General features: G+C 32.9%; 2 protein-coding genes across 7 annotated transcripts in view; both read right to left on the reverse strand.

The window, feature by feature from the left end:
- Positions 1–3,355: 3,355 nt before the first annotated feature.
- On the reverse strand, positions 3,356–46,999 carry LOC143240144 (peroxisomal sarcosine oxidase-like). Of its 5 annotated transcripts, none has more exons than XM_076482089.1 (10): positions 46,888–46,996; positions 46,564–46,701; positions 45,708–45,916; positions 35,410–35,558; positions 34,203–34,419; positions 18,126–18,308; positions 15,237–15,392; positions 14,386–14,535; positions 8,386–8,461; positions 3,356–5,085 (listed from the first exon to the last, which is right to left on the reverse strand). In XM_076482089.1, the coding sequence occupies exons 3-10, from the start codon at positions 45,876–45,878 to the stop codon at positions 4,949–4,951; spliced, it is 1,239 nt and encodes a 412-aa protein (XP_076338204.1). In that variant the 5' UTR covers positions 45,879–45,916; positions 46,564–46,701; positions 46,888–46,996; the 3' UTR covers positions 3,356–4,948. The 5 variants fall into 5 exon arrangements, with proteins under 5 accessions (XP_076338204.1, XP_076338207.1, XP_076338203.1 ...); XM_076482092.1 differs by adding an exon at positions 44,523–44,680 and having other exon boundaries at positions 46,564–46,959; XM_076482088.1 differs by having other exon boundaries at positions 46,564–46,999.
- Positions 47,000–64,118: 17,119 nt separating this feature from the next.
- The window catches only part of LOC143240748 (structural maintenance of chromosomes protein 5-like), a 91,967-nt gene continuing 83,996 nt past the window's right edge, over positions 64,119–72,089 (reverse strand). For both annotated transcript variants that reach the window (XM_076483710.1, XM_076483709.1), the window contains 3 exons: positions 70,515–70,694; positions 69,838–69,933; positions 64,119–64,357 (listed from right to left, as the gene is read on the reverse strand). In XM_076483710.1, the coding sequence (XP_076339825.1) occupies positions 64,229–64,357; positions 69,838–69,933; positions 70,515–70,694 (405 nt within the window). In that variant the 3' untranslated portion in view covers positions 64,119–64,228. The remainder of the gene's footprint in view (positions 64,358–69,837; positions 69,934–70,514; positions 70,695–72,089) is intronic.

Here is a 72,089-nt window from a genome sequence, read left to right on the forward strand (position 1 = left end):
TGTGAAATGGCTGTCCACTCAGCCTGCAAGGCTGCTGCAAGCTGAGATAGAGTCTGCGGTTGAGGTTGTCGCTGTCGCAGACGTCAGTCCAACTCACCCCAAAGATGTTCAATGGGGTTTAAATCTGGTGATCTGGAGGGCCAGGGAAGAACGTTGATGTTGTGGTGTCCCAAGAAGACAATGGTGAGTCGAGCTGTGTGAGGACGGGCGTTGTCATGTTGAAAAACGTTGTTGATGTTCACCATGATGGGTTGCACATGGGGCCTAAGAATCTCGTCGACCGTTGCATACGGTCTGATCGAAAATCCTACGCAGCCCTGGTATGGTTGAGGCAGTAGACGTCGCAATGGTGGTCCTATCCCAAAGGTGACGTAACCGGATGTAGCAATCTTGTGCGGGCGTGGTCACACGAGGTCTGCCAGATCGTGGACGGTCACGAGTTCATCCATGTTGTTGGTGATGATTCCATAGCCTTGTGATGGTGCTTGGGTGGACATTCACAGCTCTGGCAACATCTGATCGAGATTCACCTGTTTCCAAGCGACCAATGGCGTTGTTGCGTTGTGCTTCAGTCAGTCTTGGCGTAACTGTGTTGCGTGTCGGTGGCTTAACACTGAGCTATGAAAACCGAGAACCCGTTACTTTTATAGGGATTTTGCACATGTTGCACTTGCAGAACATGCAGATCTCTCAAACAAATTTATTGGACACGAATGCATTTTGGCGAAAGATCCGATGTTTTCCTCCGTTTTCAAAGTGCACAACTTTTATTGTTATTTTGGTCTGACAATCAGTGCCTTAACACGTGTAACATCACATACTCTGAGCTTGTAACGTTATTACATATATTTCTCTTTAAAATAACAAAAACATCCCTTTTGTATTTCTTTTTTTGAAGAGTATATATTAAATTAGCTTATGTCACTCATATCTTCAAGGAAAGTAACAGAAGTTACCCCAGTAATTATAGGCTTATTAGTCTTACATCAGTTGTGGGAAAGGTTTTGGAAAGTATGATAAAAGATATTTTGCAAAGTGATTCAACAAAGTTTAGAATTTTACCAGATAGTCAACATGGTTTTAATTAAGAGAAAATCTATGGACATGCCTTGAAAATGCTACTGCATATGTAGATGATTTGGTAGATGTGGATTTTTAGAAAGTGTTTGAAAAAGTGCCACACAAAAGGCTTTTACAGAAACCTACATCTGTATGTTTGAAGGATAAGTTAACTAACTGGATAAAAGAGTGGCTTGATGGAAAAAAGCAGGTGGTTGATAAAAATGGAATCCAGTCAAACTGGATTAATGTTGCAAATAGAGTACCTCAGGGTTCAGTCTTATGACCATTGCTCTTTTCAATTTATATTAATGATACAAAAGAATGAATGGTTGGAAAAATTACATAAAATTGCTGATGATATTAATGTCTTGGGTATTACTGGCTATGATGAAAATGCTGCTGCTATAGAAAATAATGTAGATTATTTAATGAGTTGGGCAAATAAATGGCTGATGGTTTTTAATTACAATGTATGCAAGATACTGCATGTGGGTTTTCATAATTTGAATTATAAGTATAAATTGTAAGGGAATGACTAACAAGAGAAGGATCTTGGTGTAATGGTTCATCAATCTCTCAAGCCATCCAAGAAATCTGCTGTTGCTACTGGTAGAGCAAACAGGATCTTAGGTTGTATCTACAGAAATATAGAATACAAGTGTAAAGATGTTATAATTTCATTATATTGCTCAATTATTTTGGCCACATTTAGAGTATTGTGTTCAGTCTTGAGCTCCTTGCTTTAGAAAAGACACTGAATTGTTCAAAAGGGCTCAGAGGAGGGTTACTAAAATGGTACCTGGGGTGAAGGGGTTGTCATATGAGGAGAGATTAAGAACCTTAAAATTGTTTTCTCTTGATAAAAAAAGTTATAGAGGATCTGACTGAAATGTTTAAGATTGTAAAAGGAAATGATAATGTTGATGCATCAATATGTTTCATATTTAGCAGCTAGAATTATAGAACTGGGGGCACATATACAGATTTAGGCAAGGTAGAATCCATCTTCAGCCAAGACAATTTTATTTTTCAAATAGTGTGGTTAGCATATGCAATGTGTTATATGTGGATATTGTGGAGGCAGTAAATTTTAGTGAGTTTAGAAGAAAACTTGATAGATATGTAAATGATAAGAACAAGTCTCTTAATTGTATTGTTGGTCTCATATACACGTAAAAATAGCTGGTTTGGGTTTAGAAAATGTTTTATGTAGAGGAGTGAACGATATTTCGACCTTTGTGAACCTGACGATAACCAAAGAAGGTCGAAACGTTGTTTGCTCCTCTACATAAAACATTTTCTCAACCCAAACCAGCCGTTTTTACATATATATGGACTCCATAACTTTTTAGAACTGTAATGGAATCTCTTAACACTTGCTGTTAGTTCTTCATGACCTGAAGACCCATTATTTAGAGCTAATAGCTTTTCCCACCCTACTACTCAGAATGTTAAGAGGCACTTTCAGTCTTCTCTGCTTGCTGAGCCATAAGTCCAATTCAGTAGTCTACCCACCCAATACCTTGCTGTACAGCATGCTATGGACAATTAATTGAAATCTATTCCAACTTATACACAAAACATGTTTTATCATCTCTTCCAGAATGATATCTTAATTGAGGTATTGCTGGCATAGAGGCAGCATGAAAGCTATGGTAGGACTGGGATGGCCTTGCCTGGTTTACTGAAAACTAGTATAGTTTCTCCACAGCAATTAAAAGTGAGGATGGCTAAATAACCATCTACATGACTCAAGCTAAGTGAGGAGGAGACATCTGTATATGGCAGTTTATAGAGGTGTAGTCAGGGCAGCTATCAATGTGAACTTCTTACTCTTTTGCAAGAGGTATATAATCAGCACTTTGCATCATGCCACTCCAGAGAAATTCTCTGTAATGCAGAGAACTTACTTGATGGTGAAAGAACAAGTACAGAGAACAACCTGCTAAGAGAGCTAAGTGAGGAGCATAAACATCTTACTTTGGTGCAATTTCTAAGATGAGATCAACCACATCATAGAGAACAACACTGTAAACATCTGGTAATTTATTTGTGAATTCTTTGAATAATAATGAATAATTAATTGTGACAGTATGGTCACGAGTTACTCAAACACCAAAAGAACTTTAGGTCATAAATGGTATGTAAAAGACGATATATCAAAACGTAAAAAATGTAAAATAAAGTTGCATAAAACCTGTTAAGTAACAGAAGCTGCAAGTCAACTTTCAGTTGAAAAGGCAGTTTCCTTTGGAACTTATCCACATAAAAGTAAAGTTAATTCAATAATACATCCACAGGAAGAAGAATTTTAATCAGTAATACCACACACATATCATTAACATTTATTTGACAATTCCTTTACAAAAGGAAGTATCTCACTCGGTAATTTCTGCACATAAGGCCAGAGTGCAAAAGGTAAATCACCTGCCATAAAAACCGAATATCATTGAAAATCCTCTCATGCAAGGATAGTAGACCTTGCAAAAACCCTTTTAATAAATAATTGCTTTGATACCCTTACCTCCTATACACACATAAGATAATATCTTTAAAAAATTTCTACAGAATTTGCATAGTAAGGTCTCACATATAGAAATAATTCATCTGGTTGACCTATACACATGACCAGTTTGCTTGGTTATCTATTTATATGAGAAAAAACATAATTAACATCAGCAGTTAAGTCACATAACTAGTTACCTCTCTGCATAAGAACAAATTATAATTATCAATCACCACAAATACCAAAAATTTGCTTAACAACTCACCCATATAAATATACAGTTTATGGTGAGAAATACCTCGATAAAAACGTTTTTCTTTAGTTACTCTTCCACATAAGTACAGGATTCAATTGTTAATCCTTCCAAATAAAGATAGTTCACTTATTAATACACCAAGACATGAAAACAATCTGCTTTGTAAGGTATTCATGACTACTATCAATAGATGATTTCTCCAGAAAAGAACTTAGTTCAATAATAATTTTCTAATATGAAAAAAAAAGGTTTTTTTTCTCTAACTTTTCCGAAAGAGTAAAATTTAGTTTGTAAGTTTTCCATATAAAGAAATATTTGTTGGAAAACAAAATATAATCAAAGTTTGTCTGGAAATCCTATCACATAATAGTATATTAAAATCAGATAGAGATCAACTGGCAATCCCCTAAGACAAGGGAAGATTGACACGCAATACCTCCAATCAAGAACAGAAGCAGTTTGGCAGTTACACCACACGAGAAGAATTTTTATTTGTAAACTTATACATCAGGAAAATGTTTCTTTTATAACATTTCTACATAATGACAAAAACTGCTTTGCAATCCCTATACATAAAAGGCAGTTTGCTTTTTATTCATCTACATAAGGGCAGTGCTTTCTTTGCAATTTCGATATTATAGAACATGGTTCACTTTGTAAGTCTTGTACACAAGTGCAGCCTTTACTTTTTCTAATACCCCACCTTATAATCTCTCTCTTCAAGACCAAATATCACCAATTCAAGACCAAATGACCATTCATCATTGTAACCACATACATTTTGAATGTGTCATTGAAGCTTCTGTATTTTAATTCTTCATAAAATCTTGTTATAGGAGTTTTGTGTTAAAAAGATATAATATCAGTAATTGTCTGGTATACTATAAAAAAGATATATAATGAACATATACTTCATGTTGAATAACATATCTAATAAAACTCACACCATCTATCCCAAAACTAAATAAGGCTTGATGGTTATGGTTACTTATTTGGCTAACTATAAACGAATATTTTTTTTGTATTTTTTAAATATAGATGTATATACCTTGTTAATGTTAGCAACTGGTCTTTAATATGCTTTTAGTCAGAATATTTGATTTGTTATATATACATCTTGTGATTTACAACTGTGACTTCATCACATTTGTTAGACCAAATCTACTTAAGTGAAAAGGTGTTAAGTCGTGGGAAGGATGAATGTCCAATACCATTTCTCCAAGAATTTTTCCAATAACTGGTCCCATTTTGAATCCTGTTCCTAAATAACAATAAAAAGAGGTTCAGTCAACATAAAACATTTTAATAGGAGTAAGTTGTTTTCAACGTGTTCTTTTTCTAGAACAGATATATTGCAAACAATATTTTTAATTTTATAACCTTAGGGAAGAAATGCACTTTAACTTGTAATAAAAAATAATTTTTTATTGTATTAATATATATATATATACACACCGTTAAGGTTATAATTAAATTAAATCTAATAAACTTACTGAGTTTAAAAGTACAGAACTTTTTAACATGTCTTGACAGAATGTAGCATTTTAATGAACTATTAGTGATTTTAGTGGCTTTGAAAGTGGCAAAATGAATTTACTATAAGAATGTGGAAAAATGCCTCAGCAACCTCTAACTTGGACATCCACTGACCTGACTAAGAATGCCAACAATAATGTGAGAAAGGACACAATTGTGTCCCCAAAGGGATAAAAGAATGGTTTGAGATAAGAACAATAACTGTCCACCAATCTTCCCTTCTAACAAGCATAACAAGTAAAAAAACATGAAGAACATCCCAGAAGAATGGGATTAATTGTCACTATCACCCCAGTACAAGGAACTCTGATAGCCATGAAATAAAAATCCACATTCCACAGGTCTGGAGAATAATAAAGGTAAAGAACTCAATGGTAAGACCAACTTGAAAGCCAGAATTTGAAGTACCCATGGACCTGTAGTTGAAGGAGCATCCTGTGTCCAGCAACAGCAGTAACCTCACTTTGAATGACCCTCCTCAACATAGGAAGATGCCAGTACTGATAATGTTGGTCAGCCTGAATCGAGGGCCCTGAAACTAAAGTCTGAATCTATTCAGCTGCTAAAGTCAAAGGTCTAGAGATTAACAACAAAAAAGCAAAAGGGTGACATCAATTTATGAACAATATAATGCCTCTGAGATGCCCATAAATATTAAGTGACAATAAAAAATAAGCCGCATTTAAAACACAAATGCTACAGCAGGTACATAAACTGTCCACCAATAAGAGAAAAGTGGACTCAAAGTGCACAAAGTAAAACCCCAAAATCTCACAAATCCAGATGATTAACAGTTTCATGAAATGCTAACTTAGTGAATAATGGAGTCAGAAAGCAGAGTCAAATTCTCTCCAAAAAGGAAACTTTAGAAACCATAAGAGAAAACACTTCAAGCCAAATGCATGTCTCAGTCCCCTAACAGATGAAAACATCCTGAAAGTGACCTCCCCTTCAACCACAGAGAAATGCTACACATCAAATGATGAAGAAGTGGGTGCAAATGTCACATCTAATTTAGTTGGGTTTTTTTTAATTAAAAGGTAATCATAATTATACAAAAACTCCATAAAGCAGAACAGAAATCACAATCCATAACAGAATGATACACAACACTCTGTCGGAGAAAAACCAATGATTTGTTGAGAAAAAGTGATTACATTATCTAAGTAAGATGTCTGCATACAATACCAAGGGTTGAGAGATTTGCAACTTAGATACTGCCAAGGGCATTTAAGCAGGGCATAAGAGACTGGAGTACACCAAAACAATGTTTAGATAGGCAAAGCGAATGTTGAGGAACAGCTATACTGTTAGCAGAAGTAAATATGTTTCAAGAAAAAAAACTAAATTATGTAAGTGACTGCTCAGCACTGAATGTGTAATTAAGCTCATCAGCAGTTGCTTCAGTGACAGTGTATGAAAACTTATTGCAACAAGAGCAGTAAAAAAAGCTTATTCCTGCCAGATTGTTAGAGGTTGGTAGAGAATCTGGTAAACAAGCACATACTAATAAAATTTGTATACTTTCTTTTGTGTCTATAGGATGAAATAGGTTTCCTCAGAAACATGGTACAAATTATGGAGTGGTTTTGCAAAGTTCACGTATAGTGTTTGCCACTTTAGTGTATTGAGAGGTGAATATTTCAGATATGTAATTATCACTTTGACAAATTTATACTATGTTGCTTTATTTGTTCTTAAGTGCAAAACTACACATAATGAGCTATTAATGCTCTGTTCATTTTGGGTACAGAAAACAGAATTCTAAGTTATAAACTTAATGAAGGGACTTGTAACGATTAATATTACTGCCTTTATTTACAGAAATTGTCTGAAATGATACCTTTTTAGTACAAAAAAACGCAAATAGCTACCTAGCTTTATTAGCGAAGCTTTAAGCATGTTTGTTGTTAAGTGTAAAGCTACATAATATACTATCTGTGCTTTGCCCACAGCTAGTATAGAAATCCAGTATTTAGCATTATAAGCTATCAGACTGTGCACAAAGCCACAGAGGTACTATTAGCGAAATTAATATAAGAATTACATAAACCACATATTCTCCTAAATTGGGATTTCTGAATTGACTTTTCTAAATGAAAAGATTGACTTTATCTGTAGTCTAGAAAGGTACATATATTTTATCACTTGTAAATAAGTGTTATGTTGAAGACATAGTAAGTATTGTAAACAATTTTAGTGTATTTTAAAGATGGATGAAAGTTATTTATAAAACATACATGCCTTCATTGTGGAATACTGAAATACAAAAACTAAAAATATCAAACTATTGTGAAAACAAGCAATCAACACAATTCATTATTTGAATTTCATGTCTCTAAAACACTATTAATAATAACAAACCTAATGTACAACTACAACAGAACACTTGAAAGGAACAATATCAATATTTATAAAAGTAGCATAACATACCCTTACAACATATAACTAGGTACGAGGTATATAAAACAATTAAAAATAACATATATCTAGGGCAGACAGATGGCAGAAAGTGTTGATAATCAGAAAAAGAAACATACACCTATAACATAACCCAGGAATAATATTATTAGTTGTAGAAATAATGTATGCTGACAACACAAAAAAGAACAATATTTATAATTATGAAGTAATGCAATGCTATAACAGACAACTTAAAAGGAACAATACTAATCATTACTAAATTGCTACACACGTAAAACACATAACTTGACAGGAAATATTTTATTAATTACAAAAGCAGCATACACTTATAACACACAACAGAATACTGATAATTATAAAGCAACATACTCCAACAACAAATAACAGGAACAATGCTAAAACATGAAACAAAAAAGGAAAATAATGAATGAATCAACACTTGACATTAACTATTAAAACTACCTATAAATTTTTCTTCCATAAGTTATTTTCAATCAATAGCTATATCATATTTTAAAATTTGCAGCACGTTTTGTGAATGACAAGTATTGTTTTGGTATAAAAATCAAACTAATTTTGGTATTTTTATATTTCTACATACCTGAAAATCCTGCTCCAATAATTATATTGCGATACTTTGGGTGTCTGTCCAGAATAAATGTTGAATCTGGAGTTTTCTAAGGTTAAAATAAAATACTTTAAAATAAATATTGTTTATGAAGTATAACAACTGACAAATATAAACAATAAAAATGTAGAGTTCTTATTGATACAAGAATAAACCTTAAACAATGACCTCCACATATACACTGCTGGCCAAAATCTTAAGGCCAATGAACATAAGTAAAAAATATGCATTTTGCGTTGTTAGACTCAACCACTTATTTGAGTAGAGCTTCAAAAGATGAAAATAAGAAAAGGGAAAATAAAAATATAAAAACTTTTATGCATTTAATAGGGAAAATGTGAACACTATGAAATTAGCCTAAACACTAGCTGGTCAAAAGTTTAAGACCATACCAAAAAGAAGTCCTAAACAGGGTAGGATATACTCAACGAGAGATCTCAGTAGTGAGTTGCATGACCATCATTGCAAATAACTGCAAACATTCACTTTGGCATGGTCGGTATAAGCGTTTGCAGAAGGCTGGCTGGAATGTTATTCCCAGTAGTGAAGATGGCTTCACCAAGATCACGTACTGTTTGGAATTGACGTCAATTTCTATAGACTTCCCTTGCCATCACCCCCAAACATTTTCAATGAGATTCAGTTCGGGCAAATACGCTGGATAATTCAAAAGAATTACGTTATTCGCCATGAAAAAGTATTTTGTCCTGCAGGCATTGTGGATTGCAGTGTTGTCTTGCTGAAAGATCCAGTCATTTCCACACAAGGGAGGGCCTTCAGTCAATAAGGATGCTCTCTCCAACATGCCAATGTAGCCAGCCACTGTTTGATGCCCCTGTATAACCTGAAGCTCCATTGTTCCATGGAAGAAGAAAGTACCCCAGATCATGATGGAGCTTCCTCCACCGTGTCGTGTAAAAAATGCCTCTGGTGGGATATCCTAATTATGCCAGTAACATTGGAAGCCATCTGGACCATCCAGGTTAAATGTTTTTCTCATCAGAGAACAAAACCGTCTTTCACTTTTCTACGTCTCATGTTTGGTGCTTCTCAGCAGTTTTACCGAGCTGTTTCACAATGTGGCCTTTGAAGACATTTACGGTTTTTAAAGCCTTTCTCTCATAGATGCCATCTTATTGTTCTTGAGCTGCATTCTGTTTCCGTAAGGGCCTTAATCTGGTTTGACGATCAGCTGGTGTCTTGCCGAATGATCCGTCAAATCCTCCTGCTCAACGCCATCGAAATGTTCTTCAGCCAACCACTTGAAATTCTCGTTCCGTGTTCCTCAGGGTCTTTTCAAAAGTTTGCAACAGCAGTTTTAATTCGCCCAATCTCACCAGCAATGGCACGTTGAGAGAGACCTTGCTTTTGCAGCTCGACAATTCTGCCACGTTCAAACTCTGTCAACTTTTTAGCCTTTGCCATGTTTTTACCCAATGTAACACAAGACATGTCAGTGGGAGATGTTGGCAACGCTAATGCTTGAACACAAATGACTAAATTTCGTTACATGTTTACCGATTAACACTTTGTTTCAATATGGTCTTAAACTTTTGACCAGATAGTATTTTGGCTAATTTCACAGTGTTCACATTTTAAATATTAAATGCTAAAAATGTTTTTTATTTTTATTTTCCCTTTTCTTATTTTCATATTTCGAAGCCCTACTCAAATTGGTGGTTGAGTCTAACAATGCAAAATGCATATTTTTTCTTTATGTTCATTGGCCTTAAGATTTTGGCCAGCAGTGTATATATAATATAAAACAGTATGAAATATTATATACATTAATAAAAGTTAAGTTATGAATTAATATATTTGATATTCAATATTCTATGAATGCATTAATGAGTCAGTTATGGTTTTGCATTAAACCTGAACAATTTTCAAAACCTCTCAGATAACAAACTGTTTGGATTTCAGTGTCATCATTTTTAGAATAATAACAAAACACTTTGGATTTCTTAGTGTAGGATATTGAAGCTATACTTTTCTTTAATAATTCTATTTTGTTAATTTTTGTTATTATGTGATCAAATAAATTTAGTCCCTCAGAGGTTTTCAAGGGTTAGAAGAGTGTAAAATAATATTATTTAAACTACACTATACTTGACATATCAATTTCCAATGATGAACTTATCTCAATCCAGAGCTTTCCGGGTCAGCTGAGATAAAACAAATGTGATACTGCTCAGGAGCCTGTGTATGTGGGCCATTTGTTACAACAACAATTGTCACTGTGTGAATGACTTATACAAACTGGTGAGGCTTGATTATAATTTATTATTTTTATCATAAGACATTACGTTAGGCCTATTATTTCTATAACATTACTTTCTTAACCTACTCCCTTACAGATTTTCAATGATTAGAAGAGTGTAGAGATTAGTAGTACAACCATATTACAACATGTCTATTGCCAAGAATGTATTTCACTCAATCAAGAGTCCTTATGATAAACATAGCAACAAATATAGCATGGTTAAAATATTATTATTATAATACGTTCCTATAACTCTTGAAAATCCCTAAGGGATTATATTAAGAATGTAATGTTGAAAAAATAAAATGCCTAACCTAATATCTTATGATAAGTATAATTACTTATTATACTCATGCTTTGCCAGCTTGTAAAAGACATTCACACCATATCAATGAAACTTTGTATTTTATTTGTTTGTTGATAAGCACAAAGTTACAAGGAGCTATCTGTGCTGTACATACCACAGGTATCAAAATCTGTTATAAGCCCTTCCAACTTAACTACTGAGTAAATGGAGATAAAAGTTGTATTACACAGAGTTGTACTTCAATGTTAGTAAATTCAATGTGAATCTTAAGTTTTGTTTACTTCTTTTGTCCCCTGGTTAAACTGCATTTATGTGTATCAGTACAAAGTTACACATTATGGTATATGCAGCCACTCTAAAGGGGGGAATCGAATCTCAGATTTTTAAGATTTTTAGAAAAGATGATCTAGCATCAAAATAACTGATAGTATAAAGATTGGAATGAGATTTGGAAGGTAAGGCCAAATTTTAAGTTGAAATAGCTTATCTTTATATTGGTAGGATGGGTGTGGAGATGTAAACATCAAAACGACAGCTGACACTCCTTGATTAGAGACTAACAAGGACTTCTATCTTATAGACAGTTGAAATAGCTTATCTTTATATTGGTAGGATGGGTGTGGAGATGTAAACATCAAAACAACAGCTGATACTCCTTGATTAGAGACTAACAAGGACTTCTGTCTTATAGACATCCTTTGATTTTTCTTGATTACATTTCCTCTTAATGGATTCAAAATATTATGAAGGGTCAAGCTGATTGGATATTCTTCCAATAGCTTTTGATTTCAAAATAAGTTCACTGTCTTGTAGTTGTGATGTTTCGATCAACAGATCCTTGCATCTTACTTCCTTAACAGACTTTGGGAGAAGGTCCAAACCTCTCTTGTCACTTTTGTATGACAATAGGGGGATCTTGCAAGGTAATGATTCCAATGAAAAATACCAATTAGAAATCAAGATACAGATATTGAAGGTGGTAACATCCATCTTGTGGAGTCTCCTGTGCATGTTTTTGTGACTGTTAATCTGTTCTTGTGTTTGTTTGTTTTTAAGTGCATAGAGAAAAAAGGAAAAGACTGAGATCTCTTGCATGGAGCCAAACAAGAAGACATACTTATATAAAAATCTCAACATCTTCAAGGCAATGTAGCAGTACCAGTTTCATTAGTATTACACTCAAACATCAACATGAAATATAATGGAGAAACTTTGCAGAATGGGCAGCAACTGCCTGTTGTGGAGACACAAGTGTAGAGGAAGACAAGAAAAATCAAAGAATCATTTTATATTAACACTGTTAAACCTTCACTAAACAGAGAGTCTGGATTAGAGGTGACCTGTGGCTGCAATTTATTGAATCTACAGGAAATCTCTCCTCCAATCAGAAACAGTGACAATCCAACCAATCATAACACTTTCTCCACAATCCACCAAAACACTCTACACTTGTGTCTCCACAACAGGCAGTTGCTGTCCATTCTACAAAGTTTCATTGTGAATACTCTGCCTAAACAATCTATCAAAGAATGAAATATAATATCTGCAATATCTGCTGAGGAAGTCCAATATGGCACTCAGATGACCCTAACAAAATCCACCAACTAGAACCTGAAGAAAATCAATAATGACATGGAAAGAGATGGTGTAACAACTTGTAATACATGCCACCTAGTCAAACTAATGTGCTGCCAAATCAACATGAAACTAGTTTATATTCTACCAGAGCATATGTTCAGTTATAATAAAAATAATCATGTAAAAACAAAATGGGCACCTTCCGTCCATATCTTGATGGCCAAGAAGGCAGATGAACAGGAGAAGGTATCAAAGTTGTGTGAACAGAATTCTCCTAGGGAGGCAATTCTTAACCACTGATTTGGAATATTGAAAAAGTATGGAATGTATATTTGTCACTCACCTTTTGAATCTCATTATAAAAAGCTTGGAAGTTTTTGTAAAAGAGGTTCTGAAAACAAATGCAATCTAAAAGGGTCTCTCAAGTTGACTTTTGATCAACTAAGCATTGGTATGAGGTTTCTAGTTTGTACAAGTGGGATATTTTGGTTTTTTGTGGCTAATGGCAGTCAGGTGCCACCATAGATGAAAATAAAATGGACAATATGATCTGTTACTCTCCACACTTGCATTAACAGATAGTTGGTTAATGGCAGCATGATTCTCAAAGTTCCAAAAGAGTGAAGTTATGCCAAATCCTTGAAATAATCTCCACTATTTAAATGAAATTTTTTAATATGAGAGCAAACATTTCACAAATTTACCCCTCCCATCAATATTTCCATCACCACACAGTGTGCAGTCTGTGGCAACTTCTGAACAAATTATCAAGGTGTACTTGATCAATCGCCTCACACAGTAGCCATAGATACAACTGAATGTGAAGGTGCTTTTAATAGAGACATAATTGATATAGATTGCTGAATAAATTAGAATCACTACAACTTAATTTGACCTGTCAAGTTCCCCAGATGCAGTTCTAACAGAATTTATTCCTTTTCTTTCTGCTTCAGCAAGGTACTGGAACTGACATTCATACAAAGTGACTGATGTGTGAAGGACATTTTTCAAGATATGTGGTCTAAAATAGCTTGTTACAGGGGTAATTGCACTGTCAGGCAACTGTGCATAATAATGGCCACCACAATGAGCACAAATGACAGAACATGGACATTCACTCTCATAAAGTACAAGGAACATTTAATATAATCTACTTTCTTATTTGGATATATTCTTGTAAGCTATGTTTCCAATATTATTATTTAGTTTTTAGCTAACCAGGATTATCATGTTATATTTATAAGGTTCACGATTACATAATTATCTCAAAATTTCATGGAAGATGGATACATGAAAATATATTATAAATACATGTGATCACAATGTGAAAATTCAATGATGGATTCATCTGTACGTGACTAATTTATAAATGTTACAATAGATGAGAATATAAGAACTAATTTGAAGCACATTAGAAAAACATCTTAAAAGTAAACTTTTCAGTTTGCAACAAAAATTCACAGTCAGGGCACACAAGCCGTTAGTTCAATTCATCAGTACTTTGAAACGTTTCATTGATTTTGAATTCAATTTATTGCAGCTGGACCATAATTATACCCTATTATCTTTAGGCAAACATTGTTGAATATGTTTACTCTGGCTTTGAATTAATAAAATATAAATTTAAAAGTGTTTAAATAAGTAACACTTTGTAGTGGAACTAAATTTACTGCACAAGAACAATATTAAAACTTATCACACATGAAAATGTTCAGTTAATTTTCCAGTGAAAATTTGTTTACTTCTTTTTTTGGTTTACTATTTTAACAGGAATTATTGTAAATATAACAAATGTAATGACCCATTTATTACAAATATATCTTACAGTATATATACAGGTCTCAACTATTGCAGGACTGTTGTTTAATCCAGGACAATGGTCTCTAATGAAATCAGAAACAATCTCTACATCCCATGTTTTAGAATTCAACTCCCTTTGATCAGCATCACATTCTTCACTGTCATGGAAACAAATCTAGAAAATATTATTACTTTAGTATTTAAAGATATGCACAAGTTTGTTTACTTTTTAATAATAATAACTACATATATATTAAACCAGTATTTAGTGGCAGAGTTTGTAAAAAATTCTATTGTTATTATCTCATCTATCTACATATATACACTTTACTTTGTATTATAAGCCTTAAATTTAAAATAGTTGAAGTGTACAAGTAGTTAAGATACTACTGGAGTATAGATCCCAAATACTCCTTTCAGACCATTCCCAATGTTTTGATAATAAGTTTACAACCTTACAACACTAAAATCCAGGATTTTATTCTGGCCAAGAACTTGCCAAAGATGTTTATAAACATATGTTAAGTATATTTGAATGTGTAAATTTTTGAGAGAAACGTGATTTTTATTATTCACAGCGTTTAAAATTTTTAACCATCAATCATAAATTAGACCAAAAATTTTCAGTGATACACATTTTTTAGTTCATGATGATGAGAAACCCACATGAAGTAAAAATGTATTCTAGGGATAGCTGGTATGAATGTTAAAACTTTAAAATACAGAATTAGTGAACAAAAACAGCTGAGAAAATGCACAATTAATAGACATTAAGCAATCTTTTCCTTGATGCAATATTACTAATCATGAAACATTTCTCCAAATACAAGCAATTAATCAAATGGAAAAAAGTGTTATTATAGTAATATCACAAACCTTAGCCATGCCTGGATATTCTAGTGATGGCAACCCATAGACATCGTTTAAACTGTGGTAGTTGTAATCAAGTAAACAAGGAAATCCTTGTTGAGCTGAATACTGTCCTTTGTAGGCCTCTTTTTCTTTCCAATAGCAAGTACTTATTCTTAGAGGCTAATTGGAAGAAAAACAAATAGCAATGTATTATAACAACTTAATATTCCTTGATGTCAGAAAATAAAGCTCAGAAACAAAAACTACCTTCATATCAAAATTTTTATTTTGTGATACTGTTTGAAGTAATAATACTAACAATTGAAAATTTAAAGTTAAAACATTTTGGTACAAAATATAACTTGATATAACATACTTACAACATATTGTGATTAATATTACCCAACACTGGTGGACATTTGATGTTAATGAAGGAACAATTGTGCAAGCTTTTCCCTAGAATTTATCTGCAAATAGATCTATAGTGACTTTTACACCAGAAAGTTGACTACTTTTTTTTTTTTTAATTTCAGACATACTGCAACATTCTAATAAATTCATCATGTTTTAAGATTCTATCTAAATGTGGTGATTGGAACAGTTTGTGTATAAAACAGACTGTTAATCTATGTGCTAAGGTCTCAAGAGAATTAAACTAGTTTAGTAACTGATTTACCATTGAAAAATTATTTTTTGACTTCTTGTTACAAGTTTAATAAAAAAACCAAACCAATGTCTTTTTTTTTACCTAATGATAGACTCTATAGTTTAAATGCATAATTTAATATTTTTATTTTTTACATATGAGCATTTGAACTTTAGTTTGTTTGTTTTTTGTCTGTTGGGGAGAGGCACCAATTCTGATCTTTATTTTGTAAAAATATATGGATACAATTTCATTATTTTATGGGTAATATTTTTTGTATGATGTATTCTAATGGTTTTGATGTCATTTTTATTCTAATCATAATGGACTGAAAAAATATCTCCTGTTTTTTATTGTATTAGTATTATATGTAGTTTAACATATACTTTCTAAAATTAGCTACTTTATTCTTATTGCAAAAGAAGAAGATTTCATTCAATATTTAAATTTGAATGACTCAACTGTAATTCACAGGAACAACAGGTTTAACAGTTTGCAAAAGCCTTATTTTTAATAATGAACTGTGATTTCAGTGTTAACAAGTATTTTTCCATGAATAAATGGTTTATAATACCATGAGCTATAAGATTTATTACTTTTTTATAATTTTCTAAACTTGTTCACAGTTATATATATATATATATATATGCCCAAAAACAAAGAGCACTGCATCATTAAAGGCAGATCTTTTTCAGTCTCTTTCATTTTTTAGTATTTCTAACTGTATAAATCTTACAATAATAGGCACCTTAATATTCTGGGTTAAGGATAGTCATCAGTCTCATTCTCTATATGGGTAATTAACAAACTGGGCAGTTATCTTTGCATGCCTGTATAGTATTTCCTGCTAAATTCCACACATTCCAGAGGGATGAACAACATATAAACACTTGCAATATTTACTGGATCAGTTTATAACCATATACTGTGGTAAAGGTTTTTACAGACTCACATTGCAATCTTATTACCCTAGGGAATTTTCATTGTTAAGACTATAAGATACACAAGCTTATAAATTCTGCATTTTGTTCCTGTTCAAGGGTCAACCTGGCTTGGTTCAGTGTGCGTTCTCTGTTGCTGTTGACAGTATCATATTATAGTTTCACATGAACAGTCTAATGACACAAGAAGCGATATGTTGCATTATTTTCAATAGAATTCTACCTGAGTAATTGACAATAAAATAAATGTAAAAGGTTTAACAAACTCTGAGGAAAAGTACTTTAAAAACTCTGTAACTAATAATAAAGAAAAAAAGGGCACAGCTAATCCACCCCCATTCCCATTGTAAAAAAAATAATACTCACTGAAATTTTAAAAGTTTCAACTTGTTCGTTTTTTTCAAAACGATAACAATACATTACAGAACTTCATTCCTTTTTATTACATAAGGTTTTAGGCAATCCAATAATAATAAGATTAAAAAAAAACTATAAAAAGTACAAATTTATAATATCCCAGCAGCACTACTTAATCTAAAGTGCATTTATCACACTTTAAATCAACAATTCTGCTACCAAGAAGCAAAACTATTAAAAAAGACTAAACTTCTAAGTAGGTACTGAGACAGGTCAGCAACATGCAGAAATCATTAAAGACAAAAACAGCCATTTTTTAATATTATGGGAAGTCTCTCTCTCTTTTTTTTTTTGGGGGGCAGGTATCAGGGCTGTAGGAAGTGGTAAGGCCTGACCACTTCTTTTGTGGCATAAGGAACTACAACTTCTGTTTTAAAACTTGCTGCTTTTAATTCAATACATCAGGCTATGTTTATGTAGTATTTGTAGTTAAAATGGCTAAAGATTTAATCTAATAGCATTAAATTTCCAAAAATTTCTCGGGGACATGCTTAGACAGCTCTCAAAATGATATGCTTTGCATGCTGGTAGTGTGCATTACATTGTTTGGCTGTGGCAGTAGCTTCACCACTCCCAAAAGTGCTTCCTACAGCAATGGGTTTAGTTCTGTTATATATGGGATAAAAAAAAAATTCTCTTTTACTCTTAAAAACATTTTTAAAACTAAATTGTAAATCTTTGCACATTAACATTTGAAACTCCCTATGCTTCATTAATTTTGACACTTAAATATTTTTCTACCTAATATTTTGTCGCACAGAAAGTGTAAAATTAGGCTTATCTTTAAGCACTTATTCACTTCTTTTGTGACTCAGAATAATGGCATTTTGGGGACATAATGGCAGATACTTGAGCCCACCTAATTACTTCTGTGACTATCACTCGAAGGAATATAACTCATTGACTCACCTTTAGTGGAAGCACTAATTCCAAATGATGAAGAACTTTATTTGTCCACGGACCAGCACATACAACTACAGAACTGGTTCGAAATGACCCTTTGCTTGTGACAACAGTAACTATTCGACCTGGCCAAATGTTGACCACAGGACAAGAGTCATGAATAATTCCTCCAGATTGTTTGAATAATGTCTGACAGATGATAAATAGCACCAAAAATATAAATATTACATAATAATCAATAATTAATGTTAAAATTTCAACCAAAATGTTTCTTTGAGCTTAGCTTTTAACTTTCATATATGAATGAATAATACCAAACAAGCCATTTTAATGGTATTTCTGAAAAACTGTTATTAAGAATAGGTTGTAATGCCAGGTAAAACTGTTTGGAGCTCATGAAAAAAGTTACTAACACATTTTTTAAATAACCACCTGAAGTTAAAGTGTTTAAGTTGAAATTGTAGAACAGAGTTGCTCAGAAGATTGTTTAATATAAAATACAGCATTTGAATCTTTCAGCATAAGACTTCTGTAAAATATTCTAATGTTTTCAACATTCTATACTTGAAATATTTATGACAAAATAATTTCAAAGATAGTAATGCCTGATTGAATTAAATTAAATTCAAGTTCTTCAGTTGTTTTTTTGAGGAGTGTATATTCACAGTTATTCTTTTTTCTGGAAAGAAAATCCTAAAAGTGAAAGCGTACTTACAGTTGCAAAATTAGTATAATAACTTAAAGTTGCACTTTGTTCAAACAGGTTTTCGTGATACACATTCTCAGGTTCTTACCTACATGCATACTATATATGAGCCAGGATTTCTGAAGTGTCCATTTTTCATCTGGAAAATGTTGTAAAACAATTTGTTTCCCACAAGTTTGATTGATAGTTCTTGAATATGTAACTATTGAAAAATCCTGTGCAAAAATCAAGCATTGAAGCTACATTCTGTCATATTTTTACACCATAATGAAGATGATTAGAGTTTTTCACATTCTACTTCACAAGATTATATTGTACTTAGAAAATACGAAGGTGAAAAGCAAAACAAACTATAAAAAGATTTTCTCTTCTGCTCCCTTACTTTCTGTAATAATAGTTCAGCTGCCAACCTTTTTCACCATCCATTCTAAAGATGCAAATATGAAACCAGTCAACAAAATGCATACCACCTCTGTATATTAGCAAATACAGGAGTAGAAATGTATATTATCTCCTTTACATTTCTACAGTAAACTCAGCTATATAGGGCTAATAACAGTTATTTTGTATTAGACTAATTCCAAAGATCATAAATGTAAACTTTTATTATAATGTGACACTATACTAAAACATGCAAAGCATGTATAAGAAGTTGAATTAAAACAATTTCTTCTATCTATTCTGTAAGCTTCTTTACATGCACCTCGCCATGTTTCCAATTATCTGTTTTTATAAACACAGACCTCAAATTGTCACTCACAGATTTAGCTTTGTAATTTATCACATATATCAAGTTATTTAAACCTAAAAGTACTAACACTGACACCATTTGAATGATAATTATACAGTTAAAGAGATACACACCTGTTATGTAATTCCACTTTAATGGATTTTTTCTTGCAAGAAAATGAGTTGATTTATGACATATACATTTCAAATCTACCCTCCCCTAACCATCTGCACATGGTGAAAACTAAATATAACACCAAAAGCATTACTCATTCTATATATATTCTCTTCTCAAGCAAAAACAGGAGTAGAGGAGAACATTTACAGGAGTTCACTCAATTTCATGATCAATGACTTTTATTAAAGAATGCAATTTACTCTTACCCTTTCAGTTACTGATAATAACTAATGTCTTGGCTGTTATGTATAACAATATAACAAAATGACATAATCTGGATATACATGTGAAGGAAATCACATACTGAAGAAAACTCATCTTATTACAAGCTCCAAACAGACATACCAAAAATATCTAATGATAACCTGTGTTATAGGTATGATCAAATCAATTTATATACTTTAGAGATTGATTTTAAGAATCTAATCTTTTTATTTTCTCAAAAATTTGTAATTCTTGTTTTAAAAATAAACAACCATAATGGAGAACACATGATTATAGTAACATGTTATTTTGGATATCTCTATATGTGATCAAGTAATGGGACACATCAGCTAATAATCTAATAATAAAGTTCCAAAACATAAATGTTTAATAATTAATCACAATAAAGGACTGAGTAATATTTTTGTGTTTGTGTTATTGTCCTGAAATTAAATGTTTCTGCTGTCTGCTGGTAACTTGATAGTTAAACATTCTACCATTGTTTATTTCCTTGATTTGTTGGAAAATATTTAACACAAACTTAACATATTATATACGTTTGGAAATCTCTGTCCATCATCTATCACTTGGCAATTTTTATATGTTTGTATTAGGTATGAACTTAAAACAATTTACCCCAGAACACGAGCAACACCAAATTGGACACTTAAGAAATCTTGGCCCATAGTGAACAGTATTTACATGTTTGACACCTTTTTTATTCTTCATTGTGTTGCAGTCATGCTGGAGGTTGATTGATGAAATTTGACCTCCTGTTGAGTTGGGTAATCTGACAAGCTTCTTTTTGTGAGAATACATCTGAGTAACAATGCTACCAGATGTATATTCTGAGTCATTTCCTTCAGAGTTCTGTATAGATAATACTTATTGTTGTTATGATGGGAATGCATTTTACAAACCAGCAAAGTGTGATTATAGCTAATTACTCTTTTGTAAGACATTAGTACAAGGTCTCTAATATTTTACAAAACAATAAATTCTTCATCTGGTACCTTAGAGATTTTCAAGAATTAGAGATTATATGATAGTACTCTCACCATACTGTATTAACCATATAATATTAATAAACACTTCTAATTCTTGATAAAGCTCTAAAGGATTAGATAAAGAATGCAGTGTTAAAAAATATAACAGGCCTAATACTAATGTCTTATAACAAACATAATCCTTGACATTCAGATAATTCTTCAACAAACTTGCTGCCCTCATATAAAGTGATTCGGCCACTTGACTCAGTTACCTTGATGTTTGATTATTTTGCTCTACAATGTGAACAACTGATACATCATTCTATTGTTTTTACTGAAAGAAATTATTTGTACATATCAAGCAATTTGGGCAAAAAAATTTTTTTAGTTTTTCATTACCTTGAATTTCTTAAGTTTGAAAAGATGATCATCACCTGAGGATTGTTCTGGGTATCTAACAGTGATTGGAGTTGCTTTTATTTCAAGCTTGGTGGCATACTGCATTTCAATTGGTTATTAAGTCTTCAGCTCTTGTTCTTAATAACATTTCATCATTCCCATGCCTTTCTGATTCAATTTTTAATCTTTGATTTCTATTCTATGAAGTTTAATATCCCATTTATCGTCTTTTTTAATCCTTTTGCATCAAGCTTATGTAATTTGCAGATATAGAACTGTGAAGTTAACTTCTACAACAATACATATGGTAACCCTAAGATTTCTTAATGTATCTTCTCAAAAAGTGCTAAGATTTTGTTAAAATCATAAATACCTTCTACACAAAGAACAACATTATTATAATTATGTTGCTTTACTAAAAATGTAATTTATTTATTATAGTTGCTTGCACTTAAACTCTTAACAAATTAAGTACAGAATAATTTATTTATTTTAAGTATAAAAATATTTTTGTTTATCTTACATAGTTTTCATATTTTACTTACATAATCTCTTGAACCTCTTAAAAATATCAAAGTTTTTAAAGTAAATGTTTATATTTTATTTTTCAATTTCTTTACCATATCACTAACTCTAGACATAACCATCAATGTACAATGCAAAGAAAGAATTAAAATTTGGGAGAAAAAAAAACATTTAATTTTTTTATAATACCTTTCCAGACTTTTGTTAAATTTGTAATTTCAGGTCTTTTCCTTTTCACACACAGGAATGTTTAATGTTTTACTTCCTTCTCCTTTACCACTTATTACTCATCTCAAAACAAGTGAAGGATGTCCTCAAGACATATTACAGTGTCACTTGCAGACACACATAATCCTTTGTGAACAGCCCCTGATATACACTTAATTCCAGCTACAACATGTGAATAACCAATTAAAATCTTAGATTATCTTACAAATGATTTTTCTCAGGCATTTTCAAATATAATGGCAGCATCTCTTTCTTTCAAGACAAATCTTTGTGCTGGCAATTTGTGTTTAGTCTGTTCCAAATTTCATGTTTTGTTAGACTCAAATACAGCTCAATACTAAACTTGATAAATTATAATCGTATTGATATAGTAATTTGTTACTTTTTGGTTATTCAAATGCACACATAAAACCTTAAAAGGAACTAAGTACAAAGGTTGTACTTACTCTTGTATATTTAAAAAAAAAACTTTAAAAACTTATTTGTAAATATCAATATATATATATATATATATAATACATTACAACTGAACATACATGACTATATATTATAAAATACTAGTTCCCAAAAATGCAGCCAAGAAACGTTCACTTTGTACAGCTCAGTTTTATATTCTTGGATATTGTAACATGAGTGCATTTGTGCCACATCACTGTAACTTCCAAGTTCTTTCAAATCAGCCAGCAATGGCTGAAAGGTCAATATGATAAAAATGATATGTGTGTGTGTGTAATATGATGACATTTAAGCTATTTAGATTGAACTTTTGTGATTTTGAGTTACAATAAGTAGTCATTCTAGAAAGAAGAAAGCATAACCTATATTTATTTCCTAATTTTTTATGGTGGTTATAAGATCAGTCAAGCCTGCCAAAAACGTACAGCAATTTCAATTCACCTGTGAAAATCTACAGATAAAAGGTTTTTTTCTTAAAAAAACATTTTATAATTTTTTGGATGTTATAAAGATTTCAGATATGAAATATGAAAGTTTTCCGATACATAACAAAATACTTAATCTCAAAATTAAAATTACTCTGCATGTTGGATAGTCAAAATTCTGAAAGAAAAAATTTACAAGAAAAGTGTTTAATGAGGAATCAAATACAAAATGGTTAAAAAGAAAATGCTTACTGATCCATCAAAATAAGGTTCTAATGTTTTACTTATCCTGCTAGACTATGGAGAATCACTTTCAAAACTAAAGGAAACCTTGGAGGAATAATGCATTTTCTTTTGTTTCCAATATAATTTCCATCAATGCATGCGATAGGTTGAACTCTCATATTTCTGAAAACACTTTCTGTAGTAGTGCATACTTCTCCAGAATTACCAGAAACAGGCAAAGCAGATCATCAAATTTATCTTGAAGCATTTTAAATGCATTATAATTTAATGATAAGTGAATAAAGAGTTTTAGTTATCCTTTCACGTAAATGTCTCAACACCTGAGATTTCCACATAATTTTTTCTTAACCCTTTCACAACAGGCCAGGGTTCAAAGACCATGCTATCATATTTGTTGACTTGCATTCAAAATGTTATTGAACTACTATTTTATAAGTTTATGTCAATGAGTGTGGAATAAATTTGTAGATTATCAGTCAAACTTTAATATTATATACGAGTTAGTTTCTCAATTTTAAAGTAAATATTAAAATAACACATTTAATTATAGATTTTAGTGAGTCATGTGGTATGTTGAATGCAATACTATTTAAAATTAGGTATTTTTAATGTCAAAATACTAAGTCTATAATTTCATGCAAATTAGGAACTCAAATTACTAATATTGAAAAGCTAGAAAATAAAATAAGAACCTTTTACTTTTTTATCTTGCTGAGATGTTGCTTATGTGTTGAATCAAACACAGTGGCCCTGTTCAACTCTTTTCAATTTTTGTAAAGAGTCCCTTATACACTCTTACTATAGTACATGACATGTGAATAACCAATAAACAGCTTGGAATGTCCCCAGAAAGGTTTTTCCCACCATTTTAATCTTTGAAAAGGTTTCCATGTTCTTTCAATCCAAGTTTTCAAGGAAACAGGTTGTGTCTTTAGTCTGCTCAAAAATTCATACTTTAGAAAATATAAAAAAACCTTAGTTACCAAACTTAATGAATTATAGTGGAATTTTATGGTATCAGTGTGGTTATTTATGATTTTTTGACTATTCAACTGTATATACAAAACCTAAAACCACTTGCAACACTTTAAAATGCTTAGCAACATCCAAACACAAAGGTCATAGCAAGAAAAGATAATTATTTGCTTTACTTCTTAATTTGTTGTTCTGTATTTTAAGAAAAATAAGTCTCTAAATAGTAATAGTTTATATACAAATATATAATGTATAATAATTGAAATGTAACTATATTACACAAAAACTAGTCCACTAGGACATAGACAAGACATGTAACACTACAGGTCAGTTTTACATCACTGGATACTTGAAGTGATTACATGTGCACTGCGTCAATGCAAGCTATGTAATGTTTGGTAACCAGACCGGAAGGTCAATATAATAATATGTAAGGTGATGAGACTTAAGCTACTTAAACACTTGTATTTTCATGTTATAATATGTTGTCATTCTTGCATGATAATAGTATAAATTATATTTATTTCCTAATTTTTCTTATGATAGTTACAAGGTTGGTCAAGTGACAGATCCCACATAGTTAGTGTATAGAAAATAACAGAAAATTTAAAGATTTACAGAAAACAAACATTTGAAATGTATTTAGGAGGTTTTAGAGATTATGCAAAAAAATATTTGAGATTTTTTAGACAAAGAAGTTTTTAATCATACCATGAAATCATTTTGCACTCAGACGAATAAGAAAACAGACCATTTTCACAAACAAATCTTTAACAAAAATATTTCATTAACAAAATCTGATTTTCGTATACAAAATACATGTAATATCTATTAAAAGTTAACGAAATTTTGTGAAAATACACATACTGTATCAAAAATTAGAGTGCAAATACTTAACACATGTGCAAGTGGTTGCATGGTTTAGCATTTTATGGTGCCAAATATCCAGTAAAATGTTAAAAGTAAAGTAAAATTATTAAAATTCGTAAAAAGGAATCAAGGTAAAACAAAGTTTAATTTTTGGATTAAAAACTCAAATAGAGTTAAATCCAATTTTTATATCTAATGTACACCACTAAAAGAAAGTACAGTAATACTAGTTTTATAAGACTTTCTGTAGCATAATTTTAATTATCATAACTCGCTAGGATGAATAACGGTTAAATTCAAACATAAGTGTTAAACAACTGTAGTTGATTGCCAACTGGCACAGAGCCAAGCCTTGAATACAGGACCATAGTCCTTGTATGGAACAGGTACAGCAGTGATAGTACCAGAGCAAACAGATTTAGCTGCAGTGTTGGCAAGCTCATTCCCATGAATACCAAAGTGCCTGGTATACAGAAAAACTGGGCAGAAGTAGATGTTAAAGAGAAATGGGCAAGTTGGTTTTGAATATCAGCGAGAACTGATGTGAAGCGATTCCAGGGCCAACAGAAAGCTAAGTGAGTCAGTATAAATAGTACAGTTCATGCACTGCATAGCTTCTTTGTTATCCAGGGCAAGAGGAATGGCATACAATTTGACAGTGGACACAGAAATTGTAAAGGGGATCTGTGTGCAACAACCAAATCACAACATACAATGGCAGAGCCCACAGAGTCATATGATTTCGAACCATCTGTATGAATGGGAATGGAAAGATGGTTCAAAAGACGTTCGGCAAATAGAAAGTAATATTTCCAATCGGGAGTATCTGCCTTTTTCAGATGACTCAAAGAAAGGTCACATTTGGTGATAGTAATTAACCATGGTGGGATGGGGTGATCTGTAGATACTACTATGTCATCCAACGATAGACCCAATTCATCCAACTACACCTGAAATGAAGGCTGAAAGAAATTATGGCAGACCGTTAATTATGAAAAAAGTGTGACCCACTCAGGAAGGAAAACACAATCCCATGTGGGATGCTGTGGTAAAGATCAAAGTTCTGAAGCATACATTAAACACAGTTGCAAACAATGAAGGTACAGAGGGGCTCATGAGACTCAGTGTACAAACTCTGGACTGGAGAAGTGAGGAAGGCTCCTGTGCAGAGTTGAAGCTCCTGATGGTGAACAGGGTTGAAAATTTTCAGGCTGAAGTCCTGCCAGAGCCATAAACCAGAGATCCATAGTCTAGTTTTGATCAAATAAAGGCATGATAGATTTTTTGCATGGAATATCAATCTGCCCCCGAAGAGGTGGAAGAGAGGACACGGAGAATGTTCAGTGCTCTCATACACTTGACACGTAGCTGCTTGATGTGTTGAATATGGTTAAAGATAAGCCCCAAAAACACTGCCTAAGGGACCATAAGAAGCACAACTTCATCAATATGGAGTTCAGGATCAGAGTGAATACCTTATTGATAGCAAAAGGGCATGCAAACATATTTGGAGAGAGAAAAGATTAAAACTCTTTGCTGTGGTCCACTTCAGTAAATAATTGAGAACAGTCTGTAGCTTCCCCTCCATATACCTCATATTTAATGACTGAAATGAGATGAGGAAGTCATTGACAAAAAAGACCATTTGAAACTATAGTACATAATTCCACTAATGGCATTAATCTTTATAATAAAAAGTGTGACACTCAAGACACATCCCTGAGGAGCTACAACTTGCTGTGGGAAAGAATGGGAAAGTGTCGAACCCACATGTACCTGGAACTGCCGATTCATTAAAAAAACGTTTCATAAAAATTGGTAAATGCCACACAACTCACACGAGTGGAGGTCTTGCAAGATACCACACCTCCACGTTGTATCATAAGTTTTCTCAAGGTAAAACAATACAGAAACAAAATGTTGTCGCTTGAGAAAAGCTTCCCTGATTGATGTTTCAAGTCGAATCAGGTGGTCCATGGCAGAGCACTGTATTTGGAGCCCACATTGAGTGGATGAGAAAAAGTTGTTTGATTTGAGGAACCAAACAAGACAAGCAATAACCATCCTCTCTAAGATCTTACAGAGACAGCTCACCAAAACAATTGGAAGGTAGTTCAAAGGAATCTTGAGATCCTTACATAGCTTAAAAAAGCTAAACAAAAATCCATCAAAATAATTTTTAAATTTTTAGTCTTTAATAATAGAGCATAAATGATAATAATAAACAGATTACAACAAATGGTTTCATTTTAAGTTTACATTTGAGTGTTACACAATGGCAAATTCTTTTACATTGAGCCTCTGAAGGTTAGATGTAGCTTCCATGGTAACTAAGAATCAACAAACGAACTTTAAATTCCACCATATTTTTTTTAGACAACTAAAAATAATAATTTAACAGTAAATTTTAATTACTTATCTCTGCTAGTACTGTTATGCATAGTTACTAACTAAATAAAGAAGCATTAAGTTTGTTAAAACATTACGAAAAACCTTATAAAATATTATTATTTATACAATATGTGAATTTTTAACCTAAAATGTATAATACTTACTTAAAATGTTTTTTACTGTTTATACACACAAAAATCAATCCTGAATCATTCATTAGTGTTACTTTATGTCTCAGCAGATTCAATAACCATGTTTTTAATAAATGACGTGGCAAGCAACATAACTAACAACACATATAAGTAGCCAAAATATTTAAAAACATTTTTATTTCAAGTTGTAGTGACTACACAAAGAAAATGGAACCAGTAACAAATACACCAAATAAGTATATATGGTGCCATATTATGATACACGTTATTTACATATTAAACACATCAGACATTATTTGTACTTATAATTCTAGTATCTTGCATATTATAATTTCAAATAATCAAATATTTGAACTTAGAAGTTAATTAGACGTTAATGGGTATTAAGTTTATGATATTTACCAAAAAGATTGACACACAATTTTGTTTCTTAACACAAATATATTTTAATATACACAGAACAATATAATTTATAATAATGATTATTATAAATAGTTATTTCAAATATTGGTTTATATACCACTGTTTTACAAACTTACAGACAATTATGAGTCTTGTATATCTGCTCTAGAACTGAATACTGTATCTACAATTCAGGTCCATGACAAGCAAGTTAATTCTGAGTTGATACTGTTACACCTTACTTAAGCTAGCTAGTTTGATTGGCCTCATGCCACTAATTTTTTACCTGTGAAGATATTTAATGTTGTAAAAATAATAACATTCAAGGTTAATTCAATGAAGTTGAATGGTTTGTAATGTTCAAAATATATATAAATCTTCCTGGTCAACTTCAGTAGTTTTCCAATCAATAAGTATTAACTACAATTATAGCTTCCAAAGCTTACAGTATAGTGACTGTAGCTGATGAATAATAATATCTCTTGTTAGCACACCTGTTTATGTGGTTTAAGGTGAGATTCTCAAACATTCAACAATGTTCAAAAACACGTAAACCGCATATTCTTGATTCTTGCACTTGAGAATCCTCTAGAAATTTAGAGAACAGGTGATACTTGTGCATATGTGTGTGTGTGTGTGTGTGTGTGTGTGTGTGTGTATATATATATATATACACACGCACATCACATGCATCAAACTGAAACACAGTAGGTAGGTATTAAAATAAATATATAATGGTAAATCCATTACACCTCCCTCCTTAGAGAATTAAAAATTAGCATTAGACAACTATTAGCTTAAATATTATATATTTTATTAACAATATAATACACTGTCAAAGAATTATTCAATTTCAAAAATCATGACAGTATATATAACACAATTAATACAACTAATATTATGATAACAAAATTACGTAGCATGTGAAAGTACTTAAACACGAATGTTATCTCTTTGGCTCAACACAATCGATAATCACATGACAGGTATTCTTTGAAAGCTAGAAAGAAATGTTTTATAATTTTGTTACATGTCTTGTTGACACCTAGGTGACCTCCCATGAGAAGTTCATGGGCAACTTTCAATATTTCAGAATGATGTGCTTTTGGAACTACAATTTGCTAAGCTACAGTCCAGCCATCTGAAGCTGGTACATTTGATGGTCTCCATTTTTTCATGAGCACACCATTTTTGAAAAAATAACCATTTGCTCATTTTCCAGTTTATCTTTTGGGAATGCATATATAAATAGTGATGAGATCTGCAGATCCTTTTCCTGCTCAGTGCTCAGCTTACTTCTTACAAACAGAGGTACACCAGTTAAACCAGATTCTTCACACCCATCACTGTCACCCACCAAATAATTGTCAGTAGGATGATTACTCAGAAGATCCCTGTCAGATCCAAAAAAATGTATGAAAAAAAATCTACAATATCATCCCATTAACAAATGTCTATTATTTGTTTTTGACTTTTTTTCTTCTTCTGAGCTCAAGTCACAGCACATGAGGGAAACACAGATTCACTTCAATAACATCATCCTTAAATGAAACAGTGATTGGTTCACTAACCACCTTCAGTTCAGCAAAAACTTTTCACCAACCAAATTGTTTCTCAACAGTTACAATACAAACTTAATTGGCAAAGTAGGTCTCACTCCAACCACAACTGGTTCTGAAACTAGGCCTAATGTTAAATAATTGTTATGAAAAGAAACATTAATAAAACCACAACTGATCCCGAAACTAGGTCTGATATTAAATAAATGCTATGAAATGAAACATTAATAAAACCACCCTTAATACCCTGCACAATAACAGACGCACAAGTGACAGAACTCTAATCTAAAGGAAATACATCTTCTAAGAATAATGACTGAGTAACCCCAGTTTCACGTAAAATACAAATGGGTATGGGACAAACAGTGTCAATTGTCAAATGCACAGAACCAACAGACATAAAAGGTCTAAATTCCTCTCTAACTACACCAACCTTTTTATCAGTGACCAAATCAACAATGTTTGAAAAACATATAAACCACATATTGTTAATTCTTGCTCTTGAGAATCTTCTACAAATTTAAAGAACAAACAGGACTTGTGCAATACACATTCAACAATATATGTCACATGCATAAAACTGAAACACACACACGTATTAAAATACACATATAATGGTAAATCCGTTACAACTAACAGACTGGTTATACTATGAAACAAAACAGTTTCTTAATTATATCAGTCAGACAACAATAAGTAACAACCTTGGAGATATGAAATTAAAGTACTAATACACAGATCATTAAGTTATTACGTATGCATATGTAAACTATGGCTAACATTGAGTAAAGAACTCCAAATATGAAACTGCACATTTAACATGTAACATTAGTCACCTAATCTTGAAATCAGCAGCATTCAAAAATAAATGTTCATATCGCTTTTCTGTCTTAACTTTGCATTCAACCCAACGCCACTTCCTTTCTAAACTCACCACCCGTTTGGTTTGATTTAGTTACTGATTAACTTGGCATTAATTAAAATGAAGTGATACAGTTTATCCCATCAGGTTGTTTCAATAGAAGATGATGCAGACAATCACAGTACCCTCTAGGATCCTACGTACTACAAGACTGATCAGTTCACCAAGAAACCTGGTTAGATCACTAAAATGTTACAATCTCTGAGAGTATTGTTATTTCTTTCTCCCTTGTAGGAAAGATCTGTTTTTTAAACACCACAATTTCTCCAAAGAGTAACAAACTATCAAATTTAAACCCAGGTAGTTTGCAATAAGCTTCATGCAAGTCATACGCAATCTAGAAGACCACCACAATGTATCTTTATCACAGTCATATCAACAGTTGTATATACAATAGGCAACACAATATGTCAAAACTTGAAAGTGAACTATTGATACTACCTCTTCTTCTCCAACAACTCAAGATTGTGTAAGCTCATTAATCATGGCCATTAGGGTGCGTCAAAAAACAAAAAGTTGTGACACTCAGTCGCTCGCTTATAATTTGATTCCATTCAATGAAAAAAATATGCTAGTGTAAAAATCAATCCAATACATTAATATTTAGGGGTTGCGCAATGCGCACAAAATAACAACGTGCTTCCGGAACCAAACGAAAAGTTGGCATTAGTGAAAGGCTAGCTTCGGGCTTTAGACAGAATCCAGATCAGTGACCGAAAAGCCGCGCAAATTTTGCTTCCTTTTGCAGCTCATATTGGACATAATATCGAGGATCTTACCATTAGCCCAAGTTCCATAAGGAGGAAACGAATTACTAACCGTACTCTTCTAGCAGCTGAATTGAAGGAAAGTTTTTCTCCAAATGTTCTTTTGACATTACATTGGGATGGTAAGCTGATGCCTGACTTGGTTGGCAGAGAGAAGATCGAATGTTTGGCAATTTTAGTTTCAGGTGAGGGTGTAGAGAAGATTCTTTCAGTGCCCAAGATTGATAGTGGGGATGCAAATTCAGTAGCTTCTGAGATCGGATCAGTTTTAGTAGAATGGAATGTAAAAGACAGAATTAAATCGCTTTGCTTTGACACCATGGCGACCAATACAGGATCCAAATCTGGCATCTGTCTGAGGATTGAAATGTTACTTGAACGTAAGCTCTTGCACCTTGCCTGTAGACATCACATTTTGGAGATTCTTCTGAGCCCTGTATTCTCTACTCTCATGATAGAAACATCAAAAAGTCCAGATATTACTTTGTTTTTAAACTTTAGAGATTGTTGGCCTAAAATTAATAAAACTAAGTACATAACAGCAGTAGAAGCAATGCCACTCCGAATACAGCCTTGGAAGGATGATATTATTCAATTTTGTCAGAATCTCCTTCAATCTCATCAACCATGGGACGATTATAAAGAGCTCTTGGAATTAGCTGTCATTTTTCTTGGATCTCTTCCACACGGACGTTGTTCAGTTTCTTTCCGTACTTCTGGTGTTGTACATCGTGCACGATGGATGGCTCGAGCAATATATTCTCTAAAAATTTGGATGTTCCAAGAGGAGTTTGGTAGACTGCAACCACAGTCTGCTTCATCTCGTGTTTCACTCAAAGCACATTTATGCAGCAAACTTAGCAATGTGTGTGTCTTTATAACTAAACATTACTTGCTATCATGGTTTACAGCTAAGGATGCTTCCGTGGCAGCTCGAAGGGACCTTACAATACTCAAGGAACTTGCATTGCATGAAAATCATATGATTAAGGAAGTTGGTACAAAGGCAATGAATCGGCATTTATGGTATTTATCTGAGGTTGCAGTTGGGCTTGCGCTCTATGATGACGGTGTAACGAATAGCGACAAACTCAAGATGGTCTCAAATATGAATACCGTGAAAGGATCTCCTAGGCCAACTCCACGTTTAACAGTTGATACTGCAAGCAATGCTGTTTCCAGAAAACTTCCAGATTTCTTTACCTCGGCAACGAAGAAAATTTTCTACCATCTAGATATTAGTAGCACATTTTTATCATTACCACCCAAAGAGTGGAGCGCCTCCGAAGAGTACAAACAAGGAAAGGACGGAGTAAAGAAACTTTTTGTGACAAATGATGCAGCTGAAAGAGGAGTAGCTTTAATTCAACAGTTTACAGCAAAGGGCCGCACCAAGAACGAAAATCAATTTCAGTATATGATAAGGCAAGATAAAACTTCAATGAAATAAATTTTTCTTTGAAGTTTTTATGTTTTTGCTAATTGTATAATCAATAAATATTAAATAATTTCTTTAAATAATTTAATTACCATTAACAATGTAATGCAGGGTAAATTTAAGGAAAATAGTGAACTTTGCATGACCCCTAAATCCTTTGTGATTGAAATGAAACTTTGTCTATGTTCTTTTCTCATGCAGTGGCACAACTGAGCAAAAAAATTGGGACATTATAATTTTTATCCTTTATCCGCTGATGCACCCTAATGGCCATACTAGAATAACTTGCAATGTGTTCCATTAATTAATATGATCAGTTTGATGGAAGAGCAGCTTGTTGTCAAGAACTGGTGTTCAATTTGGATTGAAGAATTGATCTTGTCATCAGAGATTGATCATCCACCTGTAATTGTACTTGTGGCCCACACAGAAACATTTCAACTTCATCTTTACAATTACAATTCCCATTCACATCATGCAAATGTTGTCACTACTTCATTTCCAGTCAACAGCGTCAGATGCACAGACTGGCATGAGCAATTTATGAACTTAAATACAAGTTAACACATAAGAAACATTTTACAGAGATGTATTAAAGGACTTCAAGGCTGCAGTTTCCTAATCAATTGAAAGAGTGGGTCTAGTATAAGAAACGTTCAATATGCCACAACGATAACTGGATTACCATACAACCTTGTACTGTACATTATTAAAGCCTTTACTGATAATATCAAATTGTCAGTTATCATTTTCAGAACAATATGTAGATCTTCTTCAACTACATCATGAACACATTTAAACATAATATTTAAAAACTAATGGTTTGCTGAAACTTTGTAGAATGGATGGCAACTGCCTGTTGTGGAGATGTAAGTGTAGAGGAAGACTTTCAGAATATTGGTTTGCTTTTTAACTTTTAATGAAAAGTGTATTATTCAAACAAGTCTATTTTATTTATCATGCTAAGAACAGAAACTAGTGTTAATGTACAACCAATATTCTAATATTTTATCAAAAACACAAATCAGTATATTTATTTTGTTGAGAAAATGTTGTTATTCAAATTTTTACTGAAAAACCAAAATTGGTGTTAAATAGGAAAGAATAAATAGGTACAACTGAAATAATTATAACTAAAAAATGCTTGTTAAGCACATGCTTTATACCTTATATTAAAAAACAATAAGTTAGTTCAAATTATAATACTACAAATATTTAAACAAAACAAATCATACACTAGCATGGCCTAATTTGGTTGAATGTTTGAAGAAGAAGTAAAGCTATTACTGTTTTTGTTTGTGTGTGTGTTTTTGCAGCATTTTAGGCAAAATATATTTTATTAGTATAACTATATTTTTAAAGTGAACTGAACTTACGATATAAAAATGACTTGCAGTTGTCTGGAAGACACTTTCCTTTTTCTGCTACATTTATATGTATATAAGAGCTTTGACAAAAAACATTGTTATTTCCTAACAAAAACAGAAGTTTAACAAATTTTAAAAGGACTTATGGCACTCACCTGTACTGCATGCATTGCTCTGTCAGCTCGGATAACACCTGCACTTTTATCTAAGATAACATTAATATTCTTTGGATATTTCAACATTGGAAATCTTCTCTCAAAGGTTTGGAATTCAAGTACTTCAGTGTGTTCTGGGCATAGTTTCATCATATTATCCAGAATCAATTCACTTTCACGGCAGGGAGGTCTACTTATACACAACAATCCGGTGTTTCTTAAAGAAAGATTTAAAATTAAAAACTGAGTTATTTTAAAATGACTTGACAATATAAAAAACAAGTCAGGAGATAAACACAGCACTTGCAAGTCACAGCAGAATGAAATGTCTCACAACAACATTTTAACATTGTTTGGCATTATGTACATGGTGTTATACCAATATAAAGTGACTGAGTTTTGGGAAGGGTATATGACACCCTTTTCTGACACAAAATATTCAAACACTTGGCCCATAAAGATGTGTTCAAGTTAAGAATTTACAAATTCCAAGGTGGTAATACCCTTTGAACTTATTGACATCGGAAAAGAAAAGAATATGGATCAAGTTTGAGATTCAGGACCATCTATAAACAGATCTACATAAAGATGTACCTAAGCCATGGTAAGAAAAGATCAGTGTCTTGTAACAAGTGAGAAAATATGACAAAGATGAGTGGTAAAACTGTCAACGTGCTCAAAGTAACATTATACAACATAATAAAGAAAGATCTCCATCTGGCAAAGTGACACAAGTCAGGAGCTCTCAAGTTACTCAACTGTCCATAGATCAAGCAACTGGAGGATAAAACAGGCATTCGTGTTGATACGTACAAAGATATTCTAGTCAAGCTACAAGATGCAGTGCCTGTAGATTTCTTTATGAGTAGAATATTCACATGGGTGCTAGAAACCATTATCTTCATATACTATATGGATTATGAAAATAAAAAAAAGTAGAAAGAAGTGTTGCACTTTGAACATGAAAGACTTATGTTAGAGCTTTCTGTAAAGAAAACTATGCTTCAGAGCTATTTTCAAGATGTCTGGTCAATGAACAGAGCATCACCAGATAAGTCACCTTAGACTGTAATGACATGGTGTAATTTAAAAATTGTTTTAACATATCACACTCAACTTGTGTAAATGGTTCACAAAACTTTCATAAGAAGATATTCTCACTATAAAAAATTATATTTTCATGTTATTTAAAAGAATGCAGTCTTACAATATTAATGATTCTCCTGATTTTTTTTCTATCTCTTTCCACATCTGAAAAGCATCTGGCATAATGTTGTTGAAATGTTTCTCCGAGTATGCTGAACGAATTATTCGACTGTGCCCATGGGAGCTGCCTCGACTGTGTGGAATAGGAAACTAAATAAAGAGAAAAGTATAGAAAAATAAAAATTACAATAGCAACAAGTGTTGCATGTTCAATCACATAATATAATGTAAGTACTGAACAGCACTGAATGTACTGAAGATAATGCATTATAAAATATAACTATTTTACATTCTTACAACCCAAAACAAATCTCAATTACACAGGTATGGCAAAGAGTCACTGATGCATAATATTAACCTGCTAGAATATAAAATAAGAACCTTATATCTTTTTATTTTGCTGAGATTAGGATTATGTACTGAATCAAACGTAGTGGCCCCATTCATCTCTTTTCAGTTTTTGGAAATGGTCTCTCATTTATACTTACTTCAGTATATAACATGTGAATGACCAATTGACAACTTAGTATGTTCCCTCATGGGTTTTCGCTGCTATTTTGATCTCTGAAAAACAAGATTTAAAGATGGCAGGTTGTGTCTTTAGTCTGCTTGAAATTTCATATTTCTTTAAATTAAAATACATCTTAGTTCCTAAGCTTAATAAATTATAGTGAAATTCTATGGTATCAATATAGTTATATATGATTTTTTGGTTATTCAAATGTATATATATAAAGCCTTGACAAATGTGTTTGATATCCTTTAGAATTTGCTATTTAGGTTGAAGCAAAGTACATGTACATCCAAGATTGGTTGGAGTTTAATGGCACAAACCAATGAGGCTTTCTTTACCAAACAGTTGGTAAAAGAGCAAATTGTTTTACTTCCTGAAGAAATGAAATAATTCCCAAAAAATGTTAAAAAACAGTAAATTTTGCAACAAATATACAATAGTTCAAAGTAAACCAGGTAAATACAGTGTGTGCTAAAATATGGGATTTCAGTTTTCTTTTTCTTTTTTGGTGGTTTTGTTGAAATCCCAGAAAAAAGTAACACCGAAATTGAACTAAAAACAACCAATAGCCCATAAAAGCTTAAAACACTCATGATTAAATATGTCACTGTAAGTAATGATAATATCCAAAGTAAATGATACATTCTGAGTGTAAACATGTCTAACATGAAAGTAAAATCTGTGCTATTGTAACATGAGTGTCACAAAGGCCACACTATAGTGCATCAGTGCCACATAAAAGAAAACAATGAGTTAAAAATCTATATCCAATGCAGAGCCTTGTAAAAACAACTTTCTCCTTACAACACATGCCAAAACTAGACAGCCAAAAAGCAATAGTAAGTTTGATCTGGAAAAGCTTGTTGGGATATTTTTCACCTCAAGCTGAGTGCCATCTAGCATGAAGCCAAGCCTTGATCACAGGAGAGTAGTCCATATATGGAAGAGACCTAGTTGTAATGGCACAAGAGCAGACAGATTTGGTTGCAGTGTTAACAAACTCATTCTCCCAAATGTCAACATGACTGGGGCAGGCATTTCAAAATGTCAAGAACAGAATAGATAGTCACATGAAGTCATTCCAGGGACTGCAGACAGCTAAGAAAAACTGTGTAAGCAGTACACTCAAAGCACTGGGTAGTTGCTACATGATCCAGAGCAGGACAGACAGCATATATCTTGGCAGTGAACACAAACTGTAAAGAGAAGTCTGTGCACAACCAATGAGCCGTGATAAAGCATGGCAGAGCCCACAGAGGTACCTGACTTTGAACCATCTATGTAAATAGCTATGAAGGGATGGTTCAAGAAATGTTTGCCAAAGAGAAGGTGGTACTTACAGTCTGTAGTATCCTCCTTTTTCAGGTGTCTCAGAAAAAGATCACTTGTGGGAATGATAACATGCCATAGAAAAATGGGCTGAATATGAGACTTGGAAATACTGTCCAGAGTCAAATCCAAGTCAGTTATGTGTGCCTAGATATGAAGGCCAAAAGGTGGAATAATGGTTCGTCTTTTCCTAAATAGCTGATCAACAAGAACAGAAAACACAAGCTCAAGTGGGGTGTTGTGGCAAGAAACATAGTTTAGCAGTGTATGCAGGGAGAGTTGCAAATGTCAAAGACAGAGAGGTGGTTCATGGGACTCACTGTACAAACTCTAGACCACTGAAATGTATAATACACCCATGCAGAGCTGGAGCCCCTGATGGTGAATGGGATCCAGCATTTTAAGTGTCAAAGGCCTAATTGAACAGTGGACAAGAGACCTTATGAGGGCATGATAGATCTTTAGCATAGAGAATTGATCTGCTCCCCAAGAGGTGGAAAAGAGGACTTAGATGTTCAGTGCTCTGGTACACCTAAGAGGAAGCTGCTTGATGTGTGGAATAAAAGTCAGCTTGTGATCAAAACCAAGACCTAAGAACTTTGTTTCTGGCATCACAGGAAAAACATCATCACCAAGCTGAAGCTCAGGATCAGAATGCAATCCTTACTTGCATCAAAGTGCATTCAAACGGTTTTTAAAGAAGAAAAAGAAAAACTGTGTGATTGTTCAATGCACGATACAAATGAGGGCAGTTTGCAACTGCCAATCAATAAACCTCATGTTTAATGATCAACATGAAATGTGGAAATCATCGAAGAATACGCTGTTTGCAACAGTCAAAGGAAGATGACAAGTGATGTTGTTGATCTTAATACTCAAAAATGTAACACTCACGAGAGCCTTAAGGGACTTTAAGTTCCTATGAGAACAAACAAGAAAGTGTGGAATTCACACAGACCTGGAATTGACTGTTGAATAATAAAAATTATAAATAGAAATGGACAAATGGCCATACAATCCATAAAAGTGAAGAATCTTGTAAAATTCTGTATCTCCATGTCATATCATAAGCCTTTTCAAGATCAAGAGAGATACAAACTAGATGTTCTCTCTTACAAAATCAATATTTCAAATAAAATTTGGTGATGCATAGTAGAGCTCTGTCATCGAAACCCACACTGAGTCCGCCAGAGAAGGTTGATTCTGAGAACCAATCAAGATGAATATCAACCATCCTCTCCAAGACTTCACAAAGTCAGCTTGTCAAAGCAATACATCAACAGAATATTGGAATCTTGGCATCCTTCCTAGGCTTAGAAAATGGTTGTATAATATTTCAGCCACAAGCATGAAGAAAGACATTCCCTGTCAAATCTGGTTGAAAACAATCAGAAGAATTGCAAGAGAAGCAGAAGATAAATGGTGCAGTATCTCATAATGAATATTGTCAAGTCCAACTCATGTATTGCCAGTCCAATGAAGGACAATCTTCAGTTACACCATGATGAATGGGCAATTGTTGTTAGAGAGATCCACCTCTCAAAAGGAAAATGTTAATCTCCTGGCCCAAGTCTTGATGGCTGTGGAGGAAGCAAAAAAGCTTTATGAAGCTATGATGGTTATACTTTTATTCTAGGTGGTTTTTTGCATAAAAAGGTAAAAGTGTCCATGCATCCACCCACATGGACAAGTAACAATACCTTCATTGTCCCATAGTATAGGTGCAAAATTTCAATTTTCAAAATTATTTCTCTTGAAGCAATTGTGGTCACGCACATGAGTGCACATGTGAGTGTCTGTCTACAAGAGATTTCTATTTGTAATATAAGGTATCACTTCTTTTCTGTGTTTTTTCACTAGCTTGCCTCATTAGCAAGATGCACACCCACATGGATAAGTAATACCCATGTGCACACCCTTAGTATGGGTGCAAAATTTCAGGTGTTTAGTTCTTTCCTCTCAGAGCTATAGTGGTCACACTACTTCAATACTGTCTTTCCCAACCTCTCCTCAATAAAAGATCGACATGTGTGCACACACATAGATAAATAATAAATATCCAGGTGTACACTATCAGAATCCACTCAGTACATATGCAAAATATCAGGTTTCCAGGTTCTTTTCTCTTGCAATTATGGTGGTTGTGTAAACACAGATATGCCTTTTCATTATTATAGACTAGCAAAAGTACCTTGCTTCTCTAGGGATATTTGGTTGATATATTCTAGATAACTATGTCAGTGTGTATATTTTGGACCTGCTGTACATTAAAATAAAAACCAATAATATTTTAAATATTTTTTATTTCCCAGAAACATAAAAAAGCCATAAAGAATGTACAGTAAATTAAGAATTATTTATTATCAAAGAACTTTACCATTGTGTTAAATATTTCACATTTGTACTTAATATAACAAATTTATATCATAATTTATATGAATCTTTTGGAATTTTTTACATCTGCTATGCTTCAAGTTAAATAATATTGGCTGTTTTCCCAAATAAATCACAGACACCCATACAGACATACCATATAATAATAATACTACAATTAAAGTAGTAGTTACATATATCACAAATGATAGATATAAATCACAGACAAAGACATGCATGCATACTGTGCATGCTCATATTTCTAAAGTTTCTATTTTCTTTCCTCTTAAAGCTATGGCAATCATATTTCTTTCCTATGTCTTTTTTCATATAAAAATGATGCACATGAACATGAGCAATAATACCCAGGCACACACCCTCAGGATTCATATAGTATTGGTGTAAAATTTCAGGCAAGTTTTTTTATGTGGATTTTCACATGCTTACCTTATAAAAAAAAAAATGTGCACAAATGTGGAAAGTAGTAATACCCATGTGTACAACATCTAGGTCCATTTAGTATGTGTGCAAAATTTAAGGTTTTTAGGTTCTTTCTCTTGTGGTTATGGCAGTTATACAGACCTACAGACACACTTTTTTATTATTATACATAAGAACAATGAGAACAGGGAAATCAGTGATACACCACCAATCCAGATACTGTTCCCATTGAAGATAATGTAAAAGAAATTTCATTAGTCATTCTCATACGTGATTGACACATTGCAAACACTCAGCACTTGTACAATTCTTTAATTGCCATATTCAACTTGACAGTAGTCAGATGCAAGAAATAGCACTCTGAATGAAAGAGTAAAATGCATCTTGTGCATCACATACATAAAATATACATAGAACCTCTGTGACCCATCTTTCTTTTTTCCTGATTACTAGAGTTAATAACTGGAAGTTTTCCTGATGTTTATATAATCCCAACTTCCCTTACACTGGCTGCATGTTTAGTAGTCTATAAACTTGTGTGTGATTTCTCTAATATCCTATGTTTTTTTGGTGTTCACATGATGACAGGCTAAATCTGTTTCATACAAGCAGCCACCCTGTCCACAAATCATTAATACACCCTACAAACAACTTATCCATGTCTTTTAATAATGTGAAAGGTGTTATGCAAGTCCAGTTTTTATTTTCAAAAGTGGACAGCATCAAATAACTGGGATATCTTCAATTTAAGTTTTCCCATAGGATATTATGTGGTTTTATATACTACTAATTAAATCTAAAGGTTGTCCAATAACTTTAGAAATCTTTCATAAATCACACTGAATTAACTGTTAAACACAAAAACACTTGGTTTGTTGTCTGTTCAAGAATAAGGTTTAAAGTTTACTAACTTAAAAAGAACTCATAGTTGAGAAGTTGGGAGTGGAAGGGAACATAAATATACTCCACCCTTGACTCTGGTTTCACTACCTCTGTACCATGTGTTCCATTTCAGTATTTCTAAGAGTTTATTTCAGGTGTTTTGTATTAATTTTCTTTCATTTTCATGTTTCTATATTATATTAAAAGATAGTTAAAGCTTATATATATATATTCACTGCTAATGCAAAATGTTATTGTCTTTGTAAGTAGAGGTTTCGTATCTATCTGCTTTCTTATATCTTACTTAAGTAAAGGCTCAATTTCCTAAGGTTTTTCATGTTATCTAGGGTATGACTGTATTGTACTATATTCTATCTAGGGGTTCAGTTTATATTTTTAATTTTTATTAAATTGGTTTATTTATGAGAGTACTTACTCTCATGAGCACTGTTGGTGTATATTGTTGTGCTAGTAAGTTTTGTGAATATTTTTTCTATCCAATGCACTATTATGTTGCATATCCCATGGCATATTTTCATTCTCATCTACTTTAACTGAATCATAATTTTGAAACTTGAATATTCCTTCATAACAAGACTAAGATTAAAATAAAAGTGTTGTGATCTACAAATATTACATGTCACATTCTCACGTAACATACATTTAGTTGGTACTGTAAAAGTGGTTCTTTGGTACCTTTAGGCTGATTTGCTTCCAGCTCTAAAAGTAGCACCACCATGACAATTTAGTCTCATTTGCATTTTGTCCTCACAGTTAATGTTTCTTCTATTAAGTGACTGTGAATTTGGTTCATTTTTAAAGATAATATTTTGAACACAGTTCAGTTGAAACAGTTCAATTACAATTTAAATGGTCAACAAGTGCAGTTTTTTTAACATTTTAAATTATGTTTTGAAATTATATCCCCAGTTTCAAACTAATATTTCTGTCACAGCTAATGGTTAGATATTATTTTCAAAGTAACATTTATTAAGAAAAGTGTTTTCTTTGCTTTGTGTTCACATAAAGTCTAGTATTTTGCAGTCAGAAAATAACAAGTCAACTACAATTGTCTTACAAACCAGATTCACAAGATCCTTGTTGTTTTGGTAATCTGAAGACTATCTACTTCATGATTTTAACAAAATCTGCAAAAATGCCCAAAATATTCATATACAATTAATATTTATATATTGATTTCAGCTATTATTACAGTATTCATATTGATTCATTTCTTGTAGCTGTTTGTTCTTTTCATTAGAAGCTTTAAATATTCATTCAGTAACTTCTGCATGGAATTTATTTAAAATTCATAAACAAAAAAGCTTGTTTACTTTAAATCAGTCCTGGAACTTATTTCTTTCACTACTATGACATCATCTGGGCTAATAGTACAAACTTTATTGCAAAAATGTCTAAATCCTTCCAGTATGCACAATAAATTATTCCAAATAAGTAAAAAAATATCACTGAAACTTCTACTAAAACTCATGATTCAAACAAAGAGAAACAAATAAAGCAAAAATGTGCCACAAGCATGAAGAATACTGACTTGTGTTTATTTTTATTCATGTAATAGAAGCAGTTAGCATAAACACAGCACAGACATTCCTCCCTCCAAATATAAATCATATAAATAAGATTTTGTTAATACAACTACTTCTGGTTCTATTCTACATCTGAGGTATTTGGTAATGGCCTTGACACAGACTCTCCTTCTTCAAGCTTCTTCTAATAATATTCAACTTGATTTAAGTAACATCTGCCCTTTTCACATACCTTCACACCTCTCTATTACCATACTCCTACTTCCACCCATTTGTCACTCATCTTGACCAGTTTAACTTCTGTTACATGTTTTCTTGTTCTCAAAAACTACACACTACTTCATTACTACATTACTCAAGAACTGTGCTTTACCAGCTAAATGGTCCCCTTTCTTGTTGAATGATATACCGTTGTAACCTGGATTATAGGTTATTATGAAATATGCTTTCATTATGATCCCATCATGATCCTCACTATTACTGGTCAATATTATTCATGTACTACTCACTGTTTAAATTCTGTATATTCATCCCTCCACACATCCAAGGTTTTCTGCTCATGTAGTCCTATCTTTTCCAACCATTATCAACACCTGTATCTGTTTCACAAATTCATCTATATTAACCAATCCTCACCTTTCTCTCCACATCATAATGCCAACCTTCATTACATTTAATGGCTTGGATCTACCTGATAATATTAATGTTCTCTGGTGGCTATATCTCCTCTATATGTTTGTTGGCCCCAATAATTCATGACTTGACTGATTTCAATCTCCTCATTACTGTTTTGTCTGCTGTCTTTCTCCAGTGTTGATAGGTGCTTGTAACTGCTCCAGTAGCTCTTGTCTTTCAGCAATGATGCTCAAACCAAACCAAAAAGATTTTGAGTTGCTATCTGGTTGCCATTCTCAAAATGCATATATGTTAGATACAACAACAAAAAAAAAGGTCCATGCAGTTATGAATATTGTGTAATAACTGAATGTAATAAATGTATATAATAAACCCAAATATAAAAAAACAAACACCGTTGTGGCTCAGTGGCAATGTATGAAAGCTCACACCAATAAAAATCAAGTTTTGACACTTATGGTGGGCACAATAGAAATACCCTACTGTATAGGTTTATGCTTAACAAACAAACAAACAGAGAGCATGGAATAGTAATAACTGACTTGTAAACATTTTAACAAGATATGATAAAACATTTGTTTTTACAAAGGTTAGATATTTAGCATTATCTGATATACATTGTGTATGTGCATGTAATAGGTACATGTGAAATTGTCTAATTTCATCTTTATGTTTTATAAAACATATAGAGGGTTAATAACCTTTGTAAATATGATTTGTAAATAGCAAAGTTATCAATAGCACAATACATTATTATGCAAAAGAAAACTGAACAAATAATACAGTAGCCTAATATTCTGTACTTGTTTTAACAGAACAATACACCTTACTTTTGTGCTACCATAAAGTTATCATTGTATGATTATACAGCATTTTTCAAAATATCATGTATTACTTCACACAACTTCTTTCACACTGTCTGCTTCTTCTTCATCTTCTCAGGTCACATAAGCCACACAGTGTTAATCATAATCACACTGAATTCTGTCCAGATAAAACCATGGTTACAAGTTTTTTTTAACTTCCAATTATCCTTTTACCACATTTACTGCATGCTTAAGATCACAGTCTTATTGAGAAATAAATCTTGATTAAAAAGGTTTTACTCTTGATGAAATGATATGACAGATAAGAATCTGATGTTACTTGTTAGCAGTCAGATGCTATCAATTCTGTACAGTTCTCTAATACCACTGTTAAATATGCAAACTATATTATCAATTACAAATGTTGTTCAATGGAGAATATTACACAAAAAAATTAGCACTGATGAATCAGTGGTACCATACTTTAAACAAAACAGTGCCAAAATGGTCAAAGATAAATCAATGTACTTTGGCTATAAAATCTGGAAACCATACAACAATAATTAAAAATTTACTTTAGAAATACCTGAAAAATCAAAAACACAGAGATGTTATACAACTGTTCAATGCAGTAGGGAAACATCTTCACCAAAACACAACCACAATAACAGGTATAAAGCAATTGGAATTACTGATGTAAGTGGAACAGGAGGAAGAACAAAAGTGATGATCTATATCAAAGAACTAAAGAATAAATATTGTATCAGTTTTCACTTTTGCTGCAATGGTGAAAATTAAGTAACTGGAAAGAAAATTCCATTATATATATGTTACCATTAATTCACTCACATATGAATGAGTTTATACTGGAGAAGTATAAAGTTACAGAACAAACCAGGTCAAAGTAAAACAGTCAAATTCAATTCATTTTTATAATGGTAGGATGGAAAGGGTAGATTTTGTTGTTGCTTTCTAGCTATGTATAGAACCATAAATTGGTAGGGGACATCATTGGCCCATTTGCTGAATTTGTCTGTAAATGCAACAAGGAGATGTTATCATAATTTTTCATCCTAAAGAGAAGAAAGTTAACCATCTTGAATTTAGAAGAAATACTGCTTTAGGTCTGATGAAGATTCATCCATAAACCAATTTCATGCAATTTCATGATAAAAAACCATTAACCAACACACTATGCTCAAAATAGATGTGTGGTGTGTTAGAAAATATAGTATTAGTGTGTAAAACATTTTAATTATGCTTTTATTACAGCTGAGAAACCCTACATTTTAGGATTTATCATTGCAAATAATAATGCTTAGAAGTATTTGAAATTATTATTGAAAAATAATAATTTTGTTGTTGTTGTAAGGCCAATGATTTCTATCAAATAATCAGTTTTAAGTCTTATTTAATGTTTTCTTATAAAATTATAAAAAAGAAAATGACTTTTTTATTTGGTGATTTCTGTATCCTTTGACTGTTAAAAACTAATTCATTTTTGGGGGCAGTCAGTTCAATGTTAATCATAAAGATATAAAAAAATATGTTAACTCTATAATAAAACTATTCAAAAGTTGAGTATGTTTCAATTCAAATAACGAAAGAGTTAAACGGCTGAAAGTACAAATTTCAGATTTTTTTTAACTTTAAGATTGTTGTACAAGATCAAGTCTTACTATTTGACATAAAACATTGCATTCAAATAAATCTATTACTATTACGTACAAAAAAGCTGTTTCAAAATTGTATGTATATTTTTATATCTTACCTGCTCTAGAAGTAAAACCTTCTTGCCTTGAGATGATAAAAACCATGAGGTGCATGAACCCATAATCCCTGCACCTATAACAATAACGTCATAGTCAACTCCATCAGACCCTTCACCGTCGAAGTCACCTTTTTCCCGCAATGGGAGATAGGTTCGAAGCATAGAAGCCATTCTTCTACATCAACCTTTCGCAGTGAACTACCGTCAGCCTAAATAACATAATGATTTGTATATAATCCATGAAAATATATTTCATAAAATCAAAAAGTTACAAACTAAAACTTTTTTACAAATACTAAGTTCTAAAACATTACAATGTTTATATATTAGAGAAAAAATTAAAACAATGTAGTTATGTGAACGTTAAATACGTCAATTCCCTGCGTACAGCGAAAATAACAATAACACGTATTGGGCAAGTGTACACAATCGAGCGTAGGACGTAAAGGATGGTTATCGTTTATCACTAAATTTGTATGTATATTTATCAGTATCCTCCTTAATATACTCTCTTTGTTTGAATGGCAGGACAATACATTGCATTCGATTACACATGCTGAAGCCATAGGACACAAGATATTATTTCTGCGCTGAAAGGAGGTCAAATTTGTAGTAATATTAATAACGCACAACAAAAAATAAGAAGTGTTACACAACAAAAGACGCTTAAAATTACACTTCGCAAAAACAGCAGTTTGGACTTAAATACTTGTATATCAAGTGAAGCAAATATTCTGCACGTCACTCAACTGAAAGAAATTCCCAACAATAACCAGCGTTCAATACAGTATATATTATCTATGTTTAAATATATAAAACAGAAACAACCGCTGCATAATTCATTACGAATACTTACTTTGTATCTAATCAAATAAATGTGCTTCGTGTTCACGCTGTCAGTTTATTCTCATTTTCAAGGCTTAAAATATCATATGACACAAACGAGTATAAGTAAATGGCCTTGGAGCATAACAAGTGATAATCGTTTACTGGGCTAAAAAAGAAAGAAAAAATGTTATTCGATTCGTTGAACTTTGACAAATCTGTTAAAATGATGAAACACCGTACGCTATGTTTAGGAAAGTTTTAAAAACAATTGGATAGCTTTTCTCCAGTCAACTCCCGAGAAATGTTGTTTTTGGCACAAAGTTACACAATGGGCTAACTGTGCCCTGCTCACCACTTGTATCGAAACCTGATTTTTAGCGTTGTTAGTCCGCAGACACACCTCTACACACCAGGTTGGCTCATAGAATACAACAAGAGTTATCCAATGGTATATGTGTTATTTACTCTTAATTATCAGCTCCATCTAGACTCTCATCGTAGATTGCTTATGAGAAACGGAATTCCCCGAAATCCTTACGACTCGATGAAAGTGTAAATCGATTGATAGATTGGGCGTCACATTTATTTTGAACTTTATTAGCAATACTACATGTTGTAATATTAAAAGAGCAAAAGCGAAATGTTCAAGTGAAAGAGATGGTAAATCAAATAAGAAACAATAAATGGGTAAGTAAATTCACAAAAGGTGATAACGCCCTAGCAAACATACGCTTATACTTCAGAACGAGCATAAGGTTGAAGTACAAGATTACGAAAGTAACATTATTATTTTTTTGAAAATTAAATGGAAAAATACATTCAACTTTTGAAAGGAGTATCATAACAGGTTTACTGTTGTACGTTTAATTTTGTGCCTGTATTTGTTACAGTGAAGTTTTCTTTTATGCGTGAGCCGTATATTATTGGCTGTGTATTGTGCAAGTCCCGCTTGTTCTAGGAATTTGTAGAAGATTTTTGAAAGTTAGAAACAACATTTATTTAGGAAAACTCGCTAGAATATTGTTGAAGTAATGAAAAAATCGCATGATTCTCATAAAAGCGACTAGTCGAGAGACAGTAAAGAATATTATTGGGCAGCTACAGTCATTATGCTATAAGCCTAGAAAGATATAATTGCGATTAACGTCTATTGTTTGTTGGGTTTTTTTAAATTTCGCCCAAAGCTATTCGAGGGCTATCTGCTCTAGCCGTCCCTAATTTAGCAATGTAAGACAAGAGGGAAGGCAGCTTGTCATCACCGCCCACCACCAACTCTTGGGCTAATCTTTTACAACGAATAGTGGGATTGACCGTACCTTATAACGCCCCCACGGCTGAAAGGGTAAGCATGTTTGGTGTGACAGGGATTCGAAACCGCGAGCCTCAGATTACGAGTCGAGTGCCTTAACCCGTCTTGCCATGCAGAGCCTGTTTGTATATTAAAATATATTTGTGTTAAAAAAACAAATTGTGTGTATGAATGTTGTTGGTTTGTTTGAAATAATAATCAGTGATGCCGAGAAAACCCACTTGTAGAGAAAAATATATATGTAAAAACGGCTTGTTTGTGTTGAGAAAAATTTTTACGTAGAGGAGCGAACAACGTTTTGATCTTCTTTGGTCATCGTCAGGTTCACTTCCGGTCAGTTACGTTTTTCTTTCTCTGTCGTTGTTCGCTCCTCTACGTAAAAAAAGTTCTCAACCCAAACGAGCCGTTTTTACAAGTTTCACTGTGTGGGTATTTGGGTATTGATGTTGTTAAATACCCAGGAGGGTCAGGTACATTTGACCTCTTCCTCCCTCCCGAACGATTATAGCGTCTGTCTTTAGGGTTTTTTTTGTTTGTTTGTTTTTTTAAAGCTTTGGGCCAGAGTAAAAGTATAACATCATACTCAGGTCCATTTCAGGGCTCAGTCCATGCATGGACGAACAAGAAGTTTTTGTGTTTTTTTCTTCATTTAATTTTTTTTTCTATATATATTTTTTTGTATTTTCATATATATATATATTTTTTTTTGTATTTTTCTCCTTTTTCTCGATTGAGAGAATGCTACTACTACTTGTAGTAACACACACAAAAAGAAAGTAATAATAATTATTATTATTCAATACTTGAATAATAATTCAAAAAAATAAAAAAAATAATAATGATTAAAAAGAAAATAATAATTATAATAATAAAAAGAAACAAGGACTAAGTGTCTAGTGCATAGTGGCCAGCTTGTGTTACATTTCTTAAATATATGTTAAAAGGGGAGAGGTATTTAGGACCATTTACATCATGTACGTGATATCTGTCGAGATCACACATTAAGTTATTTTTATGCCAATACTTATTGAAGTATTTTAGAGAATTATGCAAGAGACTTTCAGATATAGTGTCTATGTTTCCATACTTGTGCATGAATGTGGTTGAGGTGCTACGTGGTACTTTATATGCTGAAGTTAGTACTGAATTTTGTATACGTTGAAGTTTCTGTAAATGTGTGGGTGCTATTTTAATCCAGGCAGGTGATGCATATTCTATTGTTGGTCTAATGTACGTTTTGTAAATTTTAAGTATGTTGTCTGGTGATGTTCCTTGGATTTTACCTGAAAGACTTCTTGCATAGTTTGCTCTTTTCCAGATTCGTATCAGTACATTTTTAATATGTGGTAACCACGTTAATTTTGAGTCATAGGTTAGACCTAGAAATTTAGCAGAAGTAGCAGTCAGTAAAAGTGATCCATTCATATAGAGTTTTGGTGGATCTTTTTTCAGCTTATTCAGTCTGCTGAATACTATGACTTGGGTTTTTGGAATATTAATTTTGATTCTGTATTTCTAGCAGTATTCTTCGATGTTATTTAGGACTGGTTGTAGGTTCGTTGCTGCTATTGACGGAGTGGGGGCACTTTTCCAGACTGCTACATCGTCAGCGAACTGTAATGCATAACCTAAATTTAGGTCCGACAGAGGCATGTTACTCACGTACATGATAAATAATATAGGCCTAACAACCACTCCCTGCGGGACTCCTGCTTCGGGTGAAAAGGACCCTGAGTGGGCCCCATTTACATTTACTTTACATATTCTGTTATCCAGGAAGTTGGACAGCCAGCGAATAGTTTCCTGGGGTAATGCCATTTCAAGCAATCTATGTCGTAAGCCGTTATGCCACACTGTGTCAAATGCTTTCTCAATGTCGAGAAAGCAAGCTACAGTGCATTCTTTTTTGTTGAAGCTGTCGGTAATTGATTCTGTAAGTCGAATCAGGTGGTCTGTAGTTTGGCGGTTTTTTCGAAATCCGTTTTGAATTTCTGGTAATTTTGAATTTTCTTCTAAGTAAACTGACAGACGATTACTAATTATCCTCTCTAATACTTTGCCAATACAACTGGTTAAGCTAATCGGGCGGTAGTTGTTTGGTTTATTCGCTGGCTTTCCTTCTTTCTGGAACATTAATATTATTGCTTCCTTCCAAGAAACGGGGATATATCCAGCTGATAGTGAGAGATTAAATAACGCTGTTAGGTGTTCATATAATCTCTGAGTGCCTTGTTTTAGGAGGATAGCTTGAATACCATCTTCTCCAGGGGCTTTGTTTTTTGTGTTGTTAATAGCAGTTACGACTTCTGTTACAGTGATATGTTTTATCAGTTGATGAGTGCTCCGGTCTTTTGTTTTTTTCTTGGTGTGTAATAGTGTTGACTGGAAATTTAGGTGTAAAAATGCTTCTGTTTTGATCAATAAAGTTTGTGACTGTATTATAAAAGTATCTGATGTGTCTTGAACGTGTTTTCTAGGTGGTTTTTAAATATCTCGGCTTTTTCTGTGTTAGTGTATGCTGTTTCTCCATCCAGTTCCAGTGGTGGATATACTGTGTTTGTTGTTCCTGTATTTGTAAATCTTTTCAAGTGTGTCCAGAATTGTTTAGGATCAGTTTTGTGATTTAGATCGGAACAGAAGGTGTCCCAGTTTTCTTGTTTCTGTTGTCTGATTAAGTTTCGTATTTTATTCCTTATTGTGTTTATCTGAGTTTTAAGTGTGGGGTTGCGATTTTGAATGTACTGTCTGCGGAGTATACGTCTGTTTTTAATTAAGTGTATTATATCTTTATGTGGTTGCCATGAATGAGTTGTTGTGAAGTGTTTCTGTTTCGGTATCGAACTGTTGGCTGCATGTTTTAGACACTCAGAGATGATATGACAGTATGCATCTATATCTGATGCGTCCGCGGCAATATGTAGTACTTCTGGAGGTAAGGTTTCATTTAATATAGTTTGAAAAACTGGCCAATTAGCTTTTTTGTAGTTCAGTTGGTCTCTCACTATGATTTTATTTAAGTGGGGGGGTGAGATTGAAGATACACCAAACTGGGAGGTGGTCACTATCTATATCGTGACCAACATGAAAATTTACGAATTTGCTACTCATATTTGACGAACACAGGCATAGGTCCAGTATTTCACTGGTGCCGTGTGCGTACGAGATATGTGTCGGTGTTGCATCGTTTAATAAAGTCATGTTTGATTCATCCAAAAATTGAAAAAGTAAATTGCCATTTGCGTTTGAACAACGACAGTTGAATGCTATATGTTTACTGTTTAGGTCGCCGATAATAATAAGATTACAGTTGCTATTATACAATATATTCAATAGATTTACATCTAACACTGTACTAGGCGAGCAGTAGATGCCCGCCACAGTAACGTCTGTATGATTTTGCGTTTTTACATTAATAGTTATAGATTCATTACTGGAAGGGATGGTAAGTTCCTGAACTATAAGTTCAGTCTTATACAATAATAAAAGACCTCTGTTTGGATCTCTATTATCCTTCCTGTCATGTCTAATAGTAGAGTAGCCGTTTAATTTAAATCTATGGTAGTTATATAGGAGAGTTTCACTAATTATAATTACATCAGGTTTTATGGAGTTTGTTGTATCTTCAATTTCATGTTTCTTGGAAGCAAGAGCACCCTGGATATTGATGTGTAGAACTGTGAAGTTATCCATGTTTAGTAGAGTTTATGATGGAGGTTAAAATTTGCGGCAAGAACTTGTGTATATTTTTCAAAATGATTTTAACTATTATGTCTGTGAGACTGTTGGTGTTTGTGGGATTTGTATATTCTGCCATTGTGAGACTGTTGGTGTTTGTGGGATTTGTATATTCTGCCATTATTTCCGAGAAAGTGGAAGTTATGGCAGATGTCAGTGTTGTTTCAATTGTTGTTGGTTGTGTGTTTTGAGGTGGTTTTGGTATTTCCTCTTCACTTGTTAATGGTTTTTCCTGTCGGGATGATGAATTTTTAACCACTGCAGCGTAAGTGTTTGTTTGTGTAGTTGTACTTTGTGGTGCTGGAGTGGTAGGTGTGGGTTCCTTAATTGTTCGTGGTGGTGGCGGCTTGTTCATGTTGGGATTTTTAATTTCGTACAAGTGTGTTTTAATGGATTTATATTTCTGACAACCTTTATAATTTGCCGTGTGTTCTTCCCCACAATTGCAGCATTTGGGTTTGGGGTTCTGTTTTGTACACTGTGTAATGTGGTGATTCTCCCCACAGCCCACACAACGCGCGTTTGCTTGGCATGCTGCTGCTACATGTCCAAACCTTTGGCATTGGTAGCACTCTGTGACAACCACTGCTGGTGTTTTTGTTTGTTCTACTGTGTACTTTTGATACCACGTAGTGATACCATTATTAATGAATTGTGTAATATCCTGGCTGTTGTCTGTGACTACTTTGATTAGGTTTGTGGGTCTTTTAGTAATATTTGAAATTATACGGTCTACTGAAATATGTTTTATGTTTTGTGTACTTAACTCTTCCTTAATGTCTTCTATGTCTATTGAATTATGTACACCTCGTATCACAAAAGATTTCGGTGTTGGTTTAGTTCCTGGTAGGTGTATTGTAATATTTCCTGTTTTGAACGCGTCTGAAGGCCAAGCTTTTAGTAGACTGTTAAAGTCAGCGGGTTCCTGTCCTTGAACCAGAACAACGCCTCTGGGCAGACGCTTAATATTAGTAATCTTTGTGTTAGGTTTGCACCTGTATATTTCTTTGGCTAATTGTGGTTGGTTGAAACTACCAGGAACTCCTTGGATTATAATTGCGTGCTCAGGTGATTTTGGTGCGAGTTGTGTATGTGTGTCTGTGGTGGTTGTTCTTTGTTTAATTTGTTTTTTCTGACTTCGAGTCTGCACAAGCGTGAAGCCTTCGTCGTCAGAAAGAACTTCGTCTTTGTCTGAACTTGTTTGTTGTGGAATATCCAGGGTGGGGTTTGGGTTGCTAGAACTGCTAGTTGTTGGCATATTATAGTCTATAACCGTAGTCTTAGCTACATTATCTTCAGATGCTGAAGGCATAATATCTTTTACTAGTTTTCATTTTTTTCTAGTCCTAACAGTATTTTCTTTAATAGGCGTTAACTTTGCTTTTAGTTCTTTTTCTGCTATGAACATTAAAGATTTTAATTTTACATTTTCATTATCTATTTGGCCACAGTCACTAGACTTACTTTTTATATGCAAAAACGGCTCGTTTGGGTTGAGAAAATATTTTACATAGAAGAGCGAACAACGTTTCGACCTTCTATGTAAAATATTTTCTCAACCCAAACGAGCCGTTTTTGCATATAAATTTCTCAACAAGTGGGTTTCTCGACATCACTGAGACTTACTTTTTGTCCCTGAAATAGACGGGCTTGCTCCCTCAGTTTCAGACGCTACATCGTTTTCCCTGGTCTCCGACTCCCCGGCCGACATGTCGCCTCGTTGTTTAGCGAAGTTGAACTTCCTGTCTTGGGCTAATTCAAATGGTAATAAGGTCTTCTGTCTTTGTGTCTACCACCACGAACCATTAAGGAACCCACACCTACCACTCCAGCACCACAAAGTACAACTACACAAACAAACACTTATGCTGCAGTGGTTAAAACTTCATCATCCCGACAGGAAAAACCATTACCAAGTGAAGAGGAAATACCAAAACCACCTCAAAATACACAACCAACAACAATTGAAACAACACTGACATCTGCCATAACTTCCACTTTCTCGGAAATAATGGCAGAATATACAAATCCCACAAACACCAACAGTCTCACAATGGCAGAATATACAAATCCCACAAACACCAACAGTCTCACAATGGCAGAATATACAAACTTTACAAACACCAACAGTCTCACAATGGCAGAATATACAAATCCCACAAACACCAACAGTCTCACAGACATAATAGTTAAAATCATTTTGAAAAATATACACAAGTTCTTGCCGCAAATTTTAACCTCCATCATAAACTCTACTAAACATGGATAACTTCACAGTTCTACACATCAATATCCAGGGTGCTCTTGCTTCCAAGAAACATGAGATTGAAGATACAACAAACTCCATAAAACCTGATGTAATTATAATTAGTGAAACTCTCCTATATAACTACCATAGATTTAAATTAAACGGCTACTCTACTATTAGACATGACAGGAAGGATAATAGAGATCCAAACAGAGGTCTTTTATTATTGTATAAGACTGAACTTATAGTTCAGGAACTTACCATCCCTTCCAGTAATGAATCTATAATTATTAATGTAAAAACGCAAAATCATACAGACGTTACTGTGGCGGGCATCTACTGCTCGCCTAGTACAGTGTTAGATGTAAATCTATTGAATATATTGTATAATAACAATTCTAATCTTATTATTATCGGTGACCTAAACAGTAAACATATAGCATTCAACTGTCGTAGTACAAACGCAAATGGCAATTTACTTTTTCAATTTTTGGATGAATCAAATATGACTTTATTAAACGATGCAACACCGACACATATCTCGTACGCACACGGCACCAGTGAAATACTGGACTTATGCCTGTGTTCGTCAAATATGAGTAGCAAATTCGTAAATTTTCATGTTGGTCACGATATAGATAGTGACCACCTCCCAGTTTGGTGTATCTTCAATCTCACCCCCCACTTAAATAAAATCATAGTGAGAGACCAACTGAACTACAAAAAAGCTAATTGGCCAGTTTTTCAAACTATATTAAATGAAACCTTACCTCCAGAAGTACTACATATTGCCGCGGACGCATCAGATATAGATGCATACTGTCATATCATCTCTGAGTGTCTAAAACATGCAGCCAACAGTTCGATACCGAAACAGAAACACTTCACAACAACTCATTCATGGCAACCACATAAAGATATAATACACTTAATTAAAAACAGACGTATACTCCGCAGACAGTACATTCAAAATCGCAACTTCACACTTAAAACTCAGATAAACACAATAAGGAATAAAATACGAAACTTAATCAGACAACAGAAACAAGAAAACTGGGACACCTTCTGTTCCGATCTAAATCACAAAACTGATCCTAAACAATTCTGGACACACTTGAAAAGATTTACAAATACAGGAACAACAAACACAGTATATCCACCACTGAAACTGGATGGAGAAACAGCATACACTAACACAAAAAAAGCCGAGATATTTAAAAACCACCTAGAAAACACGTTCAAGACACATCAGGAACCAGACATGAACAGATACTTTTATAATACAGTCACAAACTTTATTGATCAAAACAGAAGCATTTTTACACCTAAATTTCCAGTCAACACTATTACACACCAAGAAAAAACAAAAGACTGGAGCACTCATCAACTGATAAAACATATCATTGTAACAGAAGTCGTAACTGCTATTAACAACACAAAAAACAAAGCCCCTGGAGAAGATGGTATTCAAGCTATCCTCCTAAAACAAGGCACTCAGAGATTATATGAACACCTAACAGCGTTATTTAATCTCTCACTATCAGTTGGATATATCCCCGTTTCTTGGAAGGAAGCAATAATATTAATGTTCCAGAAAGAAGGAAAGCCAGCGAATAAACCAAACAACTACCGCCCGATTAGCTTAACCAGTTGTATTGGCAAAGTATTAGAGAGGATAATTAGTAATCGTCTGTCAGTTTACTTAGAAGAAAATTCAAAATTACCAGAAATTCAAAACGGATTTCGAAAAAACCGCCAAACTACAGACCACCTGATTCGACTTACAGAATCAATTACCGACAGCTTCAACAAAAGAATGCACTGTAGCTTGCTTTCTCGACATTGAGAAAGCATTTGACACAGTGTGGCATAACGGCTTACGACATAGATTGCTTGAAATGGCATTACCCCAGGAAACTATTCGCTGGCTGTCCAACTTCCTGGATAACAGAATATGTAAAGTAAATGTAAATGGGGCCCACTCAGGGTCCTTTTCACCCGAAGCAGGAGTCCCGCAGGGAGTGGTTGTTAGGCCTATATTATTTATCATGTACGTGAGTAACATGCCTCTGTCGGACCTAAATTTAGGTTATGCATTACAGTTCGCTGACGATGTAGCAGTCTGGAAAAGTGCCCCCACTCCGTCAATAGCAGCAACGAACCTACAACCAGTCCTAAATAACATCGAAGAATACTGCTAGAAATACAGAATCAAAATTAATATTCCAAAAACCCAAGTCATAGTATTCAGCAGACTGAATAAGCTGAAAAAAGATCCACCAAAACTCTATATGAATGGATCACTTTTACTGACTGCTACTTCTGCTAAATTTCTAGGTCTAACCTATGACTCAAAATTAACGTGGCTACCACATATTAAAATGTACTGATACGAATCTGGAAAAGAGCAAACTATGCAAGAAGTCTTTCAGGTAAAATCCAAGGAACATCACCAGACAACATACTTAAAATCTACAAAACGTACATTAGACCAACAATAGAATATGCATCACCTGCCTGGATTAACATAGCACCCACACATGTACAGAAACTTCAACGTATACAAAATTCTGTACTAACTTCAGCATATAAAGTACCACATAGCACCTCAACCACATTCATGCACAAGTATGCAAACATAGATACAATAGCTGAAAGACTCTTGCATAATTCTCTAAAATATTTCAATAAGAATTGGCATAAAAATGACTTAATGTGTGATCTCGACAGATATCACGTACATGATGTAAATGGTCCTAAATACCTCTCCCCTTTTAACATATATTTAAGAAATGTAACACAAGCTGGCCACTATGCACTAGACACTTAGTCCTTGTTTCTTTTTATTTTTATAATTATTATTTTCTTTTTTAATCATTATTATTTTTTTATTATTTTTCTCTTTTTGAATTATTATTCAAGTATTGAATAATAATAATTATTATTACTTTCTTTTTGTGTGTGTGTGTGTTACTACAAGTAGTAGTAGCATTCTCTCAATCGAGAAAAGGAGAAAAATACAAAAAAAAATATATATATATGAAAATACAATATATATATATATATGGAAAAAAATTAAATGAAGAAAAAAACACAAAAACTTCTTGTTCGTCCATGCATGGACTGAGCCCTGAAATGGACCTGAGTATGATGTTATACTTTTACTCTGGCCCAAAGTTTTAAAAAACAAACAAAAAAAAACTTAAAGACAGACGCTATAATCGTTCGGGAGGGAGGAAGAGGTAAAATGTACCTGACCCTCCTGGGTATTTAACAACATCAATACCCAAAGACCCACACAGTCAAACTTTGTTTCTACTGGCGTAAAACTCGAAGTGAATTGTAAAAACACTACCAAAATATGAAGCGAAATATGGTTTGTATACGTAGAAATCAAGAGCCTTACAGAGGTATATCCTTCCTTTACCCTCTCCAAGCACCCGTTTTTACACATATGTTGGTTTGTTTGTTTTTGAATTTCGCGCAAAACTACTCAAGGGCTATTCTCGCTATCCGTCCCTAATTTTGCAATGTAAGACTAGAGGGAAGGCAGCTAGTCATCACCATCCACCGTGAACTTTTAGACTACTCTTTTACCAATGAATAGTAGGATTAATCGTCACATTATAACGCCCCCACAGTTGAAAGAACGAGCATGTTTGGTGCGATTCGAACCCACGACCCTCGGATTACGAGTCGAACGTCGTAACCCACCTTGTTGGCAAATAACATAAATTTATTACATATTAACGTTTAATTGACTATGAAATTAAAAATTCTGGTTATTTGAAATAGTTATGTGTTAGTCTACGTAATATAAGTCGGATACTCATCCGAACTAAATTATAACATGTAACAGTACACCAGTCCCGATAGAGTAAATGCGCAATTTATTCTGGTTGGTTTGAAGTTGAACGCAAAGCAACACAAGGGGCTATCTATGCTTTGTCCACTACGGCTATCAAAACGAGATTTGTAGTGTTTTACGTCCACTGGGGGACATCTATTCTGGCTAATATATTCACATGCCACTATATGCCAAATGACACCTTGAATGCAATGCATAGAAATGTAATCTTCAGCCAAATTGTGATGCTATTAAAGAGTTTCATTATGAAAATAACTCCTTGAAAATCCATGTACATGAAAATAAAGTATTATTCCAAGAGGAACAATCAGTTATGTAAAAATATTATCCTGCATATTTTTTTTGGAAATTAGTAGATTTTTGTTTGCACATGAATTGCTAAAACATTTCAAAATTCTATACAATTGGTTTCACAAGTACAGACAGTCATTTGCTTGGAAAAAGTCTGTCTTGCTGAAAATTTATCAGAAAACAATCCGTGGTCACATAAGGTTTATTGGTAGCATTTCAAGTTGAAGATGTAAACACAGAAAATAACTTAGTTCACTATTTAGGTACAGATTATTTTCCTTTAAAAAAAACATAGCAAAGCATCATACGACAGTACCCTAACTGATGCTAAATGAAAACAATTTCTTCCTTGCTGAAAAGTCTGTGACAGAAAAAAGCTGGGTTCCAGAATAAATATATGAGAACGTTTTACCAAAAGCAAAGTGTCAGGTGCGTACGTGAAAGTAAAGCTCTTGAAAATACAAGTTTAGAACAATACTAAGTATGAAAATCTAAAGTTGTTTTGTAACAATGGCCTTTATGATGCTAATGAGTTAATCCTTCCCTTAGAATGATTTATTCACAACTTTAGTTTTATCACTTGACATAACTTCGGCTTTGATCCTTCCTGATATTAAAAATGTTTTCAGAGAGATAATTGGAACTATTCAAATCTCCCTACTGTCCTACAACACAAATTTTTAGTTGCGAGACTGTCTTGTTTCTCAGTTACTTTTTAGATGTGCATTCTTTGATCAGAGCTCTGCTGTTCCTGTCACATAACTTGTCCATGAAAATTAAAACTACACAATCCATTGTTTACTGTAATGAACCGTAATATCCTTGTGACATAATCACTGGCCTAGAAGGAAGAATTGTAAAGTAAATTGCAGTCTCACAAATAACTCATAGTTGGAATCATACAATTAAGTATGTGGAGTTGCGTATATTAAGTATGTTGAATTTTGTTTGTTTTGTTTTTGAATTTCACGCAAAGCTATATGTAATAGCCTTCCGTAATTTAGTACTTTAAGGCAATAGGGAAGGCAGCTAATCATCACCCCCACCACCAATTCTTGGGCTATTCTTTTACCAACAAATACTGGGATTGACTGTCACATTATAACGTCCCCAAAGCTGAACGAGCAAGCATGTTTGGTGTGATGGGGCTTTGAACCCATGACCCTCAGATTACGAGCCGAGTATCTTAATCACCTGGCCATGCCAGGCCAGAAATAATTTTAAGTGCTCTCCTGACTTACTCTGTAAATAAATATCCCCATTTGTTGATACTTTGTCTGAGTATACCATGCAGCTCACAAGGGAATCACATCAATCAAAATTATTGTAGCGTTCTCTTCTGAGAATCTTGTAATATAACACTGAGATACACATTTTATGCTTATGTTGATACTCAACAGTTAGAATTTTTTAATCTTCCTCTGAAGTATTTACAAGCAATCTTTTCTAGTGCTTTTTAAGATTAATTAGAACAGCAACCAGCAATTTGTTAATTCTTTAGCATTTATTTTTAGGTTTTTTAATTTAAAAAATCTTATTAAATTATTTATACAGTGAATAATTTCACTACTTCAAAACGTTGTTGAACAAATAAACTATTTATTAAAATCTCAAGTTTCCATTCAGTGCTTTCACTCACACAACCACCTAACAATATGCTTTATGTTGCTAATGCATTTCTCATAAGTTACAGAAAAAAAAGTGGAATCTTCTAGGTGTGGAAAAGATGCTTTCAGTTTCTTTTATATTCATATCACATCTAAAAATTCTTAGCATTCATTGAGTTGAGGATGAATCATCATATCTTAGTCCCATCACTGCAAAATCAGTCTGTCTATTAGGAAATAAGTAAATGATAAACCTTCCAATTTCCATTTCCTGCGTTCAAAAGTAGAATTAGGACTTCATTTGCAATTGTTGTTTCATCACTTCTAAATCTCTCTCTCAAGTCCTTATGACAAACAAACTCATTCTCTAACCACTGGATAAGCTTTATGACAAACAAACTCATTCTGTAACCACTGGATAAGCTTTATGACAAACAAACTCATTCTCTAACCACTGGATAAGCTTTATGACAAACAAACTCATTCTGTAACCACTGGATAAGCTTTATGACAAACAAACTCATTCTGTAACCACTGGATAAGCTTTATGACAAACAAACTCATTCTGTAACCACTGGATAAGCTTTATGACAAACAAACTCATTCTGTAACCACTGGATAAGCTTTATGACAAACAAACTCATTCTCTAACCACTGGATAAGCTTTATGACAAACAAACTCATTCTCTAACCACTGGATAAGCTTTATGACAAACAAACTCATTCTCTAACCACTGGATAAGCTTTATGACAAACAAACTCATTCTCTAACCACTGGATAAGCTTTATGACAAACAAACTCATTCTCTAACCACTGGATAAGCTTTATGACAAACAAACTCATTCTCTAACCACTGGATAAGCTTTATGACAAACAAACTCATTCTCTAACCACTGGATAAGCTTTATGACAAACAAACTCATTCTCTAACCACTGGATAAGCTTTATGACAAACAAACTCATTCTCTAACCACTGGATAAGCTTTATGACAAACAAACTCATTCTCTAACCACTGGATAAGCTTTATGACAAACAAACTCATTCTCTAACCACTGGATAAGCTTTATGACAAACAAACTCATTCTCTAACCACTGGATAAGCTTTATGACAAACAAACTCATTCTCTAACCACTGGATAAGCTTTATGACAAACAAACTCATTCTCTAACCACTGGATAAGCTTTATGACAAACAAACTCATTCTCTAACCACTGGATAAGCTTTATGACAAACAAACTCATTCTCTAACCACTGGATAAGCTTTATGTACAACAAACTCATTCTCTAACCACTGGATAAGCTTTATGACAAACAAACTCATTCTGTAACCACTGGATAAGCTTTATGACAAACAAACTCATTCTCTAACCACTGGATAAGCTTTATGACAAACAAACTCATTCTCTAACCACTGGATAAGCTTTATGACAAACAAACTCATTCTCTAACCACTGGATAAGCTTTATGACAAACAAACTCATTCTCTAACCACTGGATAAGCTTTATGACAAACAAACTCATTCTCTAACCACTGGATAAGCTTTATGACAAACAAACTCATTCTCTAACCACTGGATAAGCTTTATGACAAACAAACTCATTCTCTAACCACTGGATAAGCTTTATGACAAACAAACTCATTCTGTAACCACTGGATAAGCTTTATGTACAACAAACTCATTCTCTAACCACTGGATAAGCTTTATGACAAACAAACTCATTCTCTAACCACTGGATAAGCTTTATGACAAACAAACTCATTCTCTAACCACTGGATAAGCTTTATGACAAACAAACTCATTCTCTAACCACTGGATAAGCTTTATGACAAACAAACTCATTCTCTAACCACTGGATAAGCTTTATGACAAACAAACTCATTCTCTAACCACTGGATAAGCTTTATGTACAACAAACTCATTCTCTAACCACTGGATAAGCTTTATGACAAACAAACTCATTCTCTAGCCACTGGATAAGCTTTATGACAAACAAACTCATTCTCTAACCACTGGATAAGCTTTATGACAAACAAACTCATTCTCTAACCACTGGATAAGCTTTATGTACAACAAACTCATTCTCTAACCACTGGATAAGCTTTATGACAAACAAACTCATTCTCTAACCACTGGATAAGCTTTATGACAAACAAACTCATTCTCTAACCACTGGATAAGCTTTATGTACAACAAACTCATTCTCTAACCACTGGATAAGCTTTATGACAAACAAACTCATTCTCTAACCACTGGATAAGCTTTATGACAAACAAACTCATTCTCTAACCACTGGATAAGCTTTATGACAAACAAACTCATTCTCTAACCACTGGATAAGCTTTATGACAAACAAACTCATTCTCTAACCACTGGATAAGCTTTATGACAAACAAACTCATTTTATGACAAACAAACTCATTCTCTAACCACTGGATAAGCTTTATGACAAACAAACTCATTCTGTAACCACTGGATAAGCTTTATGACAAACAAACTCATTCTCTAACCACTGGATAAGCTTTATGACAAACAAACTCATTCTCTAACCACTGGATAAGCTTTATGACAAACAAACTCATTCTCTAACCACTGGATAAGCTTTATGACAAACAAAATTCTCTAACCACTGGATAAGCTTTATGACAAACAAACTCATTCTCTAACCACTGGATAAGCTTTATGACAAACAAACTCATTCTCTAACCACTGGATAAGCTTTATGACAAACAAACTCATTCTCTAACCACTGGATAAGCTTTATGACAAACAAACTCATTCTCTAACCACTGGATAAGCTTTATGACAAACAAACTCATTCTCTAACCACTGGATAAGCTTTATGACAAACAAACTCATTCTCTAACCACTGGATAAGCTTTATGACAAACAAACTCATTCTCTAACCACTGGATAAGCTTTATGACAAACAAACTCATTCTCTAACCACTGGATAAGCTTTATGACAAACAAACTCATTCTCTAACCACTGGATAAGCTTTATGACAAACAAACTCATTCTCTAACCACTGGATAAGCTTTATGACAAACAAACTCATTCTCTAACCACTGGATAAGCTTTTGACAAACAAACTCATTCTCTAACCACTGGATAAGCAACAAACTCATTCTCTAACCACTGGATAAGCTTTATGACAAACAAACTCATTCTCTAACCACTGGATAAGCTTTATGACAAACAAACTCATTCTCTAACCACTGGATAAGCTTTATGACAAACAAACTCATTCTCTAGCCACTGGATAAGCTTTATGACAAACAAACTCATTCTCTAACCACTGGATAAGCTTTATGACAAACAAACTCATTCTCTAACCACTGGATAAGCTTTATGTACAACAAACTCATTCTCTAACCACTGGATAAGCTTTATGACAAACAAACTCATTCTCTAACCACTGGATAAGCTTTATGACAAACAAACTCATTCTCTAACCACTGGATAAGCTTTATGACAAACAAACTCATTCTCTAGCCACTGGATAAGCTTTATGACAAACAAACTCATTCTGTAACCACTGGATAAGCTTTATGACAAACAAACTCATTCTCTAACCACTGGATAAGCTTTATGACAAACATTTCATACATTATACGAATATAAATTAATGAACAACCACATTTTTGTTTGTTTTCCATATTACATTCAGAAAAGAGAGAGATTCACTAGCAGAGCAAGGTTTTCCACCTGCTGTTACTCATTGTCTGCTGCTTAGTGCAGATAAAAGTGAGTGTGGTCAAATTCAGAGATCTTAAATGAATAAAAAGTCCTCAATCTTACTGTATAAATATTAGCTGTCACATAATTTGATCTCATGAGACTTGAACAATTCCAATGATGCAACAGAGATACAATTTTCTAAACGTTCTATACCATAAACGTAGACTAACAGTTGTTCTCATGCTTAGTTTTACCAATATAAGATACATTTGAACAGAATAATATATCAATAAAAATTAAGGTACAAACCCTTTCATCTGAGCTATCTATCAAGACAATATGAAAGAGGGCATCCTATTTCTCTCTCCAATTTTAAAGTCCTGTTGACAGATAAGCACAATACAAACTACTAATAAAAAGAGATGCTGTATGTTAAAATTACTTCCATCTATAAATAATAGTTTTCATTTGATTAAATATATTTTAATATGAACTAGTTTATTTGCACTACATGCTTTTCACTTGTGTGTCTTTTTTGTATTCAAATTGTTTACTTTGTATAGAACATTTTGGCAAACATACATGATAAAAAGGTAACCTCATCAGTACTTTAAATATATATCTTGCAAAAATATAAAATTGCTTCTACAACTTGACATCTTTTTTTTGCCAAAGTAATTATTGTAAACAAAAATAAGCCACAAGTATGAAATAATGTGATTTATTCAAAATAAAAAAAATCTTATGAAAACATACTTCAAATTCCAGTAACCATACTTGTGTCGATTGTGACAAAAGTTTAAATATTACAAATGTTGTGGTATTACACAAAAGATATATATTGTTCATAAAAGTTTTAATGCCAAAAATTTACATGTAGTTTAAAATAAATCATATATTTGAAAGTACAAAAAAAACCTTTGATAAGTTTACATGACTATAAACATAAATTCATTCTGTCAGTCTAATCTGCCTTTGAAGAAACTGCTGTAAGTTCCACTGGGTATGGTTCAACATCTTTGGGCCGTTATGAATAAAGAGAATTGTCATATTTTCTGCATAGGCCAGGTCAGGAAGTAACTAATAAAATAAAATAATTAGCCTGTTAAAATAACATCCTCTATACAAAACCAAACTTAAATGAATAAAGTTGTAGAAGTTTCCATAACACAAAATGGAAGTTTTATTTCCCTGGACACAAAATTTCTGTACAAGCACACATAAATCTCAGTCTACAGATCTCTTTTTCTTTCCTGATTTTAGTACACCGCATAGAAATCAAAAAGAAGTGTGATGAGATGGATGACTACTGGCTCAAATCAAAGAGTTTGCTTGATTATCAAGAGAGAGTTAATATAAACACATCATAGTTAAGTGTGTAAGAGATAAAAAGTTTAAAAATGAAAATATACAAGATGTACAATAAGAACAAACAGTCTGTTACATCAAACCTACAATTGTATATGAAATACAAGCAAATTCATCATCAACTGAGCTTGATTCCTTCTTTGCAGTTGGTTTTTTTATGCAGTGTCAGTCTTAATGTTTAATCCACCTACAATAATTCACTTTACTATAATTGCCTCTTACAATTATTTTGAATTGCTAGCTAAAGCAAAATTAGAAAACAAACTATACTCTACAGAGGTTGAGGACATTATATTAAAAGTGTTGGAGCCTCATCATGTTGTTATAATCCATGTTACCAGGCCCATTCATGCTTAGTTTGAGGACTGTGCAATTTGAACATGGCCCTGTACTATAATTTCCTTCATAAAAGGCTCTGTCAGAGAGCTATCATTCCCAAAGCATTCCCCCTTCCTTTCCTGCTTTCCACACACCATCTAGTGTATGAAGATAATGATTTCCTAGCACCTGTTTCAACAATCAGATCATACAGAAATCCCAGACTTTGCATCTGGTAACTTGACTTGCGTGTAAAGTAAGGAATGATATGAGTACTCATTTCATTCTCGAACTGTTGAGATATAAAAAGGTTGAAAGGATATGTTGTGGGAGTAGCTAGTGTACATGTTGCTTTCCCAAGTAGAGATTATACCTGTTCATGTTGTGTATTGTTGCCTGTGGTATGTAGATGCTTTCTGCTACTGACCCCCTTTTTATGTGTTTCCATCACTATGGTTTGACTTATTGCAGTTCTCTTTCTGGATGGTGTTCTTACCCCAAAATGAAACATATCCCTTTGTTTTCTAATGCCATCAAGAACACGAGACATACTTCTTCTATCTAAACACACCTTTATTATCTGAGTTTATGAAGATCTTAGATCAAAAATGGCCTTCAAATTAGTTTCCAAAAGGAAATCATTTTACAGTAGTATCAAACTACCTACTAAGTGCAAATCATGTAAAAATGTATTTTTGATATATGTTGCTCCACTATTATTGACTTTATATTAATTATTGTTGTCACATGACTTAATGATTTGTATATATTCAGAATATATACTGTTAAAATAATATACTGAATTCTCTTTTTTCTTTCTTTTGTGGTGCCCTCATCATTAGTAAGAACATTCACAAAATTTATTTATATTAATTATAATTTATTATTGTATCAGGTCATCATATGAGGAATGTAAAAAATTAACACAGAAAGTGCATCATCATTTCTGTCTTTGTATAAGGCTTTAATGAATAAAATATGTAGTAGGACATGTATAAAAATGTTCAAATAAAAGAAACTAATCCAATTCCACTTTTTCAGATTATTAATCAACTAAACCCTTATGAACATGATGCGTCTGAAGAGCATATTAGGCATACTAATGCTTTATGAGTTTAAACAAGATAATAGTGCAGCAAAAACTACATGAAACATTCAAGGTGTTTATGGTGTGGAGTCTCTCAGTGAAAAAAAATGTCAAAGGTTGGCTGTTTCAGAAGTTCAGATCAGGTGAAGACAGCTCGAGTGATGCACCACGCTCAGGTCATCCTGTTGAGTTTAATGATGACTTGTTGCTGACTGCACTCATTGAAGATTGTGCTGTAACAGCTGAATAACTAGCACAGAATCTTAATTCAACCTGTTAAACAGTTCACCATCATCTGTAACAGCTTGGAAAGATGTCAAAATTGGGAAAATGGGTCCCCTATGATTTGACAGAAGCCAACCTCAGAGCAAGAGTGGACATTTGCAATTCTCTGCATTCTCATGAATGTAGCTCACTTTTTTTGGACTAACATGACTGTAGATGAAAAATGGATATATTATAAAAATGTTAAGCATTGCAGACAATGGCTAGTGCACGTAAACTGGCTAAAGCACAAACCAAAATGGACCTCCACCCAAGGAAAGTCTGGTGGGATATTGTTGGTGTGAGTTGCTGCCACTCAATGTAACAATTACATCAAACTTCTATTGTCAACAGTTAGACATCCACATCCTCCTTATCTTCCTGACCTTTTCCCATCTGATTATCATCTATTCTGAAGTTTACAAAACTATCTTGATTGGAACATTAAGAAGATGTCAAAACTACCCTCTCTACATTCTTTTCCTCCAACTCCAAGAATTTTACAGAAGTGGCATTCAGAAAGTTGTGAATCATTGGCAGGAAGTAATTAATAATAATGGAACATACATTATTGATTAAATAACATTAAAAGCATTTGAAATCCTTTCTCTTTTTCTGAATCTAAAATCAGACATTACTTAAGGGAAGACCTGATAATTTATTATAAAAATAGTTTGCACTATTAGCTCATTATGTGGATTTATGATTAACTTTAATTCCATTAACTGGACAAACCTCATAAGATATTATGAGGTTCACAACCAGATATAATGTTACGAACAAGGGTACACAAATTATGAAAGAAGCATTATATTCTTTATAAATAGGAAGGTAAGTACGATATATTTAGATAATTGTACACATTACTAATTTAATTTTTCTCACGTTTTCCCACTGAACTGAATAGGTTGTTTTCAGCCAACTGTTATACTGAATATTTACTAAAGAATGTTTATTATTTGCATCCCCATACTTTGCAATTATGAAAGATCTAATACAGATTTAAAGACAGATGTTAACTAAAATAACCAGGAAATACATATAATCACACACATTATGTATCCATAAAGTTACTCAGTCAAAAACGTGTATAAATCCATTTAATAATATGACATGGGATGACCTTCAATACTTTTTAGATTGATTTAGATAATATAAATGTCACATCTTTTCAACTGAAACAATCCGTAAGTTAACCTTAAAGGCTTGTTTAAACCTGAGATTGCACTTGACTAGAACAACCAGTGCTTCCATTTCTTAGTTTGTATGCATGACATTGACTGAAACACTACAAAACTATATATTAGAGGCACTTTGTAAAGAAAGGCAAAAAATGAAGTGAAACAGATGAACACATCTTTGTACAGCTTCAGTTTGTAGTTAACACAATACAGGCTAGTTTATTTTTCCATTTTATTTGGTGGGCAAATTTTTCTGTTTGGCAGTTGTACCTGGTGTCACACAATAAAGCAAGATCTCTGGGGAATATTTACCTAATGGACTTTATCATTAGTTAACATTTTATTCCTCTTAAAATTAGTAAAACATGAAATGTGGCATTAATTTTTCAAGCTTTATGAGCAACTGTAAATTAAAAGCAAAGAATGTTTTAAATAATTATGAATAATTTAAAATATCCTGTTAGTCTACCATATTATTATTATTACATGTTTATATGTATCATGAAGATGTTTACTGAAACCCCTCATTGGGCCGCCATGTAAATATCTTAATTTGTGTACAGTTTTACACAGAGTTGGTAACAAAGTCATTTTTTGCAAGTACAAGTTGCAAGGAATACTTTATAGAATTAATTTCTTTATCTATGTATTCTTTCACTCACATCAACAAATTTATACCAACTACTATTGAAAAAGTTCCATACAACCACCAAAGCAAAATCTCAAACCTCAACTGATGCACAAAATCGACACTGATTCACCACACAACACAACATTACACTGCATTTTACCATTTATCCCCAACAAAATTTAAAAAAATAACCAATACTTGCTATAAAACCCAAAATTCCTATTGTACTCAAACTGATCCAAAAAACATGCTCTGAACTAAAATCATTATTGAATACATGTTACACACAATTGCATAACACCAACATCACGTATAAAATAATATGCAATAACTGTCCAGAATTCCACTTTTAGAAACTAGAAGGAAAAAGGAAATTAGATTTAATGAATATAATTAAACAAACCACTCCCTACTTTACCACTATTGTAGCTCAATAAACCACACTGTATCTATATAAATTAAAGCAATTTTAAACAATGAACCAAACATCAATAAACACAGAAAGCTATCTTAACCAAACAAAACAGCTCCACCCTAAATCAACACCTTAGGGTACCAAGATACCTATACTAGGCTTTGAAGAAATCTCTGGTCATATGACCTCTTTGCTCCATACTGCATATATATTCATGTGTCTAGGTAAACTATTTGTACCTGAGGATGACGTAATCTTTTCAAAATATATATTTATAAAAGTTTTTTTTATTCAACCCATTTCCAAAGTTTTATCTTTTAAAAAGTGGATTCCTTGTCATCAAATTTACATTCAAAATTTAATTCAAATTATACCAATTAGTATAGCATTAAATTGTAACTAAAAATCCATATTTCAATAGTATATAAATTTTAAATTCTTAATTTTACAAGGCAATATTTAAAAAATCTTGAAATCCCCTTAGTGTGAGAAATGTGACATTTGATCTCAAGGCATACACTCTTCTATAATTTATTTACCACCTTTCCCAGAAGTACAAAGTTTAATACCTCATTCACAATTTGTATATTATGATACATAATATAATCTAAGCACATTTACTGAGTTCTGGATGAGAACCTTGTTTATCTTTAGCATTCTTGACACTGAACCGAGATTGTGAAAGTTTGCAGGTACATGTACACATAGAGTAATTTATTGCTATCCTAAACCTATATAGCTTACAAACACACAAAATAGCATATTTATAATGTCAGTTTGTCAAGGTTTGTCTGCTGGAAAATTCAAGAATTTTTTTTTTTTTACTTGAACTGTCAACAAATTATTTAAGTTGAGTTGTATTTCAAGTCACAAGTTCCAAGTAAAGAAATTTGAGACTCGAATCCAAGTCACATGATTAAAATCTATATCTCTGATTTCACAGTAAATAAATGTTAGACATTCAACGTGACCAGAAAATTTTGATTAACAGCTAGTTATAATATTCTAGTGTTTCTTAATTTCCTAGTGAAAATTAAATTATCTCATATTGAAATACATCCTGTAAATTATTTGCCCATTGTTAATAAAACTTAAGGTATTTCTATTATGAAGATTAATAACAAGTGAAGTAATGAAAAAAACACTTCTTTTCACACCTGCTTAACTACAGACAACTAATTATGACACTTGCTTTTTGAGTTGTTAATTTAAGATGTTTTTGCTCCTTAGTATAAACACAGTAATCTTAAATCCCAAGTCTATACATGTTTTTATAAGGAAATGTAAAACACTAACCTTTGGAGTTAGAAGAAAATACTGAGATGTGGCTTCTAGACAAGCTGTTTTTACAACTAGCTCAAAAACTTTTCTTTCATTCCTGGAATCCATTCCCTATAATACATAACAAAGCAAACATATAAACACTGAACATCAACGTAAAACATTTTTGTTCCATTTAAATGTAATTTCACAAACTAAATGTAAATAAATGCTCATTTGACTAGGTTTAACTTTTAAAAAGTATAAAATAGCTTTGTCAGAAAAGAAATATAAGATACACATGCCCAGCAATTATGTTTTAATCTGATTTAAAATTTTGTTGCATCTGGTAAAGCAAGGTGTATTAAAAAAATAAATAACTAGGCAGAAAAATTAAAACAGGGATCTAACATTTTCTTTCACTATTTATTATGGCAAGTAAAGTTTTTATGCAGTTCTTGATATAACTCATATGCCTCACACTTGTTTAGCTGTACATCTAAAAGCTTATAATGTTTAAAATCAAATTTTCATATCCAGCACAAATTGCCTAGTATGTTTAAGATAAAAACAGCCAAACAAACAAAATAATTCCTTATATAGTGTTAGGTTAAGAGTTGAAGTTAAATAAATACCCAAAAACTATAAAGCTCATAAAATCTGAATTTTAGGCCTGTAAGTAAAGAAATTAAGAGGATATTTATTGTAGCAACCTGGTTAATTTCATCCACACAGCGAAAAGGAACATTAGTCATCTCTTGCAGTGCCATCATGTAAAGAACTGTAGCAACACTTCGTTCTCCTCCACTCTGATGGTATGGTGTCAGTTCTTTTAATTCTTCTGTATCTCTGTACTTCACTCGAATCAAAACTCCATAGTTCTCAAAATCTTCCTTTAATGAAAAGGAACCAATGTTAAAATCAACCTAAAAACAAAAAGTTAATGGCTAATTTTATCTCTTAATATAAATTTTTTTAACACTACTTCTGAAACCATCTAAAGTTCAAATTTTAACCTATACAATTAATATAAGAAGGAAATCACACATAAAGTAAGTGTGAATACCAAGTTTTCTCATTTCCCAAAGTTAATTCTAATCACAAACACAAGTTTCCTCAATCCTTTTACTTTTATACTGAATTTAGGCAGTTTGTTTTCTATGTTAAGTTGGTCAATCTACCAACATAGACTCCAAACAAATTGTTGAGTTCAAGAGTACTGAAGCATGTTCCTAGACAACATTATATCCATTTTGATCTACATGAACTTTGTACAAAAGGAAAGTTTTCTCAAACATTTAATGAAATAAGTCTGAAATTTAAACAACTTTGAATCTCCCTTTAATCTCTACATGTAATGGAACATCTCATCAACTGTAAAACAAAACATTAAACAAGAACAACTGCATAAAAGAATTCCATATAGTGCAACAAGAGCATGAGTTATTTCCTAATACATTAAGTTGTTGTTGTTGTTGTTTTGAATTAAGCACAAAGCTACACAATGGACTACCTGTGCTCTCCCCACCACAGGTATTGAAACGGGGTTTTAGCATTGTAAGTTTGCAGATATACCGCTTAGCCACTGGGGGCCTAATACATTAAGTTCTGAATAAATATTACATTACAAAAAAATTGATACTCAAGAAATAATCAGAGAAACAAATTTACTAAATTCTTTTCCCTTAATAAAATATCTTTAATTTCAAACTTGCAAGACAAACAAATTTTACTAGCTTCTCCCTGACTAAATATGTGTATCAAATTAATAATTTTACGATAGAAAACGGCCTTCATCAGAAAAAAAAGAAATGTATCATTTTTTATGAACTAAAATTTTTTCAGTACAACTGATTTGGAATAATGAATAAGGAAACAGCCCTAGCTATACACATTATGCAAAAGACATTTGCTTGTGCACTCTTATGCACTGAAATTTCCCCGACAGGTGTTACAAAATTCTCTGACTTTTAATTGAAGTTTCCAAATTCTTTAACTCAGTATAAAATTCCATGATCCATAGATAGAAAGAACCTATTTGAAGCATAAATCATGAATAAATGGAGTTAAGAAAAAGAAATGTGTGGTGGAAGTCCTCTGCACTGGTACAACACATCATTCTATGTTACGCAATGAGTAAAGGTTAAATGCTTTCAGGGCCTGATAGACTAGTAAAGCATTAAAATGAAAGAATAATATTACAGTATGCAGTCACTACATATCTTACTCTCTAATAATTATAGTTAATAAAAGCAAAATTCTGATTTTGTAACACTAAATTTAGTAGT

This window comes from Tachypleus tridentatus, chromosome 13 (assembly GCF_004210375.1).
Source record: "Tachypleus tridentatus isolate NWPU-2018 chromosome 13, ASM421037v1, whole genome shotgun sequence".
Classification (NCBI taxonomy): domain Eukaryota; kingdom Metazoa; phylum Arthropoda; class Merostomata; order Xiphosura; family Limulidae; genus Tachypleus; species Tachypleus tridentatus.

What these genes read in the sequence shown, in the direction of transcription:
- LOC143240144 (XM_076482088.1), bottom strand. Translation starts at nt 45,878, where the DNA reads ATGGCTTCTATGCTTCGAACCTATCTCCCATTGCGGGAAAAAGGTGAC. An exon ending in AATTAGTGCTTCCACTAAAG is followed by an intron (nt 15,393 to 18,125) that starts GTGAGTCAATGA and finishes TCTTCCAATTAG; the next exon opens with CCTCTAAGAATAAGTACTTG. An exon ending in TTGAGACCTGTATATATACT is followed by an intron (nt 8,462 to 14,385) that starts GTAAGATATATT and finishes TTTTAACCTTAG; the next exon opens with AAAACTCCAGATTCAACATT.